The 72,089-nt window shown below is 36.5% G+C and overlaps 3 protein-coding genes, 1 long non-coding RNA gene and 1 pseudogene across 9 annotated transcripts; 3 read left to right on the top strand and 2 right to left on the bottom strand.

Moving 5' to 3' along the window:
• The first annotated feature begins 16,043 nt into the window (after positions 1-16,043).
• LOC116143854 (serine carboxypeptidase-like 18) lies at positions 16,044-21,072 on the top strand. Of its 2 annotated transcripts, none has more exons than XM_031429302.1 (14): positions 16,044-16,339; positions 16,419-16,564; positions 18,693-18,769; positions 18,857-18,979; positions 19,072-19,174; positions 19,257-19,294; positions 19,378-19,479; positions 19,559-19,645; positions 19,745-19,895; positions 19,968-20,059; positions 20,145-20,263; positions 20,362-20,475; positions 20,561-20,624; positions 20,796-21,072. In XM_031429302.1, exons 1-14 carry the CDS (start codon positions 16,218-16,220, stop codon positions 20,877-20,879), a joined length of 1,422 nt encoding a protein of 473 aa, XP_031285162.1. In that variant the 5' UTR covers positions 16,044-16,217; the 3' UTR covers positions 20,880-21,072. The 2 variants fall into 2 exon arrangements, with proteins under 2 accessions (XP_031285162.1, XP_031285163.1); XM_031429303.1 differs by having other exon boundaries at positions 19,745-19,900; positions 19,988-20,059.
• Positions 21,073-27,291: 6,219 nt separating this feature from the next.
• LOC116143856 lies at positions 27,292-31,433 on the bottom strand. 5 transcript variants are annotated; one of them, XR_004130176.1, is made up of 9 exons: positions 31,286-31,433; positions 31,086-31,141; positions 30,445-30,528; positions 29,874-30,049; positions 29,218-29,355; positions 29,013-29,138; positions 28,838-28,897; positions 28,410-28,646; positions 27,292-28,310 (listed from the first exon to the last, which is right to left on the bottom strand). It is a non-coding gene; the product is annotated as an uncharacterized LOC116143856 (long non-coding RNA). The 5 variants fall into 5 exon arrangements; XR_004130175.1 differs by having other exon boundaries at positions 27,294-27,687; positions 27,991-28,310; positions 29,013-29,355; XR_004130177.1 differs by having other exon boundaries at positions 27,295-27,687; positions 28,198-28,310; positions 29,013-29,355; positions 31,286-31,432.
• Positions 31,434-43,746: 12,313 nt separating this feature from the next.
• On the top strand, positions 43,747-48,117 carry LOC116143873 (annotated as a pseudogene).
• A 610-nt stretch (positions 48,118-48,727) lies between these two features.
• LOC116143829 lies at positions 48,728-49,642 on the top strand. Its single transcript, XM_031429279.1, has 3 exons — positions 48,728-49,065; positions 49,172-49,218; positions 49,334-49,642. The coding sequence occupies exons 1-3, from the start codon at positions 48,834-48,836 to the stop codon at positions 49,466-49,468; spliced, it is 414 nt and encodes a 137-aa protein (XP_031285139.1). The 5' UTR covers positions 48,728-48,833; the 3' UTR covers positions 49,469-49,642.
• Positions 49,643-54,001: 4,359 nt separating this feature from the next.
• On the bottom strand, positions 54,002-55,866 carry LOC116143905. Its single transcript, XM_031429354.1, has 4 exons — positions 55,121-55,866; positions 54,932-55,018; positions 54,765-54,838; positions 54,002-54,650 (listed from the first exon to the last, which is right to left on the bottom strand). Exons 1-4 carry the CDS (start codon positions 55,535-55,537, stop codon positions 54,641-54,643), a joined length of 588 nt encoding a protein of 195 aa, XP_031285214.1. The 5' UTR covers positions 55,538-55,866; the 3' UTR covers positions 54,002-54,640.
• Positions 55,867-72,089: the final 16,223 nt, after the last annotated feature.

Below are 72,089 nucleotides of genomic sequence, written 5' to 3'. Positions count from 1 at the left end.
AACCCTTTAGTCCATCCATTTCCACCGCCTCTTCCATTGCCTACTTTCTCTCAATTTCTCCATCCAATCTTCCAAGATTTCTAAGGGGTTTAAGAGAGGTTTTGAGTAATTTTGAGTAGAGATTTCATCTAAAGCATCCTAAGGTAAGGATTCTTGCTTTAGATGTGAGTTTGCTTATAGTTATATTGAAGTCTTATTTGGTTGTTATTGCTCTTGTTGTTGTTTTGAGTTGTAGAGAGAAGACAAGACAACAAAGGAAAGGAAAAGTGCTAAAGAAGTCACTTTTTCACAAGGTAAGTAAATCCAACCAACTTGAGTTTTGAATAAGCTTTTGAGTAGAGATTTAGAGATTGAGTAGAGATGTATGCTTGTATAAGTATGTTATGTTGTTGAGAATTGAGTTGAGATGAATATGTATTATTAGAAGTGTTTTTGATGTGTGATGAGAGATGGAAATTGAGTTGAAGTTGGAGGAGTTTGTATGAATATTTTTGGGAGTGTTTTCCTTGGCAGGAATTATGACTATATGAGGGAGTTTTTCTCCCATTTTGGATGATTAAAGAGAAGAGTAGAGTTATTGATAATTAGAGTTTTTGGTATGCACAAAAGTTGTTTGATGAAATGCCTAAGTGGAATCTGCTCTGTCACAGCCGTGACTTTTTGAATAATTTTTGGGCATGTTACGGATTGAAATGGGTTTAGACCAAAACATCAAAGTTGTAGCCCTGTCTCTAATCTTTAAAACGAGACCAAAATCGTAGCAATCCGAGGTGTATAACGCAAGTTATTCCCTTTTTAGTGTGACCTGTGCAGAATGACTGTTTTGATGCAATCTTGTATTTGGCATTTCATTAGTGCATTAGTGAGCATGAGCTATCCATACACATTTGTTTATACACTTAAGAAGTAGCTTGAGACATAGTAGAGAATTTGAGTATAAGCTACTTTAAGAGCTAAGAGAAAGAGAATAGAGTAGGTTGTGCAATGGGGAACCCGTGAGTAATGGGTATAGTATTCCCTCATGTACGCCGCATTGAGAGAGCGGCATGAGTATGAGATAGAGAAGTGGTGTAGCCCGTGAGAGTGCATGCAGATAAGGGCTATACCCGAGTACCTGAGAGAGAGATTATACACTCACATGGCCAAGGGTTCCGAATCCATGCATAACCGAGTCCGATCGGCTAGAACAAGTAGAGGTCACGTAGAGTGTGAGCGAGTCCCGGCAGTGCCCGTTAAGATGGGGCCGTGACTTACTAAAGAGAGTTAATAGAAAAGCGTTCTAAGAAAGAGAAATAGAGAGAAGTACCAAAGAGAAATTGAATGAGAAGTTGTAAGGAAAGAATTAGAGAGAGAGAGAGTTACGGGGATAGATGAGTAGAGGATTTACTTACTAGGCATTGTTTTAGTGCTCACCCCGTTATTTCCTATGTTTGCAGGATCCAAGTGAGGACACGGTCGGATGGACGTCGACACGCGAGGGGAAGCGGTTACACTGTCCACCATGTTTTTGATATCTTTTGTACATGTTACAAATTTTGTATAAAGAGTGTATATGTTTAATAAAAAGAACAGTTTGGGCCCAAGTCTTTACACTGTTTTATATGTATTTTATTATGTATATTATATGAGTACTTGAATAGAAAGTCGCTGTCACAATAGTTGAGAACTTGATGGGATTTTATGATAGAAGCTTTTTTTTTTTTTTTTTAATATTATTGTTACTTGTTAGCTTAGTTGATACAAGAGTAAGGCAACCTATTTATAGTACGTAAAGTCAGTGGTTTTAACCGGCCTATGTATTCTAGAGTTCTCCCTAGTTTTCTACATTTTTTTTTTTTAATTTCTCATTATTTCATTTACTTTATTATTATTATTTTACAAAATATTTAATGTTTCTAGAAGATCTAGAAGATTGCATCATAATTTATTACTCCTCCTTGATGCTCATTCTTCTGACTCCGATCAAGTCTCGTAATCGTTCGAACTTTCCTCTTGGTGTTGCTTTCATGAAGATGACTACTATCCATTCCTCAATGCTACAATACTCAAGCTCTCGTAATCGTTCGAACTTTCCTCTTGGTATTGCTTTCATGAAGATGACTGATATCTATTCCTTAATGCTACAATACTCAAGCTCTATTTCTCTGTTAGCTCGTGCTTCTCAAAGAAAGTGATACTTGATTGCAATGTGCTTTGTCCGACTATGAAATACTGGATTCTTTTTCATTGTGATCGCTGACCTGTTATCGCAGTAGATCTTTGTAGGCTTAGTTCGTGTTTCTCCCATGTCTTCAAGTATGCGCTTTAGCCATATAGCTTGACTTGTAGTTAATGATGTTGCAATATACTCTACTTCTGCTAATGATTGTGCAACTGTTGCTTGTTTCTTCGATGCCCAAGAAAATATCTCCGAACTAAGTGTGAAGGCATATGCTGATGTACTTTTCATGTCATCCATGGATCTTGTCCAGTTGCTGTCGGTGTAGCCAATTAGTCTTGAGTCAGATGTGAATTCATACGAGATGTCGTAGTTCTTTGTTCCTTGTAAGTATCTAAGTACTCGCTTTGCTGCTCCATAGTGAATTTGAGTTGGACTTTACATGAATCTTGATAGTAGACAAATCTCGTACATGATGTCTGGCCTTGTGGTTGCTAGGTAGAGTAGACTCCTAATAAGGCTTCAAAATTTTGTTTGGTTTGCGCTTGGTGAACCATCTTCCTTTTTCAGAGCTTTGTTGTTGTCGAGTGGGACGGAAACTATCTTGCATCCTTCCATCTTGAACTTATTTAGTAGAGTTTCAATTATTTCTTTTGATAGATAAAGATTCCTTCTTTTCTTTGGCTTATCTCGATTCCAAGAAAGTAGTGCATCAAACCCAAATCTGTCATCTCGAATGTGCTCATCATGTCTTCCTTGAAATCTCGAACCATATTTTCGTAATTGCCTATGTAGATCACATCATTCACATATAGAGAGACAATGAGTGTGTTTTTCGTACCTTCATCAATCTTAATGTATAGTGTTAGCTCACTCTAGCTCCTCCTGAATCCTTGCTTTATGAAGTAATTGTCTATCCTGTTGTACCAGGCTTGCGGAGCTTGCGGAGCTTGCTTTAACCTGCACAAAGCCTTCTTCCAACTTAAGAACTTTGTCTTCTTTTCCTTGAACCATCCCTTGTGGTTGCTTGACATAGATCTCTTCTTGCAAATAGTTGTTGAGGAATGCAGACTTCACATCTAGTTGGTAAATCTCACTTTTTCTGTAAGGCTAGTGCAATCAATGCTCGAATGGTGTCTAGGTGTGCTACTGGTGCAAACGTCTCATCATAGTTGATGCCATATTGTTGTGAGTATCCTTTGGCGACAAGTCTTACTTTGTTCTTCTAGATTGAGCCATTAGAGTTAAGTTTGGTTTTGTAGACCCATTTAACCCCAATGACGTTCTTGTCTTAAGGACATTTTGTGAGCTCCCACATCTTGTTCTTCTCAATCATCTTTATTTCTCTTTCATAGCTTTTCTCCATATTTCTTGTTTTGAAGCTACTTCGTAGCTTTCTGGCTCCACAATAGTCGAGTTACACCTTCATATATGTCTGAAATAGATCTGGTTCTTTTTTGTGATGCTTCAGGAGATGAGTCATGTTGTTGGATTGATTCTTGTATGGGTTCTTGAGTTGGTGACTCTAGCTAAGCAGTTTCTTCTTTTTCTTGGTTATGTGTTGGTGCCAGCAAGTTGATACTTTTCCTTTCGATCTTTTCTGTCTCTCAATTGTATGTCACATCTTCGTCAAACTGGACACCTCTGCTAATAATAAGTTTCTTTGTTCTTAAGCTATAAACTAGGTAACCCTTTGATTGAGTACTATAGCCTAAGAAGATTACTTTTTCGGTCTTCTCATCTAGCTTGCTCTTTTTTTTGCAGAATGTGAGCGTAGCAGATGCAACCAAAGACTCTGAGGTGCTTAGCTTATGGTTTGCGCCCGCTCCAAGCTTCAACTGGTGTCTCGTCTTTTATTACATTGGTTGGACATCTATTTAGTAGGTAGACTGCAGTGTATACAACTTTTGCCCAAAAGGTTTTCGAAAGTCCTTTCTCCATTAGCATAGCCCTTGCTGTCTCCATCACGATTCTATTTTTTCTTTCAAAAACACCATTTTGTTCTAGGGCATATCCAACAGTGAGTTGATGTTGTACGCCTTCTTCTTCGCAAAATTTGTTGAACTCCCTGGAGGTGTATTCTTTTTCTTTCCCTCTATCACTTCTGATTGTTTTTATGTAATGACCACTTTGTTTCTCAACATAGGCTTTAAAATTCTTGAAGATTCCAAAGACTTGTGATCGCTCCTATAGGAAGTCTACCCACGTCATTCTGGTGTAGTCATCAATGAACAAGATAAAGTATCTGTTTTGATCATTTGATGGAGTACGCATTGGACCGCATAGGTCTCTATGGACTAGCTCCAATGGCTTCTTGGCTCTCCAGGCTTTTCCAGACGGGAAGGGTTGTTGGTGTTGTTTACCGAGCATGCATCCTTCGCATGTATCATCCATCTCTTTTATTGTTGGTAGATCTTGCATCATTTTCTTTTGTTGGAGGATCTTCAGCCCGTGGAAGTTGAAGTGCCCGAACCTTCTATGCCATAACCATGATTTGTCCACTTATGCCTTCATAGTTGTGTCAATTGCATATCTCTATTGGATAGGGACACACCTATTCTCTTGCATTTTGACTCTTGCAATTATGAGGGATTTATCCTTTTTGTCATATATAGTGCAGGAACTTCCCTCAAAATGCAAGGAGTAACCTTTCTCGATCATTTGACCAATACTTAATCGATTTTGAGTTATGTTTGGAACCAAAAGTACTTCACTAATGTACCTCTTGCCCTTTTTGGTACCAACAGCAATGGTGCCTTTTCCTATTGCTTCTACATACTCACCATTTTCAATTTCTACTTTCATTTTTGTTTTATCAATGTTACAGAAAATAGTTTCATTTTTGTCATATGATTACGGTAGCCACTATCTAAAAGCCATATATTATTCTCTTCTTTAGTTATAGTTTGGGAGACATGGAAAAGATAATTTTCTTCTTTTTCTTCTGAAAAATTTGCTTGATGATTTCTTTTCAATTGGCACTCTTTTTCAACATGCCCTGATTTTTTACAGTTTCTATATTGTCGTTTTTCTTTAAACCAAAAATCTTTTTCCAAGTGACTTTTTCTATTGCAAATTCCACATGGGGGAAAATTTCTTTTATTTTCAAAATGTTTATCTTGATTTTGATTTTAATTTTTTGAGTTTTCTGTTTTTCTCCCACTTTCTTTTAACTTTTAAGACCACTTATTTGTTTTAGATGGAAACGCATTTTCTATAGTATTTTCATTTCGCCTATTTAATCTTTTTTCATGTGCTTCAAGAGAGCCCACTAGTTCAGTGGGAGTGAATTTTTCTAAATCTCTAGATTCTTCAATAGCAGAAATTATCGAATCATATTTTTCAGTGCAAGTTATTAGTATTTTTTGTACTATTTTCTTCTCAATTATATTTTCTCCATAGGCTCTCATTTGATTTACTAATTCTTTTATTCTTGAATAATAATCTTTAGCAATCTCATTATCTTCTATTTTAAGATTTTCAAAATCTCTTCTAAAAATTAAAGTTTAACAGTACATACCTTTTTAGATCCTTGAAACTCCTCTTGCAATGTATCCCATGCTTCTTTGGCAATTGTAGCTGTTGGAGTCCCACATCGACTAGGCACGCTCAAGCCTATTAGGTTATAAGAGGGGGTAATTCTCCCATTCAACAAGGCCTTATTGGATGAGGAGTCAGGCCCACCTCGAATTCTATCATGGTATCAGAGCCCGGTTTAGTTGAGCTGAGCGTTTGACCAGCGAGTGAGGAGTTAGAGCCAGCAACTACCTCCAATAACAGGCATGACCCAACATATGGGCTTGACCGTGAGGGGGAGTGTTGGAGTCCCACATTGACTAGGCACGCTCAAGCCTATTGGGTTATAAGAGGGGGTAATCCTCCCATTCAATAAGGCCTTTTTGGGTGAGGAGTCAGGCCCACCTCAAATTCTATCAGTAGCACCCATGATTCGCAAAAAAAATTCTTCCGACACTGCTTGCTGAAGAGCAAATAACGCTTGGGAATCTTTTTGTAAACTCTCATCAAGGGTTTTCTTTTCAATAGCTGTGAGAGTGGAAGTGTCTTCAGGGATAGTTAGTCCCTCTTCAACTACTTTCCACAAATTTTGGGAGCGAAAATAACTCCTCATTTTGATGGATCAAAAATCATAGGCTGTGATTGGTTCAATATTTTTACCCATATTCTCAATCCTATTCTCTAAATATTGTTTGGTACATTATTCCAAAAATATTACTATATTTTTTTAATTACTTTTAGACCCCTTAAGTTTATTAATTTTATAAATACCCTTAAAAAGAAAAGTTTAAAATTTAACAAAAATATCCCCATCAACCCATGCTTGCTAGATTTCGACAACCACCATTGATGGTAGCCGAAATCTGTACAACGGCCTACACCACGACCATAACTGGTTGGTAATTCACTAATGACGGCCAAATCTTGGTCATTGTTGATCGAAAATAGCGGTCATATGTTGACGGCCAAAGATAGACTTCTTTGACCTTTTCCGACCTTTGACGGCAATATTTAATCGTAGATCTGGCCTTTTTCGACCTTTGACGGCAACATTTGGCCGTAGATCTGGCCTTTTCTGGCCAGATCCGTAGTAGATCTGACCAGAAAAGGCCATAGTGACGTCGTAACAAAATTTTCCTGTCAAATTTTGGCGGTGGTGGCCAAAATCTGACACTACGGGTGGTGGGGGTATTTTTGTTATTTTACATACTAAGGTATTTAATTAAATTAGCAAACCTAAGGATTTTTTCATAAATTTTTAAATTTTATCTTTTAATACTTTCCTATTCAACTACCCAATATTATTTCTAAAATCTTATCTAAAATAATGAACTAAACACATCTATAGTTTTCTCTGTTAAATAACGGAAATAGAACAGTAGAACGGCTAGTCTCAACCATAATTTGATTACTCCCGATAAAAGACCGAACACAACTCTGATAACACTGATAATTATTTGTACAGAAAATATAAAGGATATGGGGATACAGTTAGTTTTGAGTGTTTGAGAAGGAGTTAAAATAGTAAAGTTTGTTCATTAATGAAGAGAAGAGTGAAGTGACGTGAAGATTTTTGGGGAAGTGGAGAAAGTGGGCTATAGGTTATAGGCTATAGTAGAGAATTTGATGGGATTTTATGATAGAAGGTTTTTTTTTCTTAATATTATTGTTAGCTTAGTTGATACAATAGTAGGAGTCAACCGATTTATAGTGCGTAAAGTGGGTGGTTTCAACCGACTTACGTATTCTAAAGTTTTCCCTAGTTTTCTACTTTTTATTTAATTTCTAATTATTTCATTTACTTTATTATTATTATTTTAATAAATATCTTAATGTTTCTTAGAAGATCAAGAATGTGCATCATAATTTATTACGACCAAAACTAAATAAGCCCATTTAATTGGCAACACAAATAAATCCAAGAGGAATTGATGATCATCCAAAACCAATTCAAAATCTGCACAAACACCTGAACTACGCCATTCCCAATCATAACAATAAAATTAGAGGGGCAGTAATGGGAATGCCCAAGTGAAGAGCAACCCATTCTTTAGTTATGGGTGGATCCTCCATTAACTAGGACCTCCATTGGATGACCCATAAGGTTGCCATGCAGACGAATGGTACTTGGACTCTGTTGACCAAATAACACATGTAGGCTGATGGCAACCAATTCATGTTCATCCGGCGGCATGGGATCAGCCGAATTCCAGGGAGGCCTCGTCCTCCATATCATCATCCACCAGAAGCAAGAAAAATTTGGCCTTACAACGATGGCCTCAATGGAACCTCTCATCATAGTTGATGCAAAGGCCATGGTCTCGGTGCTCCTGCATTTGGGCCGTCGTGAGCTGTTTGACGGGAAGGGATCTTGGCGTCGCTGTAACAGAGGTGGCAGACTGCGGAACAGAAATTGGCATAAGCAAAAGGGGCGGTAGAGTCGAGCTAGACCCTGAACCCGAGCGATTGGCCACCCAAGGATGCGAAACAGGCGAACGAAGGTGTTGTTGCAATTCACGAAATTTGTCTTCCTGTAGTTTTGCAAGGCCAAAGGCTTGTAAGAGTGTCGAAGGTCGAGATGAGCGGACCTCACGCTGTATTTCTAGTTTTAAGACTGAAATAAAACAACTCAAAAGACAGGGATAGAGAGGCCAGAAACCTGATTCAAAAGTTCCTCAAAGGAAGACTGATAATCTGTGACTGAACCACGCCGGGTGAGCTTGAATAACTGGCCAGTAAAATCGACAAACTCAAAAGGGCGAAAGTGAACTTGGAGGGCTTACAAGAACTGACATCAAGAAGTAAACTGACCATTATCATTCATCCAATGATACCACAACAGGGCTGGTCCTTCCGTGTGAAACGAAGAAATCGAGAGCCCTTGATCATCCGAAGTCGAATGATATTTAAAGAAGCACTTCGCTTTGAAGATCCATGCCTTCGAATCAACACTATCAAAACCAGGTACCTCCAAACATAAGGGCTTAAACAAAGTGGTGGAACCAGCGAAATCTTTGGCACCCAGAAAACCCATACCAATGTAATCTCCACCTCCCACTGAGCCATTGCCAGCAGTCGTGGATGTATTTGCATGTGTCCATGGGTTTTGTTGTTGTTGTGCAAACTAAGAAGTGAGAACCGAGTTGTCATGAAGTTTTCAAACAAATCCAACTTGGCTACCAAGGCAGCCTACTGATTCGAAAGTTGGCTAACAGTGTCATCCAAAGAACTAAGTTTGGGATTGTCGGCCATGGAAGGGAATGAAAGCAACAATGATAGAGCGAAGATAGATTCTGTTTATATGAGGAACAGGGCCTCCAAAGAACAAAGGTCGAAGAATTTTGATTATCAATTTTCTTATTTTCAAACGTAAAGTTTTTAGGCTTTATATAAACTTAACTCTTTTCTACTAACAAAAAGACTCTTACGTAATGATAAAACATAATTCTTTATTGACTACAAGTCCTAATAGTATTCTATATTGAATAAAATACTAATAAGCTGAATAAAATATAAAATATTAATAATATTCTAATTACAATCATTTGCCCATGCGGTTGTCTCTTTAAACGTATACACCTAAGCGTTTGGTTCAGAAATACTGAGAATGTTAGATTACTGGAAAGATAGATTACCTTGAAAGATTACTGGGAATCTTTAAGAAAATGTGTTTGGTTAGTTGGTGGGTATGTTATATTAATATGGTTGGTTATGGGGAATAAATTGGTGGGTATGTTATTTAAATTACTAAATTGTCCCCTTTACAAATATTAATATAATATTATTTTTATTATTAATTTTTGAATAATTTCTTTTAACCCCCAATATTTCAGATTTAGTTAAAACACCCCTGCTTATATAAAACTTTAATTTATTACGAAATCACCCCTGGCTCCTGCCGCCGCCCGCCGCCACACGAACCACCGTCGGATGTCCCCGAAAGTCCCTGTGAGTACGACACCGTGACCAAGAGGCTCCGCTATGGCCGTTTTTGGCCATATTGATGGCCGAAAACGGCCATATCGGGCCAGATCTGGCCAGAAATGGCTAGATCTATTATGGCCATTTCCGGCCAGATCCCCGGCCATTATCGGCCAGCTCTGGACCAGATCTGGCCGTTAACGGCCAGATCTATTCCGGCCAAAATAGATCTAGCCGTTAACGGCCAGATCTGGTCCAGACCTGGCCGATAATGGCCGGGGATCTGGCCGGAAATGGCCAAAATAGATCTGGCCATTTCCGGCCAGATCTGGCCTGATATGGCCATTTTCTGCCATCAATATGGCCGGAAATGGTCATATCGAAGCCTCCCGGAGCCTCCCAAAGAATTTCCTTCTTTTTTAGGGACTCCGACGATTTTCCGGCGGTGGTCCGTGGTGGTTGGCCCGCTGTCGGCGGTGGTGGCTGGGTGGCTGTGGTGGTGGCGGCTTGGTGGCAGTGGTGGTCTGTAAATTATTTTAAATATAAGGGCATTATTGTCCAAAATTTTAATTAAATAAGGGTAAAATTGAAATAGGATATTAATGTAAATTTGTTTTAAAGTAAGGGTATTATTGTCCAAAATTTTTATTAATAAGGGATAAAATTGTAACAAAAAAAGATAACCCTGATAATCTTAGAAAACCTAAGAAAATGGAGGTAATCAGATTACCTCTTATATTACCAATAGTAACCACTATTGGTATTTGAAGATTACTGGTATCTTATATTACTTGATAACCAAATATAGTAATCAAGTAATATAAGATGACATTACCCCAGTAATCCCACTTAACCCCGAACCAAACGCCCCCTTAGCACTCCTCTTATTGAAATTTGTAATAAATATGTTAATTTAAAATTTTCATTCCATGTAGCAAATCACTGGTGATGACATTTCGCCCAATTCATCGGGGTTGGGTTCAACCTACCGCCATTAAGGATTTGGGTTAAGTTTGAGTAAGCCCATTGGATTTGTAATAGGTATGAGGTGGGTTTGGGTAACCCACATATAGTGATGGCAATGGGCCGGGCCGGGACCGGGTACCCCTTGGCCCAGGCCCAAGCCCGACCTGATGGCCCAGGCCCAAGCCCGGCCCGAGCCCGCTGCGGGTATGATAAACAAAGCCCAGGCCCGGCCCGACGGGCTTTTTAGGACCGCAGGCCCGGCCCAAGCCCGCATTTTTTTGCCATCATTTTTGCAGTGTAACAAAATTGTAGCTTCATGAATATAGATATAGTACTTGACCAAGTACTCCAATTTATCTGCCTCTGTAAATTGATTTTGAAATTGGAGTAGCCAAGGCTAAGCTTTATTTCTTATTTCCCAAACAAATTATATACTTGTTATGATATATGCAAAATTGGAACATCCCAAAATAACATTCAACAAGTATATAAATAACATAAATAAGTAAATAACATTCGACAAATATATAAATAACATTCGACAAAGTGCATTCATCCATTTTTAGAGTATAACATAACCATAAGAGCAACAAGCAAATTGAGATAGTAAAATCTGAACAAATACAAAACAATAAAATCTATCACAAATTTCTAAGTTGTTGTCTCTTTAAGTTTTGCAAGCTCCAGTCGGGTAAGTCCACCTCTCTGCAATTATAAAATACATAAGAAGCATATAACACATGAAAGACTAAATATTTAACCAATTGCATACCTATTCTTTGTCATTATAATTCATCTTCTTCCTCATCAGTGTCATCAAAAAATGTCGAACATGATTGTTGACCTAATAAGAATGCAAAATATAATGTATTAAAGATATTAAGACAAATACGTTAAAGAAATAAAAAATATATATTAAAGACAATAAGACAAATATGTTAAAAAAATAAAACTTTTATTTAATCACCTTTTATATCCGCCTGTAACCAATTTTGAACACACATCAATGCTTCTAATGTATCTGAATGAAGTTTGTTGCGATGTGGGCTTACTACCTTCCCACCCGTGCTAAATATAGATTCAGAAGCCACTGTGGAGACAGGAATAGCAAGGATGTCTCGAGCAATAGAAGAGAGGATTGGATATTTAGGCCCAGTTGTCTTCCACCAAACCAATATGTCAAAGTTAGGAGTCCCAGGCAAAAGTTTCTCCTCTAAATAAAAATCTAGTTCTGACTTTCCTTCAACAACATTTGATTCTTGTGCAATATACATCTCAAAGTCACTAACGGACCCATCGTCCTCACTACAAGGAATATTAGTCTGCAAAGAAGGTGCTGCATTGGGAGGAGGTTGACTACTTCCTTGCTTCGATTGGTACTGATTAAATAAATCTGATAATAATCCTTGAATTCTCAAAATATGATATTTACCATCAACTCCATAGATCCGGGGAAAAAAATAATCTAACGATTTCATTTTGTATCTAGGATCTAAAAGACTCGCTACCCCCAAGACACCGTTAATCACATCCCAATACTTGTTAAATTTTTCAAGCATTTTTGCTGCCATATTCCAATGGAGAGAGAGATATGTAGGAAGGGCAGCAGGTGGGGCGTGGGGAGAGTTTAGCTAATGGGATGAGAAAGAGGTTAGGGTTTGGGAAAATTAGATATATATACTTAGGATAATACTGTAATTAAACATATAGTATAAAGGTAAATTAGTAAAATAGATAGTACAATTTGCGGGCCGGGCCGGGCCGGGCCTGAAGATATACCCATACCCGGCCCGTACCCGTGGTCGGGCCTTGAAATCAAGCCCAGGCCCAAGACCAAGCCTGTCATTTACGGGTAAAGCCCAGCCTTTTCGAGCCGGGCCGAGTCGGGTACCCAAAAATCTCGGGTCCATTGCCATCTCTACCCACATACCTACTAACTTATTTTTTTAATCAATTAATATAATTATTTTTATTAAAATTTACAAAAACATTCCTTAGCTTCTTGTATATGAAACCACGTGCCGATCTTAGCCCAAAAGTACGATTTTTAACTGCAAAAGGCTGTTAAAGTCTTCCTACAACAAATACAGATGTCATTTGTCGATGATAGTTTTATGGTTAGATAAAGAATAATGTTTCGATCGTTTTAATGAGTGGTGTTGCCAAACTCGCTACGACGACGATGACTAGCGACATTCAACCAAATTTTATACAACATCCTGCGGCTAAAATATACATCTTTTTTCTGGTTAAGTGTTTGATGGTTGAGTAGATTCACATATAATTTCCATACAAATGGTGTCGGAGATGGAGGTCGACAGGGCAACAACTGTTGTGGACTTTTTTATTATTTTATTAAATCATTAATTTAAATATTAAATACATTTATAAAATAATTTATAGATAAATTGTAAGTACTATGTACACTATATGCAGAGACGGATTCAGGATTTTTGTCTTGGGGGGGCCTTCGCGATTCCATTATTGTTTGTCAAACAACTAGTGAAAACTTATAAAAAAATATCAAACCTTAAGCAAATGAAATAATACAATATCAATAATATGAAAGAAAATAATGCAATAACACAATACTTTACTACTTGAAGAAATCTATGAGAAACAAAACCTTGAGCAAATTATGTTGAAAATAACATTCAATTCACGAGGAAACACAAGAAAATTTTTAAGTGGAAAAACCTCTAAATTAAAGAGAGCAAAAAACCACGAGAATCTAACGATGCACTTAAATCTAATATAATTAGAAGAGTTTACAAAAATCACAATCCACCAAAAATGTTCCACACAATTTTTTTTTCTTTTTTTTTTTTTTTTTTTTTTTTTTTTTTTTTTTTTTTTTTTTTTGAGTATAATATAAATTTTCATGACTTTGATTAGGCTTAGTCTAAGCTAAAGCAATCAAAACTTAAATTAAGTCAACATTGCTTTGACTTAAACACAGATAATAACTCAAACTTCTTTAATAATTCTGCGCAGCCAAACAATGACATTTGAAATGTAGAAAAGTGATGGGTGAAGAATAACATTCAATAAAATATAGTTAAGGTTTAATTTGGGAAAACATGAACATTCTTAAACACAAAACACAAAACAAACTTATAAGATCCATGTCTTTTTTCTATAAAATTAGAATAAAAAAACCTTCAAAAAATAAGCATGATTCAACTCTAAAATAAACTAAAATGATATTAGCAATACACATACCTAAAACTAATAAAATAGAAAACGAAATTAATTGTGGCACCTTGATTAATGAAAGCTTCAATAATTTCAGTCTTCAAAAGTTTTAAGAACGAATAACGTAGAAAAGTGAAAGAGAGAACGAGAGAGTAAAGAATTTTAGGGATAAAATCATAAAAAACAGGTAGACATAGAAAAGAGTAGAGAGAGTTTTAAACTTTTAATATGATGTAGGCTTGGAATATATATATTAATAGCAAGTTTTTTATGAGTTTGGATATATATATATATATATTTTTTAATCTGAAAGTAGGTCTTGATATATATATTAATAAAAAAAATTTATGGGTCTATATAAATAATTTTTTTTTTTTTTTTTAAATGTGAGGGTAGGTCTGGGCCTATCCTCCAAGGGGCTAGGTCCGCCCCTGACTATATGTTAAAAATATTTATATTACAAAAAATAAGAATGGGTAACCCATTGCCCCACAAACTTATTTCAATTTAATCCATTTTCGAACTTTAGATAATGGAATTCTACCACGTGAGTGATTTGTCTGTAACAGATTTGTTCAAACTAAAAGATACATATTGTTGTATGTGATTTTTCCATTAAGCTTAGAAAAGTCAGACTTCCGTAGGTTATAGTTCGATTCAACACTTGTCCGACCCAACATAAACTCATCTAAATATGGCTCCACTCAGCATAAGCTAGTCACGCCAATTCTAACAGTTGTTCAAGCAGATCACAAATAAGCTCAAATCTCAGATATTTTGGAAGAGATCAGACAACAGTAATAATGACACAATCTTAGCGCTCAATTGTGATAATATCACAGTGGCATTTCAATTTAATTGTAATTCTTTTAATTTTGCTTTTTCCTTTATAAAAAAACTTGTATATAATCCCCCTCCAACGATGGAGAGGGGGTTAACAAATTATTCTAGACACTATATTATTTTCTTATAAGCTGTTTAAGCAAATAAGAGAAACAGTAGACGTAGACTCAACATTAAAACTTGTCTAATCACTTTAAAAACCTTTTGTGTTCTTTACGATACTGCTTTTATATTCATTACATTGATGATTATTTTTAATCACGCACACATTCGTTCTGGTTCCACCAAAGTCAATTGAATCACTCAAGTTGGTGTAATTCTTACATCAACACATACTGACCCTGTAATTATTCGAAGAAGATTTATTATCATTACAAAGGGCGGATGGGTTCTACCGTTGTGTCCGTATGATGCTTAAGCTTATAGTTTTGAAATTAGTAGGTGTTCAATGGAATATCACAAAACATATGGGGTTAAATACTCCTTTAATAACGCATGATTTCTATATGATATATTGGTATGATATGATACTTCTTAAATTTAACGAATAAATTATTCAATTTTTTACTTTGACTTTGAATGTCCAACTAACAACATTAGATATGTAACTGAATTTTTTTTGAAAAATGATAAAGTTACCAAAAATTACACACCGAATCTATGCATCAAATGACGTAGCAAAATCTTGACCGTTGATTAATATTAACTTATAATAAATTAACGGTCAAGATTATGTCATGTCATTCGGTATACGAATTCAGTGTACATCCTTCGATAACTGTAGCATTACTCATTTTTTTTTTTTTTACTTTGAATTTTCTGGTCTACGTAACTAACATTGTCTCCAAACGTGGTTTAGATTATTTGTTATGCAGCCATGGCAACATTTTATTTTTTTTTAATCGACAACTTTCTCACCTGAAAAAACTCTCTTAATCATGTAATAAAAAATCCAAACTCAATCTATGTTGTATCACCTGGATATTACAAAACTAAATCTATGTGAACCGAATAGAAAGATCTGTGTAATTATTTTCTTAATTAATTAATGTAGCGTTCAGTTTTATTAAGTAAATTTTAAAGTTGGAAAATAAGTTGAAGGCCTTTCCATAAACAAAATCTTCATACATACTTATCAAATATATATCGGGTAATGTTCCCCTGCACTAAAAAAAAAAAAATAGTTCTAATAATGTAGAGACAGAATATTTTATGAACTCTCGGGAAATGATAGACTATCTATACAGAGTAATGGGAAAGTTAGATGCAATATTTTTACAAGTAGAAACTAGGTTTCAAGTGCCTAAATCACTCCAATTTGAATGTAAGCCACTAAGCATTATTGGTGTACCAAAATGTCAAGTTTCAACTTTGAACGGCAGTTGAACAAACAAATATTTAACAAATGTCGTCTTCGGGTTACAGGCAATCGAGAAAAAGGGACATAAATCAAAATCAAAATCTCCAAAATACAAACAGTTAGTCATAAAATGAATGTATCCTATATTTGAAGAAAGCTGACGCATGGTTTTTGCATCGAGGAAACGTTTCTTCTTCATTTAAACACATTAGTATTTTGGGGCTCCTTAATTTGCTCTGGCAACTCGCCGGGTAAGACATGAAAAACTCTTTCTGGGTATGCTTTGTTCTACTGATTTTCTCTTCCGGATGTGTAGCTCAATCGATTGTAGAGTCACTACCTGGCTATCCCGGAAAGCTTCCATTCAAACTAGAAACAGGGTGAGTTGTGTATTTATTTATTTATTTCTTCTTCTAGTTAATTTAGAAAATTAACGAGTGAGAAATGGGTTGTGTTCAGATATGTGAGTGTGGGAGAATTGGATGAAGTGCAGTTGTTTTATTACTTTATCGAGTCGGAAAGAAACCCAGTGAAGGATCCTTTGTTACTATGGCTTACTGGGGGCCCTGGTTGTTCTGGTTTCTCCGGTCTTGCATTTGAAGTGGGTACGTTCTTCATCCAATTCTTTTTAGTTTTATCATGAAACAACATATTATAAATCATGAGTTCGAATTACATAAATTTCAAAGAATAATATCAACTATATAATGTACATTTTAATTCTTTATATCAAAGGTTTAAGTGAATTGTTGGTTTTGGTAATGTTGAAACGTTGATAGAGGACAGGAGTTGAAGATCTAATTTGGTAGTTTAAGGAGTTCTAGTTAGAGAGTGGGTGGTTTGAATATAAATCAGGTGGGCCGTGGGAGAGTACATCAAAGATTTCTCGTACGACATGATTGGGAGTCTCCATTTCATTTACCACCCTTTTTGGGCCCTGTAGGGGCCGCAGTTGCTACCACAAACATTACTTCACCTATAATTCTTTCAAAAACTTAATTAAAAATCAAAAGATTACAAAAGATTCAAAAAAAAAATCAATTAAAAATATCTGTTTATTTATGTATAAGACTAAAAGGGTCATTTGAAAGGTTTGGAGGATTTAACAGATATTTTAATATTTTAAAAGTATTTATAATTCTAAAAGTAAATTTACATAAAAATACTAATGAAAATATTAAAAGTGAAAAAAAAAAAAAAACCCAGAAACCCCCGGTTTGTTTAATTTTTCAAACTCTATACTATTCTACTATTCTATCATAAACAATGAAAAACGTGTTTACTTTAAATTGACTATTCAATTCAGAATTCAATCATATTCTATTCAACTCAAAACATTTAACAATTACCTTTCACAATAAAAGTTTATAAAGTAACAAAAACACTCCCACCCACCCAAAACATCATCACCAACCAGTAGTTATTGCCAACCGTCACCAGAACGATGCACGATCGGTCAGATTTAGCATATCATGCATCAATCTGGCCATTCCAACCAGATCCATCTTCGATCTGGCCGTTGACAATGGGCATATTTTGGTTATCGTTGATGGGTAGATCTTGGCTGTTAACGACATCTAGAAATCTAGTCGTCAACGACAACTAGATTTTGGCTGTGGATCTGGCCAAAAAATGTAAGATCAGCGGACAATCAACCAGATCCAGTCGGTTGTACATCATTCTAGGGGTGGTGGTTGACAGTCGATTGGGTGGGTGGGGGTGTTTTTATTAATTTATAAACTTTTATTGTGAGAGTATTTAGTTAAATTAACAAACATACGGAGTTAAAAAAATTTAAATGTTTTCAGAAAATGTTTTCAATAATGTATCAAACACACTCTCAGAATCATATCTTATCTAGAATAGGATATCATAAATCATTTTCAAAAAAGTATACCAAACAGGGAATTATCAACCTCAACATATCGCCAACAATACATAAATAAATTTAGAAGACAATTTATTCATCGGCATTAGCACTAGTGAAAATGTCGATAATTGTAAAGGTTCACTTCAACATCTTTCTTCCCCTCCTTGCAAATAAATTGTTTCCCATGCTAGAGGGATTTTTTTTTTTTTTTAAAGAAAAAAACACTTAGAAAAGATTTATATTATGTATTTATAACTCTAAAAATAGGTAATTAATTTTTTTTTTTTTTTTTGTATTTTATGAATAATTAAAAAAATCAGTAGAAACTCTATATTTGCATCTTGATTGAGATAAAAATTCAATTGTGTTTGTTTCTTGACAATGCTGAATGCTCAATATAAATCTACATTTTGATGGAGTCTATACATCAATATTTTAATGCAAGTGAGATATTTTAATTGAATTTGGTTTAGTGCTGAACTCAAATAGTATTAGTGTAGATTAAATTTCAGTCTTATAATGTTGTTGTTCGTCTGAGAGTAACCGATTATATGATATCAGGCTTGAGGGTCCCAATTTCGTATCATGATGTGCCTGACATGGCCCAAAATATGTCGTGCTTGAAAAAGAAAATTAAATATTTCTTGACTGTAATTTAATATATATATATATATTTTTTTTTTTTTTTGCATGATATTGTCTCACCATTAACATAGTATATGTCTGTTTGCTGCCATGCCTATGATGTAATAAAGATAGCTTGGAGAATGCAATCTTCCATTAATAGTAAAATTCTAAGCTATTAATTGGGTAATTAAGCAAGTTATAATTTTTTTTTTTTTTTTTTTTATGAATATATATAGGTCCACTACTTTATGATTATAAGGCTTTCAATGGGAGCTTGCCATCATTTGTAGATAATCAATACTCATGGACTCAGGTAATTCTCATTAAATTATTCTCTCTTTATATGGAAATTGTGAAACTTAGTTTCTTTGGCTAAGGCAAAGTGGTGGTAATTTTGCAGATTGCAAACATGATATTTTTGGATGCACCGGTGGGCACCGGCTTCTCCTACTCCACAACCCAGAAAGGATGGCATTCCTCTGACACACTTTCAACCAAAGCAATCTACGAATTTCTAAGGAAGGTGAGGAAACACAACCCTAAAACAATGTAAATGCCTTAAATATTTCCTACTTAGATAATTTTTACAAAAGAATATTTTCTATGTTGATGCAGTGGATCCTGGAACATCCCAGATTTAGCAATAATCCTCTTTACATAACCGGTGATTCCTATTCCGGCATGATCGTTCCCATGGTCACTTATGAAATAGCAAAGGGTATGCGTTATCTTTGAAAAGTAATGCTTAAAGTGAAATTTTTGTCAAGTAATACTTAAATTTTAAGGGTTATTTTGTATAGGTAATAGGGCTAGAAAACATCCAATGTTGAATCTACAGGTACGAGTTTAATTAATTATTCACATCTTTTGGACACTGTTATCAGCTTTAATTTGGATACTTGTTGGTTATATTTGAAATAGGGTTACACGCTTGGCAACCCAGTAACAGATTTACACAATGATGAGAATTCAAGAGTTCAATATTTTTACCGCGTTGGACTAATATCAACTGAACTTTATGAGGTTAAGAAAATTACCCACTATTTTTCACCCTTTAGCAATTGTATTTCATTTAATCCCATTTATTATTTGTTCACTTCAGTCAGTCAAACGGAGTTGTCAGGGGGAATATATTTCACCAAATATTCAAGACCCCCAATGCTTTAACGATATTGCACAAATAGCAATGGTAAGAGAAAGAAGAGCAAATATTTCTATTCAGAAAACCGATTATATCTTTTGACTATAAAGTGTACTCATGTTTATATTTGTAATTAACTAATTGCAGTGCACTATAAAAGTAAACGACGCACAGATTTTGGAACCTAAGTGTAGTTTTGCATCTCCAAAGCCTCAGGGTCTTCATTGGGGACGCAAATTTTTCGACGATCTTCCCATTGATATAGCCTTTGCTTCAAGTAAACGTGAAGAAAATTGGTGTAGGGTAAACAATTTATTAATCCCTCGATCTTGTTCTCACTTTTTAAACCTTAACCTGAATGGATGAATAGTTGACTATTATTTCTTACAGAATTCCAACTATGTGCTCTCATATATCTGGGCGAACGATCAATCTGTGCAACTAGCTCTTCACGTCAGAAACGTATGTAATTCAAATATCTAAATTCAAAGCGTGGAAAGGTAGGCTGAATTTTTTTAATATTGTTTCTCTTTTATGCTGCAATCAGGGAACTATAATTGATTGGAAGAGATGCAACAAAACGTTGGATTATGATAGTGATATCTTGAGCACGGTGTATTATCACAGAATACTAATGGCAATGGGCTATCGAGCTTTGATATACAGGTGTTTGACAGTATTTTCAGTTTACTTTCTCCGTCATTTCTTCTCAAAGATTTAATCTTGTTATTATTTGTGGCTGAATTTCAAACTTTCTACTGCAGTGGTGATCATGACATGATGATTCCATACACGGGTACACTTTCTTGGATCAAAACTCTCAATTTGAGTACCATTGATGGTTGGAGACCATGGTTCGTTGAGGGTCAAATTGCTGGGTTTGTCTCTAAATTTTCCTTTCTTTTTTATTTTTTATTTTATTTCAATTGACTCTCTCAGTTTCCCTTTTGTTTTACTTCATAGATTCACCATGAAGCTTTCCGAAGCTGCTACTATTGGAGACGGTTTGGTTTTTGCAACTGTCAAGGTAACGTTGAGTCTCATTTTGTTTGGAATAATATTTACATAAACAAACTAATAATAAATGAAAGTTAAATAAGAGTTAATAAATTTAAATGACGGGAGAAAATTATAAAATAGAGCTCAATTTTTATATGATTGGATTGAGATTGATATTTAATTTGTTTAATTTAAACAGGGAGGAGGTCACACAGCTCCAGAGTATAAGCCTAAGGAATGTTTTCAAATGGTTGATAGGTGGTTATCTTATTACTTTCTGTAGCAATACGTCCATCAATTTTCAAAGATTGCAGTAATGGAGGTTGTTTTAGAGAGAATCTAATTATATTTTGTGAGGCATTTCTCACAAAATTATTCATATGCCTTCGTAACTATGTATTGTAAACATTACAATAATTTTATAATTATTGTAACTCTTGTGGAAGTACTAGATTACAGAGTAAATGGTGAGTAAATTTTAGCAATATTTTTTTCTATGAAAAATAAACTAAGGCAATTAAGCTTTTACTTAAGACATGGGCCCGTGCGTTGCATCGAGTATGTTTATTCAATGTTTTTGAAATAGATAGTAAACAAATTTATTCTAACAAAATAAACTAATTAGATTAAAATATAATAATCGTTAAATTATACAAATTTTAAAATAGATATTAATTATATATATATGCAAAATTGTATTAAGATAAAATTAATAATTGTACATGTATAATTATTAATATCAATTATACGTAGATGTCATTAAATCATTCATCCAATTTGATAAGATTACTTGAATATTGTATGGTCTAATTATATTTTCATCATCACCTTGTACAATTGATATTATTTTGGCAGACATGTCTTTGATATTCGATGTAAGTATTTTGTAGTGAATCGTGTATGATATTTAATATCACCTGAATATTATCAAGATCAACTATTTAAACTTAAAATTTATACTGACATTCCACAATTTCTGTAACTTATATTCATTTTCAAGTTGCATTGCGCTGGTATGTTTATTATATTTTTTTACATTATTATTGGTTCTTTTGTGTTTTAAATATATATTTTTTATATTGAAGTTCATTTTATATTGAATTGATAATTAAAAAATCAATAAATAAAATATCCACAAATTGAACTCAAAATCTATATCATCATGATTTTTCGCAAATATGTCACCATTTGACATCTGCAACAAAAGTGTAAAACTTTGTCCAGAAAAGCAAAAAAATTATAGGATAACCCATTGGGTATTATTGATAAGTCTATAAATCAATCAAAAAAAGAGAAACCTTGTTGAAAAATGTAAACTTTTAAGCAAGAGAGTTGCAGAGCCAAAGGAAAAAATTGATTTTAGTCGTTGAGAAGAGAAAAAGAATTATTTTTATTTTTATTATTTTAGAAATAAAAAAAAAATTAAGAATGTTGAGAAGAGAACTCACAAAGAAGGCAACAACAACTCCAACAATATAATATGAAGGCAACTTAATTGAAGTATTGAAAAAGTCATGAAGATAAAGGTCATGTGACACAAATCCATTTGCTGCAATTAAAATTAACCACCACCTGTAGCGAAAAAAGTGTGACACAAATCCATTTGCTGCAATTAGAATTAACCACCACCTGTAACAAAAAAAGTATTTGATGATAGCATCCTAAAGAAAGACGATAATTGTAAAACCCACAAATCAATCAAAAAATCAACAAAAAGAGATAGAACAAATACAATTAAAACTACATATCAATATTTGTTTTCCTTTGTCATCACTAAAATTGAATTTATTTTATGTATGTGATGATAAAATGAATGATTCGGTAGTAGGTCTATAGTTATCCAAATTCATCATATAATATATCAAATTAAAGCCCTATCTTTCTAATTTCCAAATATTCAAATCGCTCATCAATGAGATTTTTATTGAGAAAGTTATGACTAATTTACTACTGACTGTTTAGTGAAAATCAAGAAACACGGAAAACCGAAATGTGTGTGATGATAAAATGAATGGTTCAACAGTGGGGCTATAGTTATCCAAATTAAGCGTATAACATATCAAATTAAAACGCTGTTTGTCTAGTTTCTAAAGATTCAAACCTCTCATCAATTGAATTTTTATTAAACAAGTTATGGTCAATTTACTACTGACTATTCAGTAGAAACCGAAATATGTGTAATGATAAAAAAAAAAAAAATGGTTTGGAAGTGGAGCTACAATTATCTACATTAAGTGTATAATATATCAAATTAAATTCTTATCTGTATAGTTTGTAAATATTCAAACCTCTCATCAATTGGATTTTTATTGAGAAAGTTATGGTTAATTTACTACTAATTGTTTAGTGGAAAACGAAATGTGTGTGATGATAAAAGAAATTATTCGACAGTGGGGCTACAGTTATCCAAATTAAGTGTATAATATATCAAATTAAAGCCCTGTCTATCTAGTTTCTAAAGATTCAAACCTCTCATCATTTGGAGTTTTATTCGGCAATTTATGGTCAATTTACTACTGATTATTCAATAGAAACTTAAATATATGTGATGATAAAATGAATAGTTTATTAAAGTTATATGGTTCAACATCAAACATCAGTTGATATTTGTTAAATAAATTAATTAATTATATTTAGCAACAACCTCTTTTCATGATATATGTATGTAGCATAAAAAGATATCAACAAAAAAAGATAGAACAATTACAATTAAAACTACATATTAATATTTGTTTTCTTTTAAGGATAATAATCATAGTTTGGCATATTACAAATGGTTTACTAAAGCTACATGGTTTGGTAACAAACATCAGATAATATTTGTGATACAAATAAAATTGGTTATATTCAACAACAACCTATTTTCAATATATATATGTAACATAAAAAAATATATATATATATCAACAAAAAGAGATAGAAAAAATACAATTAAAACTATATATCAATATTTGTTTTCCTTTGTCATCACTAAAATTGAATTGGTTCTATGTGTGTGATGATAAAATTAATAGTTCAGCTGTAGGTCTATAGTTATCCAAATTCATTGTATAATATATCAAAGTAAAGCTCCATCTTTCTAGTTTTTAAATATTCAAACTACTCATCAATTAGATTTTTATTGAGTAAATTATGACCAATTCACTACTAATTGTTTAGTGGAAATTGAGAAATAGGGAAAACCGAAATGTGTGCGAGACAAAAAGAGTGGTTCAGAAGTAGGGCTACATTTATCCAAATTAAGTATATAATATATCAAATTAAAGCTCTATCGGTCTAGTTTCTAAAGATTTAAACCTCTCATCAATTGAAGTATTAAGAAAGTTATAGTCAATTTACTACTAACTATTCAGTGAAAACCGAAAAATGTGATGATAAAAGAAATGGTTCGGAAGTGGGGCTATAGTTATCCAAATTAAGCGTATAATATACCAAATTAAATACTATATGCTTAGTTTCTAAATATTCAAACTTCTCATCAATTGGAGTTTTATTAAGTAAGTTATGATCAATTTACTACTAACTGTTCAATGGAAGTCGAAATGTGTATGATGATAAAAGATAAAAGAATGGTTTGGCAATGGGGTTACGGTTATCTAAAATAAGTGTACAATATATCAAATTAAATCTCTATCTTTCTAGTTTCCAAAGATTCAAACCGCTCATTAATTAAATTTTTATTGAGCAAGTTATAGCTAATTTACTACTGACTGTTTAGTGGAAAATTGAGAAACTGGGGAAACCAAATATGTGTGATAATAAAAGGAATGATTCGGCATTGGGGCTACAATTATCCAAATTAAGCGTATAATATATCGAATAATTAGTGTAATAAATAGCAACTAATAAACGTTAAACCAATCAGTAGTAAATTGAACATAACTTGCTCAATATTATTAACCAACTCAAGTTTTAAATGAATTAAAATTTAAATTGGTTTAATAGCCACATAATCTGATAGCATATCTGATTAATAATGTGTTGAATATGTCTTCTAAAGATTCAAACCTCTCATCAATTGGAGTTTTATTAAGCAAGTTATAACCAATTTACTATTGATTGTTCAATAAAAACTTAAATATGTGTGATGATAAAATGAATGGTTTACTAAAGCTACTTGGTTCGACATCAAACATCAGTTTATATTTGTTAAATAAATAAAATTAGTTATATTCAGCAACAACCTCTTTTCATGATATATATATGTAATATAAAAAGATATCAACAAAAAAGGATTGAACAATTACAATTAAAAAGTACATATCAATACTTGTTTTCCTTTAAGGATAATAATAATAGTTCGGCATATTACAAATGATTTACTAAAGCTACATGGTTCGGCAACAAACATCAAATGATATTTGTGATATAAATAAAATTGGTTATCTTCAGCAGCAACTTATTTTTGGTATATGTATGTAACATAAAAAAATATCAACAAAAAGAGATAGAACATATACAATTAAAACTACATATCAATATTTGTTTTCTTTTGTCATCACTAAAATTGAATTGGTTTTATGTATGTGATGATAAAATTAATGGTTCGATAATAGATCTATAGCTATCCAAATTCGTTGTATAATATATCAAATTAAAGCTCTACCTTTCTAGTTTCCAAAGATTTAAACCGCTCATCAATTAGATTTTAATTGAGTAAGTTATGACCAATTTATTACTAACTATTCAGTGGAAATCGAAAAATAGGGGAAATCAAAATGTGTGTGATGATAAAAAAAAATGGTTCGAAAGTAGGGCTAAATTTATCCAAATTAATCATATAATATATCAAATTAAAGCTCTATCTGTCTAGCTTCTAAAGATTCAAACCTCTCATTAATTGGATTTTTATTGAGCAAGTTATGGTCAATTTACTACTGACTGTTCGGTGAAAACTGAAATATATGATGATAAAAGGAATAGTTTAGCTGTGAAGTTATGGTTATCTAAATTAAGCGTATAATATATAAAATTAAATTCTTGTCTGTCTAGTTTCTAAATATTTAAATCTCTCATAAATTGGGTTTTTATTGAGCAAGTTACGGTCAATTTACTACTAACTATTCAGTGGAAACTGAAATGTGTATGATGATAAAAGGAATGGTTCAGCAGTGGGGCTACAATTATCAAAATTAAGTGTATAATATATCAAATTAAAGCCCCTTTTTTTTTCTAGTATTCAAAGATTCAAACCGCTCTTCAATTAGATTTTTATTGAGAAAGTTATAGCTAATTTATTACTGACTGTTCAATGAAAATCGAGAAAGAGGGTAAACCGAAATATGGGTAATGATAAAAGAAATGGTTCGGTTGTGGCACTACGGTTATCTAAATTAAGCGTATAATATATTAATTTGAAGCTCTGTCTGTCTAGTTTCTAAATATTCAAACTTCTCATCAATTGGATGTTTATTAAGCAAGTTATATTCAATTTACTACTAACTATTCAGTAAAAGCCGAAATGTATGTGATAATAAAAGGAATGATTTGGCAGTGGGGCTACAGTTATCCAAATTAAGCGTATAATATATCAAATTAAAACTCTGTCTATCTAGTTTTCAAAGATTCAAACTACTCATCAATCAGTAATATTAATTTACTACTGGCTGTCAATTAATGTTTTATGGTATTAATTGACTGTTAGTACATTCTTTGAGCAATTCACTGAAAAAATTGTTGGTGAATGATCAATTATTAGCAAGTTCGAACTTAACTTACAGTAATAGTCATTAATATTATGTGACAATTCTTTTTGTTGTTGGGAACAATGTTTTAAAACCCAACCCGAGGTGAAACCCGGCAAAGTTGCCAGGTCCCAGGTGGACTGGCGATCAAACCGGTTGACAAAAACTTTTAAAATTCAGCAAATACACCCCTAAAAATTACATGTAAGTCCCTATAGGTTTGAACTTTATCAAACACACCACAAATGCAAATCAACTGGCGATTGATTGGCAGTGGCAACACCCCAGATGCAACCCCAATCGTCCATTAAGCTTATTTCCATTAAAATCTACTCAAGATCTGGCCAGATCTCATCGACGCCGACGTCGAAAACCCTCTCCATCGCCCAGGAATCACTCCCCTCTTCCTCCTGACCAAAACCCACCTCACCCCACCCCCGTTAGCCTCGCCAATCGCCGGCAAAATCTCATTGTTGCCGTTGCCAGATTTGTTCGATTTTCGGTCGATTTACTCACAGGAAATCAACGTCGTCGCCACCATTCCATTCACCAGAACTTACTCTTCAAAAGCCACAACCTTTCAACCGTCAATTGTTCACTGATCATCCTCCCAAATCTTAGGGTTTTGGGGTGAATCGGAAAAGTTAAACCCGGCCCGTTGAAGCTTTCGGGTCCCAATTCAACCGGCCGGACCAGGTCGGGTTTTAAAACACTGGTTGGGAATACTTCTACACTACTTTAGCGGTTGTATTATCAAGAATTATCAGCATGTAAAATTGCTCTCTTATTTATTAAATTAAGATGTACGTGACTTTAAGTAGACTAATGGTTAGCAAATAATTAATTTCTAAAACTATTCTTCATTTATTTATATAATACAACACTCCTTAATTAAAAATATAATTACATTATACATGAGAGTAGAATATGTCTCTAATGCAAGGTATAAATCACATTTAAATATAGAGTTTACATTCTATTATAATGATTAATTTGATGGTCCCATAAAATTGTTATCCTTACATAAAAGCAAAATCAAATCCTTCCATCCATACAGTAGGAATAATAGAATTTCATTTTAGTGGATTTGAGTCAGAAACAACAGCTCCAGCTTCCATTCTAGCGCAATATCATTGATCAGAGAAAACAAATTACATATAAACCAATGGGTTACAAAATTTATTACGACAGACTTGAATAAATGTTGTTGTTACTGTATATTTAACAAACTAAGTGAGCATCAACAAGAGATCAGAATTTCAATAACTTGTATAAATCTAACCTACCGACTACCCATCAAGAAATTATATATATATAAGTGAAAGAAGGAAGCATAGACTCCATCAGCTCAATTCATTTATAGCCAACTCTCAGGCTGCCACAACTGTTTGTTCTCAGATGCTTACCCTGAAACCAAAGACAACGTTCAGCTTGCATTCATCATACTTCAACGATTAAAACAAAAAGTAATCATTAAATGATCACATTGTCATTTCAAAATTGACTGGCATCATCTTTAACTACCATCCACATAAAATCTATCAATTTCACACAGTAAACAGATTAAAAAGTCTAAATCTGCTGACTGTGATGGTGTTTGACCTGTTCCCAGATAATTAAGGAAGAAAGATCATCAATTTTGATACACATGTAATTCCCTATAAAGATGCAGGTCATATACAAATAAATGGAACACATATCAAGACTCACTCCATTTGCTAATCGCTTTCCAGCTCCATCAACCCCAGAGAAGGTTTTGGTGTAAGTGTTACATAAACTTGCTGCAGATGCATGTTATAAAACTTCACAGTAACCAGCAACATAATAAGAAGCCAAAACCACCATAGCAAAAATTGCTACTATAATCATTTCTAGCACCTTGGTCTAACTATTTTGTGTCATCAAGACATTTCTAACCTTTTCATGGTTCAGAACAAACCACATCTTTCTGCCAAAATATCAGATATTGGTCATTCAGAATGAGACCATTCTTACTTGTGGGATATCAAGCAACTCATGGAAGTCAATAACTGCATTGTTAACAAAACCAAGTTCATTAGATTGACTTTGTCTCACAATGTATGATCAGTTTGAATTGTTTTATTTTCTCATCTAGTTCAGATTCTTACCAGCTTTATGAGATGTTGTGCAGGATCTCCTTTGGGAAATGCAGCAATGAATAACACAACTTCGGATACAGCTTCTTCGTAGGTGAAGTATTGATAGAGTCCATCTAAAGACAATATCAAGAACTTGTCCATTGGGCTGACTTGATGATGATAGAGCGAAGGCAAACAGGTGATGTATGGAGAAGTACCGATGTAATTGATTCTAAACATCTCAAGAAGTGCATCATTCCACTTTGGCTGCCATGAAAAACCAAAGAATTAGACTTCTACAATCTCAATTGGTCATTAATATCATATCAGTATTTGAACAATTAGGCCTTGTATGAAGTTCAAACAATAAAGATTGGTGCCTAGTTGTGGAAGCAATTGGAATCAAAAAGGCAATGAACAGCGATTTTTCAATAAATTATAAAATTTGAAGGGTGAACCTCCAATTTGAAGATTCTTGATCTCTCAGTTACCAGTTGACCTTGGACAGATTGGAGTTCCTGCAAGCAAACAGCGGAGTGGATGATGAATATTTCAGATGATAAACACTCAAACTTTACTAAGAATATTCATCTACTTAGTAAACAAAAAGTAATTGTGTCATCAAGAGCAGACCTTGGACAATTCACCATGAGTACTGTTAACTTCATCGACCTTTTCTCTGAGCCTAGAAATTTTCTCTGGCTTCTGCTAGAGACAATTCCGAAACTCTTTTCTCTTCTTTGATTGTCTCAATATCAACTGTAACATCTTGTTCAGAAAGATAGTTCCCATTTCATTAGAGTTCAAGATTCAGATTTGGCCAAGGCATAAAACTTACTGGTTTGCATCCCAGAACTTAACCATTGACCCATCAGCAGTTGTGATATAACGACCATCTTGACTCACTTCAGCACTGGTCACAGATGACTTGGGCTCGAGTGTTTGGACTATCTTACCACTTCCAACATCCCATAACCTGTAAAACCACTAATAATTTTAGTAATGATTAGAAAAAATAGAAAATCCCATCCAGCCCAATAACTATTTTCAACTTCAACTTTGGGAGAAAACATGTATAAAATATTATAATCTAATATAATTGAATAGCTAGCCCAACAATTTTCCTATCAAGTAACAGCAATTAATCAAACATCAGGAGAATATAAGAAGCAATTAACATTTTTTTTTAAATCTCTCTTTCCTTGAGCCAAAAGAATACTAAAATCCCTACGACCTCAAATTTTAACCTCATTTTCTAAGATTTGATCCCCAAACCTCTGAAAATGCAATGCAGCTCGGTAATTGGACCCATGTCTTTAGCTTATTCTATCTACAGCTTGCATTAGTTTATAAGAGCACCCAGAAATTTCATGATAAAGTATCACATTACGGTTATTGAAAGGAATAAAAAAAAAAAAAAAAAAAAACCAAGATATCAAACAAATTTACTTTCCATGTAACAACATACATATGATGCAGGAGAAACAGCCATACCTGACACCGCCCATGCCAGAGCAAGAGCTTAACATTATTCGATCACTATGGAGCCATGCAATAGTTCTGACTGAACCAGGAGATCTATCCACTTCTCTTGGGGGTGCATCTGGATGATTTAAATCAAGAATACGAAAAATTTTCTCCAGTCCCCCAGTCAGTAGAAGATGAGTATCCTGTGTACAGATTGAAAAAAAATCAAATGTGATGCATCATGAGCCTAATTATGTGTTCATAAATACTAATCCACCAAAATCCCCAAAATGATTAAGATACATAGAACTACCATAACAAACAGTGAAGATACTACATTCACAGACCAACTGAAATTATTAGATTAACACTAATCATAAAGGGAAAAAAAATAACCATAACACAACAATTCAGCACATACATCTTCATGAACTTGAGCTTAGCTTTAAGCTAGAAACATATGGTACAACTTGACAACAAATAGAAACGACTAAAGGCTTTCAGAATAATCTTATGTCATATAAAAGAAAAAGAAAATAGGAAAAAAGTATCACCTCTGAAAAAGCACAGATACAAATAGTTATATAATACAGCATACCTCATTATTATATTTCCCGTTGTAGCCACCAAATGCAATCAGATGCTTCACTCCATCAAATACTGCTGTGCTTACACTGAGCCCCTGCTTATAATTTTATGTTTAGAAATCATGCGGCATGGAAGTGGAGTTAAAAATTCCAACAAAAAATTTACAGTATATGTTATACTGAATATAATTCAAGGAATCTCAGAATATATATTCAGGCCCAGAGATCAGTAACCGCCGCACGCTTTAATCACAAACAAGTATGTAAAATTATCAGCTCTAAACCCTTGAATTTCCATTCTACGATAAAACTCCATAGCTTTTTCAAACAATCCATTATTTGTAAACCCTCTTATCAATCCTATCATTCATTACTGCAAAATCATCATCTAGATGTTCTTTCTTAATTCTAGACACTTACTGCAATATCAAAATGCCATTTTAGGTCATTTGAAACTAAATAAACATCTCAGTTACCTTCAAAGTAATTAAATTCAGACATTAAGCATAAAATAATAAATAAAAAAAACTAATGTTTCAAATACCTAGAACCCAAAAAAAAAAAAAAAAAAAAAAAAAAAAATTCAAAAATCTAACAGCAACCCATCAAAGAAAGAAACTAATACTAAAAATCACAAAAATTTAAAAATTACCTCATCGTTTCCGTGTGTCTACTTCTGAAAACAATTAATATTCAATACCTACAAGGCTACAATCACAAAAACCACAAACCCAGAAACAAAAATAGTCAAAATCATAAAAACACAACTGGGTTCTCTTAATTCTAACACGAATCAGAGATGGATCTAAAAAAAATGCAACAATTCGGATAAAAGACACTCGTAAAATTGACCTGGATTTCAGCAGTCAGAGAAGGACTGTTAAGGTTGTCAGAAAGAGAAGCGATGGCGCACATTAAGGCGACAATGGTGACGGCGAAAGTTAACACAGCGTTGGCTCTGTACCCAAATGAATGCATTTTTTTTGTATTTAGTTTTTGCTGCAGCTCCTTTGGATGAATATGTATGGCTTCGATTGGTTGCCAAAAAAAAGTTAAACGGTAAAATACCTTAAAACTCATAATATTATTCAACTTTTTTAAATCCCTAAATTTGTTAATCTAATTAAATACCTTTAAATATTTTTAAAAAAATTATAAAAACACCCCAATAATCCACATTTTCCAGATTCCGGCCTCCACTGTCAGAAAATGATCGGAATCTGATAGGATAGCGCACTACCGGTTGAATATGACTGGTAGTGTGCCGATCTAGCCTTTTTCAGCCAGATCTACAGTAGATCTAACCGAAAAAGACTAGATCTTTGGTCGTAACCAGTCAATAACGACGGCCAACAAACGGTTGTCGTTGACCATCAACGACGACCATTTGTTAGTCGTCGTTGACCAGCAAATACGGCCAGATCTGACCGTCAATGGCTAGATCTAGCCGTAGATCTAACCTTTGTCGGTCAAATCCAACGTGGATTTGACTAGAAAAGGTCATATCGACGCAAGACCGGCAAGATCCAACCAGTCATGCGCCGATACGGTGACTCCAACCACCCTCCGGCGATGGTGGTCGGCTGTCCGTATTTGAGGGTGGGTTGCGGGTGTTTCGTTAACTTTTAATGTTTTATTATAGGGGTGTTTTTGTAAATAAACAAACATGGGGGGTATTTTATTATTTGTAAATCCTACACCGTAATACCCGCCAAATTCAACTTTTTTCAAAAAACCTTTTCCAAAAACCCAAAATTTTGAACCAAGCGAAGCATGTTTTGATTAGACCTTTCGATAACCAATGCAGCAATTAATAACTTTTGGATGAATGAATATGAATGTTTTGATTAGACCTTCCGATATCATACTATACATACATTATTTTCATATAATATTTTTCATATAACATTATGTGGCAAGATATGATTAGCTAATTTAAAGTTAAAATTAAACTTTCACCCAATCATATCTTGCCATGTAATGTTGTATGAGAAATATTGTATGAGAATGATGTATGTGCAATATTATTCTAAATCAAAAGTCTCACTTACAGACTTTTTCTCACGAGTTCCCAATTAGTCAACTCATAATTAATTAATAAGATCCATACAATACTCATGTGAAATCTATTATGAACTTTGTTATGTTATAGTTGTGAGAGAAAATTTATAAGAAATGGTTGTTTATATAATATTATTCAGTGAAGCAATTAATAACTTTTGGATGAATCTTTATATCTGACATTTGGAATAACAACCCAGCAATTAATATCTCACAAATTTATGTTTGTGTTTAGGGATTAGAATGTAAATCCAATGCTTATAATTATTATGAGTAGTGCTATTTGGATCAATTGATCGGGATCAAAAACTTTTTTGGGAAGATAAATTTACAAATTTATCCTTTAGTGAAATAAAATTATTTTAAATTTACAAATTTATCCTTTAGTGAAATAAAATTATTTTTTACTCCTAAACCTTGCTTTTTGGAGGGAAAACAATTTAAGGATGAGAAAGAAATAATTATCTGTATGTTTGGTTTAATATTTTTATCCCTATTCTGGATCCTATTCTCCAAATAATGTTTGGTACAATATTCTAGAAATATTACCCTATTTTTTTAATTACATTTTAACCCCATAAGGTTATTAATTTCACTAAATACCCCCTGAAAAAAGTTTAAAAATTAACAAAAACACCCCCATCAACCCAACTTGTCAGATTCCGGCAACGGTGATAGCCGAAATCTGTACAACGGCCTAACTTCCGACCAAAAATGGCCGGAAGTTCACCGCTGTGGCCTTTTCCGGCCAGATCCACCACGGATTTGGCCGAAAAAGGCCAGATCTGACGGCCAAATCTTGGCCGTCGTTGACCGAAAACGACGGCCACATCTTTGGCCATCACTGACGGCCAAAGATGGCCCTCGTTTGGCCTTTTTCGGCCGTCGACGGCCATAACAGACCGTAGATCTGGCCTTTTCCAGCCAGATCCACCATGGATCTGGCCGGAAAAGGCCATAACGACGTGTTACGGCACAGATCCGACAAGTCTGTGCCGTAACAAAATTTTCCGGCCAGATTCCGGCGGTGGTGGCCGGAATCTGACACTGCAGGTGGTGGGGGTGTTTTTGTTATTTTATATGTTAGGGTCTTTAGTTAAATTAGTAAACCTAAGGGCTTTTTTACAAATTTTTAAAATTTACCTCGTAATACTCCCATATCCAATAACCCAATACTATCCCTAAAATCCTATCCAAAATACTAAACCAAACGCACCTTATTATTTTGATATTTCCAAGAATAAAGGTTGGAAAGTATAAATTAATTTATAGTAATAATTAAGGGTCTGTTTGGTTTATTATTTTGGATATGATTTTTGATATTTTTAGAGTTAGTGTGAATAACGAGGTAGGATTTGAAAATTAACAAAACACTCTCTAAGTTTGTTAAATAACTAAACATCCTTGTAATAAAAACATTAAAATTACAAAAACACCCCCACTCACCCATAAAATTTTGGCAATTGGCCATCACCGCCGAAGGGTGGCCGAAGGCGCCGTATCGACGCACAATCGACTAAATCTGGTCGATCGTGCACCGAGATAGCATTTTTTTAGCCAAATCCACCGTGAATCTAGCCAGAAAAGGCTAGATCTGGCCATGTTTAGTCGTAAACGACGACCAAAGATATGGTCGTCGTTGATGGTCAACGACGATAGTTACAACTAAAGATCTAGCCGTCAACGGCTAAATCTTTGGCAGTGGATCTAGCCTTTTCCGGTCAGATCCACGGTTGATCTGGCCGGAAAATGATAGATCGGCGCACTACCGGCAAGATCCAATCGGTTGTGCGCCATTATACCAGATTCTAGTCACCTTCCAGCGGTGGCCATCGGAATCTGGTAAATGTGGGTGGGTGTGAGTGTTTTGGGGGGTGTTTAATTAAATTAATAAACTTAAAGGATCTAAAATAATTTAATAAAATATAATAATATTTCCTAAATAACAAAACAAACTGTTATTTTAAGAATAGGATTGGAAATATGGTAGAAAATAATTAACCAAACGGACCATAATTTATTAGAAAGTTGAAAGCATGAATTAATTTATTGTAATAATTAAATTTCTTTAAAAAAACAAAACAAAACATGTAAAGGTAACTATTTGCAAGTACAAGCTTTTTTCTTGTGTGATACCTTTATCACCCAAAGTTGAAGTGTAATCCTTACTGCAAGTGTAAGAACCGTTTGCAACGAATTTTCATATAAAATGTACACCATTTTCATACAAAGGTACAAAGTGTGTTGAGTTAGCGTCGACGTTTAGCCAGTTTAGTTATTGACTAAATGTTTATTTGAGAAGCACTGTTTTTTCAATTATAATTAAATTTATAATTGTTGGCATGAGTCAAATTTAACATTAATTTTTGTTTTATCTATATCACCCTTTTAAGTTCGGAGTCAAGACACTAAAAGACTTCATTTTAAATTCTAAGTGCTGGCAACTGAAATGACGGTTAGATTAAAGTAAAAAATTTGATTTTATAAACATTAACTTTTGAATTTACTGTATAGACTTGACCGCATTAACTTTAAGTTGTACAATGAAATCATATAATATATTGTTTTAAATTTCAAGTCCGGGCAATTAACTTTAGGTACACACTCAAATTTTATAATATATTATTTTAAATTTTATGTCTTGCAATTGATTTGAAATGACAATTAGATTCAAGCACAAAGTTTAATTATTTAAAAAAAGAATATTATTAGAAACCATGGCTGATCACCACGAACTATACATCTCAGAGCAACTGCTTTTTCGGTAATGAAAAATAGACTTTATTTGAAATTGAATTTTTATCACCAATATCTTCATTATAATTGTTGGTATAAGTCAACTTTATAATAACATATAATTAAATTAAAATATTGGTAACAAACCCAATGTATTGAAAATATGTCATTGGAATTTGATTTTCACTTAATGATGAGAGAGAAAATTAAATGAAATTTGAAATTCAAATTTTAATTCTGCAAGGATAAATAGGTCTTTTTATATATGAATCGTCTTATAAAAAATCAAATATATCCCTATTTTATCCAGATCAATTGATCCAACAAACATTTTTGAATTATTATTAATACACATTCAATATATTAAATGGTTATTAATAACAATTCTAGATAGATATCATTAAATCACAATTAGTAATAGCAATCCAATATACCTATGTTGTGCGATCAATTCGAATAAGATAATTCTCTATTAGATATTTAGATTGGCTCAATTTGGAAGAAAGATATTCATATTAACTTATATTCCAACTAAGGTAGCCGAAGATCATGCAACTTCATAATCCTACGTATTTGAATCTTATCTTAATTCTATCATGTAAATAGATGTTATATAAATCCATCATAACTTGTTTTCGGGGGGCTGGCCAATTGTTCTAAGTAAATTTTCCTAGGAATTACTGTTCTTTGTAAGCTCTCAAAAACAATAAGATAACAGTGGACGTATGCTCAAGTTCTAACTTGCTGAACCACTTTAAAAGTTCTCTCTGCCATTTACTTTATTGCAATTATTATTCATCCACTACTGGTTATCCGAAATCACACGCACATCAGTTTCGATCCCGACAAGGTCGATCGGATCTCGCTAATTAGTGCAGATTTCTGTATCAACATTTTGGCGTGAGAGGAAGGGCCTGATTCACACCAGCTCTCCATTCGACAAATCCCATCTTCTTTTTCTAGAATCATGTTATCAAACGTGAAAATCTGAGTAAGATAAAGTCTGAATCTGGCTAAGCGACAAGAATTGTAGCCCTTCGAGTTAGATTTCCGACGGTCCAAGAGTCATCCAAATCCAAGGTCTACAACTAAAGTTATCATCAAAATATTGAAGCCTGTTCCAAACCAGAGCTCTCAAATTGCATGGCCAGATCACTTAGATTACGCGCTTAGATCACTTTGATCTTCAGCTTCACATCGCATGGCCAGATAGCTCAGATCGCATGCTCAGATCTCTCAGATTAGAAAGAGCTCGCTAGCTCTCTAGCTATCAAGCCTTCAAGCTCCAAAGCTATCAAGCTCTTAAGCTCTTAAGCTAGTTTTCTAACTCCCAAGCTATCAAGCCAACTCTCTAGCTCCCAAGCTATCGAGCTCTCAAGCTCCCAAGCTCTCACGCTCTCAGAACGCTCAGATCACGTGTTCAAGATCGTTGAGATCATGCGCTCAGATCATTCAGATCGCGCTCAAGCTTATAGATCATGCTTCCGAGCGCTCAGATTGCTAACCTTGTGTTCTCAGATCAAGCTTCGCGCTTTCTAATCGAACTTCTTGTGTTCTCAGATCAAGCTTCGCACTTTCTGATCAAACTCCTCGTGTTCTCAGATCAAGCTTTGCGCTTTCTGATCGAGCTATGCTCTCATATCAAGCTCTCCAAGCTTTCTGATGGAGCAATGCTCCCATATCAAGCTCTCCATACTTTGTGATCGAGCTATACTCTCAGATCAAGCTCTCCATGCTTTCTGATCGAGCTATGCTCTCAGATGAAGCTCTTCATGCTTTCTGATCGAGTTATGCTCTCATATCAAGCTCTCTAAGGTTTTTGATCAAGCAACGCTCCCAGATCAAGCTCTCCATGCTTTTTGATCGAGCTATGCTCTCAGATCAAACTCTCTAAGCTTTCTAATCAAGCAATGCTCTTAGATCAAGCTCTCCATGCTTTCTGTTCAAGCTACGCTCTCAGATCAAGCTCTCCTGCTTTCTGATCGAGCTACGCTCTTAGATCAAGCTCTCCATGCTTTCTGATCGAGCTATGCTCTCAAATCAAGCTCCTCATGCTTTCTGATCGGGCTATGCTCTCAGATCAAGCTCTTTATGCTTTCTAATCGAGATATGCTCTCAAATCAAGCTCTCCATGCTTTCTGATCGAGCTATGCTTTTATATCAAGCTCTCCTTACTTTGTGATCGAGCTATGCTCTCAAATCAAGCTCTTTGCGCTTTCTAATCAAACTCCTTGTACTCTTAGATCAAACTCCTTATGCTCTCTGATCGAGCTCTTTATACTTTCAGTTCAAGCTCTTTATGCTCTCTGATTAATCTCATAAGCTCACTCATTCGCTTGAGATCACGTGTTCAAGATCTCTCATATCTCTTAGATCGCGGCAAGCATGATTCAAGTTCTTCAGTTCGAGACTACAGCCTATAGTGCGACAACCATCCATATCAAAGACATGAGTTTTTTAAGCGCGATTATGCATTCCAAAAACGGGGGAGCTGTTGTTGTGCGGTCAATCCGGAGAGGATAATTCCCTATTAGGAGAGAAGATATTTAGATTGACTCAATTTGGAAGGAATATATTCATATTGACTTAGATTCCAACTAAGGTAGCCGAAGATCATGCAACTTCCTAATCTTACGTATTTGAATCTTATCTCAACTTTATCATGTAAATGGGTGCTATATAAACCCATCATAACTTGTTTTTGGAGGGCTGGACAATTGTTCTAAGCAAATTTTCCTAGGAATTATACTGTTCTTTGTAAGCTCTCAAAAACAATAAGATAACAGTGGACGTAGGCTCAAGTTCTAACTTGTCGAACCACTTTAAAAGTTCTCTATGCTATTTACTTTATTGCAATTATTATTCATCCACTGTTGGTTATCCGTAATCACACGCACATCCATTCCAGTTCCAACAGGGTCAATCGGAATTCTCTGGTTGCTGTAGATTTATGTATCAACAACCTGTATGCTTGTTATCAATGCACATCTTTAAAATGTCAGTGCAATGCATCTGTATTATTATTATTATTATTATTATTACATGTCCTATTTTTTAATTAATTAATATTATAGATGAAACAATAAATACCAATTCAAATGTCAAGATAAAGCAATTTGATTGGCTTGTCAATCCAGTGTATCAAAATGAAGCAATTCTAGAGTATATATATATATATATATATATATATGGTGGTTTGAAAACCACATTTTAATTGAAATGATCTGATTTTAGCTTTCATAAAAATAATGAATTGTAGAAAACTAGCTAAGAATTCTGAAAACTAACCGTTGTAATTTTTGATGAATATCTTTTCCCCTAATTTCCTCACCTTTTTCTGTTTCTTTCTTCTGCTATAGCACTCTGCTTCTCAAGCTTTTTGGTTTCCTTTCCCTTGTTCACAAATAGCTAGTCACTTATTTATTAGCTCAATTAGTGGGAGTAGTTGGTCAACCGGTCATATTCTGCTACCTCAACTACCTAAAAAAAAAATCTTCACTCTACTCGAAATACGTAATAGTTTGGCCGGGTCTTAATGATACAGCATGAGCTTTTATGCATATTCATGAGGGTTATTACATATACTATTTAATAAATCAAATAGATTGACATACGGTACTATAACTCTATAAGTCATATAATAAAGATTGGTTCATAATTTAATTTTACAAACTTTCTTTTACAACTTTGATATAACAGTTCTTAATTGGTCAACTTATAATGGGTAGACATGACCCATTTACAAGTTGACAAATTACAAACTAACACATCGGAATTGTGAGAAAAAATTTGTGAGTGTAATATTGTCCTAAGCCATATGCTGTCATCTCACATAAAAAAAAAATGCCAAGTTTGCTTGCCCATATAGAATATTGTTACATTTATAATGTCTAGAAAAACTGCAAATAATTAAATTATTTATTTCACAAATTCATGGTACTGATTGCACATGAAAGGGATGAACTAACTTTCACATAACCATATTCCTAAGCATTCTTGTAAAGGTAAAATGAAAACTTCATTACAGTAGAAATCTTTTACCTACTATGAAACAAGTGATAAATCATGACAATATCAGCGTGGAATGACAACTACACAATAACATTTGAACAATCACGTATAGGCTATGATAATGACACGTGTATGTTTCTACATATATTTTTAATTAATTTATATATCACCTACACATGGTTCTATCATTCAACAAACTTGAAAGTTTGGTACCAAATGAGTAATACTGTACTACTTAATTTCATTCAACCACCTCGGAAGTTTCGGGACCAAGTGAACAAGACTGGGACCAAGTGAACAAGACTATATATATTATTTCAACAACATTAATTTCACCATAATATTATATTATGTCTAGTGGGCTAAACAAGCAGGTAAAAGAAGGTAATTTTACGTCCTTTCCTGTGGTTTCTTAAAGTTTCGAAGACTCCACACGTGTTAGAAAAACCCACAAGGACCTCCCCTTAGTGTTNTCTTTTTCTCTTCCTCGTGCTATTTGATCTTAAAACTTTTGAAGATTGATATTGTTGAAGCTTTCACTACTCAAGGTATCACAATTAGCTTTATTTGTATGTATATTGCTTATTTCAATTTAGTTTATTTTAGGGTTGAATCATTTTTTTTTTTTTTTTTTGTGGAGGTTTTTTATTCTAATTTGAGGGGAAAAGATATGGATCTTGTGAGTTTATTTTGTGTTTTGTGTCTAAGAATGAACTTATTTTCCCAAATTAAAACGTTAACTATATTTCAAAGGACGTTATTTTTCACCCTTCACTCACCACTTTTCTACAATTCAAACGTCACCGTTCTGCTATTCAAAATAGTTAAAAAAATTTGAGTTACTATCTATATTTATATCAAGAAAATTCCCTTTTTTTTTTTTATTAATTCATATTAAAAGTCAACGCAACGCTGACCTGATTTAAGTTTTGGTTGACTTTAGCTTAAGTTAGGTCTAGTCAAAGTCATTAAATTAATATTATAATCTTTGGAAGCCAAAATTAAAATTAAAAGAAAGTTTTGCTCAAGGTTTACTTAACATATTTACTCAAAATTTTGCTTCTCATAGAATTATTCAAGTAGGAAAATATTGCGTTATTGCATTCTTTTCTCTCAAGTTTTTGATATTGTATTACTTTCTTTGCTTAAGGTTTGATGATTTTTTAAAGTTTTTACTAGTTGTTTAGTAAACAATGATGGACCCCCCCGCCCCCCCCCCCCCTCCCAAATAATAATCCTGGATCTGTCGCTGCTTGAAATCAAAACTCCAAGAAACCCTAGCCACTGCAATTGCAATCCATCCCAATCTTTTTCCGATTGTTTCTAAAACCCACCTGCTTTTTCCAACCCTTTAGACACCGCCTAAGCACTTTCTCTACTCCATTTTCACCTATTTCCCAAAAAAACATCATTCTATTTATTCAATTTCTACAACTTCTCCTTAACATTTGAAACAAAAGATTTATTATTCACCTGAAAACTGAAAAGAAAAGCTCCCCTAAAGAACAAGACAACTTGAGCAATAAGTATGTCGATTGAATTGGGATTTTATTTGAAGAATTAGAAGCAGAAAATGGAATTGGGATTTTAAAGATTTTGTTTAAAGTGAATCGATTTATCCATTGATCCAATTGGACCGGCGGTCTGTCACTATTTCGCTAGTCCAAAGCACTTCATTGCGTAAAACTGGGTTTATGTTGCTTTTGGAAAGTTGGGCCCGAAACCCGGTTGAACCAATTGAACCAACCGGTCCAATCCGGGTTTCAAAACACTGGGTGAAACTTTACTTTGGCCAATCCTGAAGTGAAATTTTTTAAGCCTACCTTAACTAGAAAAGTTGTAAGAACGAGAAAATTAGTGCTTGTTTTGTGCAAATGGTTATTCATCAAATATTATAAGATGTTGGATATTATAATATTATTATTATTATTATTATTATTATTATTATTATTATTATTATATTTGTTTACTTTTATTGAGGAAATGAACTTCTTGTTTATTAACTTGGACTCCATCAAAATAGGACATAGTTATGTCATGATAAAAAAAGTTAAGGTATAAAGTATCATTGGTTAGCATCTATGGGTGAAACCAATGTTCTAAAACCCAAACGGCCCCTTGACCCAATTCTTGGGTTGGTTGGTCCAACTAGTTGGACCGATCGGTCTAACCGGTGAGTCAGCATATCCAGCAAGTTTAAAACTTAACAGACATATCCCTAAGAAATTGCACATCAGTCCCAACATGTTTGAAATTTATCAAACACGCCCCTGCAATCAAAACTCCAGGAAACCCTAGCCGCTGCAATTACAATCCACCCTAGTCTTTTTCCGATTGTTTCTGGAACCCACCTAATTTTCTAAACCCTCTAGACACCACCTAAGCACTTTCTCTACTCCATTTTCGCCTATTTCCAAAAAAAAAAAAAAAAAAAAAAAAAATTCATTCTATTTATTCAATTTCTACAACTTCTCGTTAACATTTGAAACAAAAGATTTATTATTCACTTGAAAACTGAAAAGAAGAGCAACCCTAAAGAACAAGACGACTTGAGCAATGAGTATGTCGATCAAATTGGTATTTCATTTGAAGAATTAAAGCAGAAAATGGAATTGGGATTTTAGGGATTTTGTTTAAAGTGAACCGATTTATCCACTGATTTGGTTGGACCAATGGTTTATCACTATTTCGCTGGTCCAAAGTGGTTCAGTGCATAAAACCGGGTTTATGTTGCTTTTGGAAACTTGGGCCCAAAACCAAACCAGTTGGATCAATCAGTCCAATCCGGATTTCAGAACCCTGAGTGAAACTTTACTTTGGCCAAACTCCAAGTGAAAATTTTTAAGCCTACCTTAACTAGAAAGATTGTAAGAAAGAAAATTAGTGCTTGTTTTGTGGAAATGGTTGTTGATCAAATATGATAAGATGTTGGATACGTATTTGACAAATTCTAGAAAATGGTTTTGAGGAATGTCAAAATCCACCTGTATTTAATCAAAAACTTAAGCCAACCAGCCCGAAAACAACCAAATTAACATGTTTTTATCTCAAAAGCAAAAAACATTTACTTTATTTTCTAATTTATTTTATCAAAATGTTTAACTACTGCACTCCAACATAATCTACTTTATTAATTTATATCTTAATAAATAATATTAACTTTTAGCTCATAGATAGACATACTAAATTAGACAAAATAAAAAAGAAATTGTAAATATCTAATTATAAAATTTCAGACAGCTCAAAAAACATGGTGGTGCACTTAGGGATGAGCCGCGAGCCGAGTAGCTCGCGAGCTACTCGAGCTCAGCTAGTCCCAAGCTTGAGCTCGACTCGAAATCAGTCGAGTCGAGCTTGAGCTCGAGCAGCTCGTGAATAGTGATGAGCCGAGTTCGATTCGGGCCGAACTCGGCTCTTCAGACTCGCGAGCTTAAACGAACTTAGGGGGCAATTTGTAAGATTTTAAAACTTTTTTTATGTTAAGGTTGTTAAAATTGCAAATAGCACCCATATAGACAAAAATGCAGGAGTGCAGAACCCATTTCAATTTTTCAATCAAAGCTGAAACAAAAACCGAAAAAGTAAAACCCATTTGCGATTTTTCATTAACCCTAAGTCCTAAATCTTCGCTGCCATTCGCCGTAAATCAACCAAACATTCAAGAATTTTTAGGGGTATGTTAAAAAAGCTTCCATTTGTACAAATTTTATCATCAATTTCAATTTTTTTTTTTGGCATCAGATTTGTGTGGCCATTTGGGGTTTAGTTACAGATCTTGGAAATGGTTTCTAGGTGTTTTGGTTTATAAATTGTTTATTAGTTGTTACGGTTTTGTTTGGATTTGAGGGGGTTTTTTTTTTTTTTTTTTGTGGGCAGGGTGGATCTCTTTATCTGGGGTTGTGAAGCAGATCTTGTCTCCTCAATTCTTCTTATCTGTTGCTTGGCTGTCATGTGAAGGCCTTGCGGCAACCAGATCTAGTTGCCTCAAGGTCCCCACATGGCGACTAACTGTGGTCAACAAAGTTTTGAGAATGAAAAATAAGAGAAGTGAGGAGAAGAGAGAGAAGTGGAGAAAACAAAGAGAAATAAGAGAAGAAAGAGAGTTTTGAAAAGAACGAGAATGAAAGAAAAGAGAAAGGAGAGAAAAAACTTAATAAAATATACATTTATATAATGAAAAAGAGAAGAGAGAAGAGAGAAAAATTAAATAAAACGTTGATTTATATTAAATATTTTTATTTTGTGAAAAGTACTATAATTTTAAATTTTGAGATTACACTTACAGTCTGTCTCGAGCTCGAGCTCATTTGTGCTCGGTTAATCAAGCTCGAGTACCCCTTCACACTCTCGAGCTTGGTACTGTTCATCACAAACCGAGTTTGAGTATCGAAATACTCGGCTCGGCTCGTATACATCCTTAGGTGCACTAATCATACTCGTCTTAGTATACAATAATATTATATCCATAATTTTTTTTCATAAATACGATATATTAATTCATAATTGATCAATTTATTTGTCTATCCAAAAATAGGTCCTATTACCTAAACGCGAGTTCACCAACTGTAAGCTAACATTTCAAGTTTGTAAAAGACGCTTGTGAAAATGATTTGTAAGTTATCTTTGTTCCTTAATAAATGGTTGAGAGATCAGCCAACCGACTAACGCAACGCGATTCCGTACGATGAGAAACCACCATCCTCCACACTCAAAACCGGGTCCTACCCAACCCGATGATGACCCGGAATCAGCCCGGCCACCAACCGTCTCCGCCAACATGGCTTCTATCCACCGCCGCTGGTCTCCGTAAGAAGGCAGCGGGAGTCCGTCCCTGGCTACTTCTGATTCGAGTGGGCAGGCCCAGTAGTGGAAGCCGGAAAGCACGCCATCATGCGGCGCACGGGGCTGCCGGCACGAGACCTTCGGATCCTGGATCCGCAACTGTCTACCCTTCAACTGTGTTGGGCCGTGACGGGCTATTGTTATTAATTTGGAGCACATCAAGGCTATTATTACTGCCCAGGAAGTTCTGTTGCTCAATTCAAGAGACCCTTTTGTTGTTCCCTTTGTTGAGAGTTAAGAGGAGGATTTTGTCACTATCAGCCACTAAAGCTCAGGTTTTTATTTTTGTTTTTGATTTTTTTTTTCCTTTTACATTATAATTGTTTCACTTTTTTGTGAAGTTAAAACAGCATATTTAGGTACTTTGGACGGAGTATGTGTTCATTTTATCAGAACTCTCTTGAAATATGAAAATTGTTATAAATCTATTCTTGAAAGTTGAAAGGGAGGTCAGTAAAATTCCTGATAATGAATTGTGATTTTTTTTTTACTGGCATAAAGTGCATTTGTCATTTGTTTGAGTCAAATGCGAATGCTCATTATTACATGGGCTGCAAGGCCTTCACCTTCAATTTTACATTTATGTTGATTTATATTAATTTGTTGTTTGGTGAAGTTTTTTGATTGTTATTTATACACTTTGTGTGTTGTTATTATGGTCTTTTGTATAGGAGGGCACTGGAGATGATTCAAAATGATAAATTTGTATGATTGGAAGAACCACAATCAAGAGATTCCAGTCCTCCAAATTTGCTGGAGGTTTTCCACAGTATGAGGATCAACACGAGGAAGTTAAGGCAGTGGGAAACAAGGTCTTGAGAACCGGATGGATCAAAGGTTCTTCCATTGAGTTGTTTGCCCTAGAAGCCTGCCTTGAGGCTGCTTGCAGTTGCTTAAAAATGAAGTAATTAACCTTATTTCCTACTTTCTTAGATTTTTCTTGACTGTCTAGCGTCTTCCATTTATTTTCTTTGTTCTTGTAATTTTACTTGTTCTTGTTTCTAAATAAGGCAAAACATTGGAACTAGAAGCTCACCCCGGCTTTAGATAAGCTGACTTCAAAGATCAGTACTCTCAATTTGGAACGTGTCCGTCAATTAAGAGCCGCTTGGTTGCAATAACTGGACGTGTTCAGAAGGTTGAGTGATTTCAATATTAGGATTGTAAATGGTTTTCTGTTACTCTGTGTTGCTAGGCTGGTACACTTAGTAACCTTGTGGATACATTTTAAGAGCGCATGTTCATCACCTAATCAAACCATGCACTCAAGTTATTGATAGTTTTTCTTTCTATTATTTTTTTGACTATGATGACATGTGTTCATCTCCAGGTGAGGGATGAATTGAACACTTGCTAGATGATGATGAAGACATGGCTGAGATGTATCTGACCGAGAAGTTGGTTCAACAACTTGAAAACTCCTCCACTTCTTCTATGATGAGAGAGATACGTGGATGATGAAGTTCTTCAATCAAATATGGATGACAGGTACCAATTTCTATCACTTTGTTATCTGCCTTCCTATTTGTTATTTTTATTTTTGCTTTTCTCCTACTGTTCCAGGACTCCGGCTGAATTATCAGTGAATGCTGCTGGGGGATCCACTAGTTATGAAGTTGATCTTAACGCAGAGAACACCCATGAGTTGTTTACTGCACATAACGTACTTGGCAGGGAAAGCCACGGGACTCGTACTAGTACCACTCACAGTGCTATAAGCAAGCAACTTGATGTTGAGGAGCTTGAAATGCTCCTGGAGGCATACTTTGTGCAGATTGATGGTACACTAAACAAGCTGTCTACGGTATGAAACTCAATTTCACTGCTTGATCCTATTTCATGAAACACAACTCCAAAATAACAAATAAAAGACTCAAATACTAAAATAGATGTGATAAACTCTTGATATCTTGTTTGGAAATATATAGGCAACCACAACACCAAAAGTAAACACATTAAAGCCTTGTGCTGTTAAAAAATATAAAACTTTTTTCCTCGAAAAGTCAGTTCAGCAGTTCTCCTTAATTTGCCTCCCCTAAACAGTCATTTGCGTCACAAATAAAGAAGTGGTGAACGATAATAAATCAGGATTAGCCAATCACATATTAATGTCAGTATGAACTGTTGAACATTTATGTAAACGGGTATTAAAGTGTTACAAGGCATGTCTTTTTCCTTTAAACATTTATGTGGATGTGGTTTATAAACTGTCTCGACAAGGATTACTCCTCATGCATCAATCTTCAGAGGTCTGATGTTGATATTGATTAAGGCAACTCATTCCAACTGTATAATACATGAACCCTATGAGGAGTTAATTAGTCTTCTCTTCATGGGAATTTTAATGTGTAAGTGCAAGGGGTGCCCACCTTGCTCCTTGCTCTGGTACTGCTATTCTATGAGTAGGAGGCTCACAATCGGCAGCCGCATGGCCTAAACTTATTTATCAGAGTTTAAAATCTCTAGCATTTAAGTATCTTTGCATTATGAGTATATATTACAAGAATAGGATGGTATAACGGAGTGGTGATCATTGTTGAAGTCTTAATTGCATTTATTAGTTCAGATTTTATCCGTAGATTGAGATTAGAAATCTGACATTTTTGCTACTCTTACCATAAATCCTTCTAGACATAGCCAAGCGTTTTTACCAGTGAGGCAGTGAATATGGCTTTGGACATTTATTTTTGAGGCTTACTATTAGTTATTACCTAATTCTTGTTGTGGTTGCTGAGACACATCGACGAAACTCTTTTGTTTAGAATATAAACTTTGGGGTGGTTGAGTGAAGATTACGCTCATATTGTGTTGAGGGATTCCACTAGATGGAACAGCTCAGGGTCAGGCATGCAGTGGGGAGTGTTTTGAGTAAGAGAGCAGTCACTTTGGTTGTGGAACAAAACTTATAAGTAGGTTTATCAGGATAGCCAGATGTGTCACAGATTAACATTGTTCCAAAGTGCAGTGGCAAGATTATGAAACTCTTTTTAGGGCAAGCATGTTGATGATGCTTATTATTTGAAAAAGGGCTGACAAGTACTCCTTTGGACATGACATGTTCCACTTTGTATGGTGTAGCTGGTTTTAAATGATAGCAATCCGGTGATTTCTTAGAAACATTGAGATTATTCTTATTTATATGATTGTTGGCCAAGATTAGGGCTGGTGCTTTATGCAATGTAGACTTTAAAAATTAATTTTTACAGACAATATAGTTTTTCCGTCATGCTTAGAGAAACTTTCCCATTTTGTTTTAAACACAGTATAGTAGTTTGCTCATTGTGGTGGTAGAAACTTTCCACTAGCTCTACAAGGGTTTTCCGCTTTTCCATTTTAAGAAGGGGGGTGATGATTTTTGAGTTTGAATTTTGATATGATGGTTATGGAAAGGTTCATACTCATTGGGAGATGCATGGAAAAAAAATAAAGATTTAAAGTTGTTTTTCTTTGCTTATATATACAAACTCACTGTCAATTTGGAAATCAACCCATTCGCTAGTTTTCCCCAGATGCTTTTCACATATTTTCTTATCATTGTGTTTTTGTTTCTTGGAAGCTGAGGGAGTACGTAGATGACACAGAAGACTACATTAACATAATGCTGGATGACAAACAGAATCATCTTTTGCAAATGGGGGTCATGCTAACAACTGCAACCCTTGTGGTGAGTGCGTTTGTTGTTGTGGCTGGTATATTTGGAATGAATATCACCATCGAGCTGTTTGACGAAAACAAATCAGGCATGCAAGAGTTTCTGTGGACTGTTGGTGGCGGCGCAACTGGGAGTATATTCCTATATGTAGTTGCTATTGCCTGGTGCAAGCACAAGCGTCTGCTGGAGTGAAAGAAGGGTGATTCTGTATTGTTAAAGAAGCCAATGGTTGGAATTGTTTACATGAATGCAACTTTCCAAAACTTGAAGCTTCATGCTGTGTTTGTGAATATTGTAAATCTATATTATATGCTCTGAATGCAGGAACATTTGATGTCTGCTTTTCCAGATTTTAATAGTGCATACATTTTGTAAAATTAAACATATATGCTCAAAGATCATGGAAAGTTTCCAATCTGAAATTTCCTATAAGAGCATCTAATCTTTATTATTATAGGAAAACTGAAATTCCAATGAATCATATTTATCTATATCCATATAGGGAAAATGGAATAAAATACCGAAAACAAAATTTATTATTTCTTATGAAAGAATCCGAAGAAACTTGGGGGTTTATCATATTTCCATTACATTTATCAGGTTGAAAATAACTCAAGAAAGAATTAAAATACATTGTACTTGATTTAGTAATGCAAAAAATTGGGACAAATAATTTAGTCTATCTACTTAGAATAACACTGACAATTTGTAGAATTATTAACTGCTTTTCAGAATGCGGTGTTACATTGTTCTCTAGTTCGTTCACATGTTACACACAAACAAATGCATTAAATTTGGATTTTCAACCTCTCTCTTATCATTTTCAGATTTCAAGTTTATTTTATAAATTAAAATGATTTAAGTAATTTATAAACTAAATTTTATAAATACTGAAAGTAGGAAGGGCTGTTAAGTAATTTACGACGACTGACTTACCATGCAGAGGATAAAGCGAGAGAAAAAGAAAATAAATCTAAAAAAAATATCATATATCATCATCTACAGGTCTAAAAACTGGTGGCTCTGGCCATTCCAATTCCACAACCATAACCAACCCAACTTCAACTCCAGAGAGAGCTTGAAGTGTAATGATTACTGATGAGTTCAATAGGCCAAAGTATTTTGATGGCTTTAACTGTGACTGTCAACAAATATGCTTCGTTAAATGTCCAAGCAGTTCCCAGTAGAAGAGAATCAAAACCTTCAAGAACAAAACCAAAGGCAAAAGCCGCCGCAGTCACCGATATTGATATAGGAAGAAGAGGGCTACTTCTATCCACTGTAGCTGCCGCTCCTCAAGTTAACGACTCCACCACTGAGCTTCTTAAAAGTACTTTTTTGTTTTCTTTTCTTGTTCAATCTCTTTGTTGTCCATGTTAATTTCTTTTTTAAGAGTTTATATGCATGTGTGTCTGAAAATTTGTTAATCTTATCAGAATATTTAAAGAAATCAGAGGAAAACAAGGCAAAGAATGACAAGGAGGTAAAACCTTTAGCTTGCTTGAAGTCAATTGAAGCTCTATATATATATATATAAACTTATAGACCGATAAAGCATTTTATTATTTATTCTGATATCAAATTATGTCTATTGGCAGAGACTGGAAAGCTATTACAAGCGGAATTACAAAGATTACTTTGAATTTATAGAAGGATCTCTGAAAGCCAAGGAGAACCAGCAACTCTCTGAATCAGAGAAGGGTATTCTTGATTGGCTTCAGACTAACAAATAAGATTGTCTTCCAATCTTTTCTTTAACTAGTTGTTATTGCAAAATTATTATAATTGTATGCAATTATTAAGTTCAAATGTATGAATTGCTAGAGTAAATTAAGCTCATTTCTAAGTTTCTTTTATCCAAATATGTAGTGTGGAATTGTCAGTGATATAATTACTTATTTAACCTCTTTATACAGTCAAAATTAAAATTAACTAAATTTTTTTTTATTTTTTTATGATCGAGCTGTTCGGATAAGTTTGTGCGCAACTCAATTAGTTTTCGAACTTTATTAAACACCCTACAAATCCAATGAGTCAAATAAATCACAAATATGGTAAGTGATCACTTACTTTGTGAAACTTGAACACAAGACGTTTGAATAAAAATTACATAAATTATTCTTTCTTTAAGTGAGGTAATGAGTTTTTCTTAACCATACTAATCGAAGTTAGGGTTTATTTGCGTGGGCGACAAATTATACATACAAGAAAATAGAGGACTGTGCTCTAAAAAGAAAAAAGAAGCTTACTCTTTGGGTGCAAAAATTTCCCAGAAATGATGTTAAAATTTTCAAACCAATTAACTTTATCTTATTTTTGTCAAAGCCAGAAGTTTTAGTAATGGTGATAAAAAATTTGTAAGGTTGTTAAAGTCGGTTTTTGGTTTGGGCCTTCATCAACATCAATTGAGCTCGCACTTGCAAATCCAAAGAAAAAGGATTTGGGCTTGCAACGGAAGAACTTCAGCTGAAAGCCCAATTGCAAAGAATGGCCTGAAAAAAGTTACGGAACTGCGAAGAGGCAGCAAAGGTGGTGCTAGCGTGCCTTCTCCGACGCTCCAAGTCAGTCCATAGTATAACCAAGGAGGATTAAACAAGCACTTAATCTCAAGAGTAAGAGGAATATTTTCAGTGCGAAGTCCTAGGTTGTGAGTGTTTGTGTCTTGCTTGGAACTACAACTTTCTCCATTTATAACTGTATAACTCTTTGGAGATTTGACACGTGTAAGAGATTAGGGCATTTGTGATTTCTTACGTTCCTTAGATTTGTCATACCAACTCTTGTCCTTGATTGATCGATAACCTTACTTCATTGTCTATGCTAATATGCTAGCTTCAATTATCATTTGACATGACCTATTTTTTTCAACGTGGATGTCCTAAAAGGTCGTTACGTGTCATGAAACTCTTTTAGTAAATTATCCCTGAAATAAAGGTTGTTTGAGAAGTAGGGTTCTTGGTTTCCCTTATCTATTACCTTTTATATTAACAAATTTTTTTCCCAACATTTAATTTAAAAAAAAAAAAAAAAAAATAGTATTCCTAAAACAAAAGAAGAAATTTGAAGGATGAAATGTGCAACCTAAAATGTTAATTGGTAAGAACTTGGCAATTGGGTAGACAATAAACGATGAAGGCTTATGCCAACCAAAATGGGCTCACATTGGCTCCACAAAAGCACAAACATATTTGTGGCAGTAATTGATATGGGCCCAATGTGCTCATATTTTTAGTGATGCTGAATGGGGCTAGATGGGCTATGCAACCAAAATGGGCTTACATTGGCTCCACAAAAGCACAAACACATTTGTGGCAGTAATTGATATGGGCCTAATGTGCTCATATTTTAGGCGGGAATGGGCCTAGATGGGCTCGCACTGGCTCCTCAAACTTATACTGGCACGATTGTCGTAATGGCTCGGCCTAAATGGGCTCAGATAGGCTCCTCATACATATAGTAGCATGTTTGTTTTTGATGACACATGTGAGCCATCTCACATTGGTTTCGAGCTATTTATTTATTTCTCCTCCTTCTGTCTTCGTATACGTGTCAAGATGAATGAAAATGTGTGTATATCAATATGAAAAAGAAAAAGATGAAAGAGAGAGGATTTACAGGATTCCTAAAAATATATATATATGATATCAAATCGAATTTAATTTAATTTAAGCAATTTAAAATCTAGAAACAACAATTTAAGTAGATTGAATTTAAATTAATGAACAAAAATCATGTCCTCCCGAACATCATATATGTTTATTCTGAACCTCTCTATTGCATTTTATTTGACTCATTCTTATAAGAGACACGTTGCCATTTTCACAGGTGAAGTCCAACAAATTTGTACACAAATGAGGAAGCAGAATTAGGTGACTGCGGGTGGGAAATTAATGCTTCTTGTCAGTACTACTTTCTTTGAAGTTTGATATTATATATCTAACTGCATTTTAATTTAAAGAGATTAATGCATGACTTGATAAAGACAAGTTAATACAGGAGGGAGTTGATTAATTGAGGAAATCTCACTGCAATCTTTTTTACAGAATGATGCCTACTTAAAATAAGGTTTAATTCTCTTACTTCTATATACAAAAGAGTTAATGACTTTTTCAATGGTTTAATGACACACAAATTTTTAAAATACTATTTTACTATCTAAATTTAATAATTCATACTCCAACGACAAAGAGAGTAAACTCAGTCCAAGCTATTGGGGCTTTTGAAGAGAGAAGACTAATAAGTCTTTTAGTGGTGGAATATTGTATTTTGATGGTTGAGATTAATCAGAATTTGACTTGGAGAAGACGACTATGTAAACCCTAATCGCTTGATTGCCAATAATTGGTGGGGTTGACAAGAGTAGGGTTTGAGGGTAAGTGATGATCGGGGAAGAGAATGATGGTGGTATAAGGTCACAACAATGTTGGAATCGAAAACGGAATATAAATTTGGATAGTAAAGTGATATTTTAAAAGTCTGTAGGTGTGAAACTGTCATTAAATCATTATTTAGGTGAGAAAAAGTCATTTACTCTATACAAAACATATTTAATATATTAGTTAAATTCGTGTATGTACATATATATAATGGCTGTATATTATATAAGGGATTACTTTTCCATTGCTTGAGCAAGAATTTGAAAACCCTTTGAAGGTGTCATGTGGCAATTATGTTATAAGTTGCAACAATAAAAAAGAAGCCTTGAAAATTATCATGTTGATTTTGCAGATGACTTTTGAGGCTACAACTCCTGTTATGGTGGGATACGCATGTCGATCTTTTAAATAATAAATTTTATTTTTATTCTATTTCAGATAACTTCCTGGTCGGTATTCAATTTAAAAGTACAATCTTCATGCAGTAATTATATGTTTAACTGAGTCTATAAATTTGAGTAGTTGGGAATTATACTTTGAGCTGATGAACTCACTAAAAATAAAAATATCAATTCTTTTGATCACGAGGAAAATTGGTGCAGAATCCAATAACGTAGCTAGCTTTAAGCTATATTTTTTTGTCTTAGTTTCTTTGAGTTATCCATGTATAAATTAAGAAACGATATTTTAGTAAAACGATAAGATCAATTCCTCTTGGATTCTTTGAAAAAATTGACCAGTTTAAAACAATTCATTCAGTCATCTTTTATATATGCTGTACTAAATTAGGACTTGAAATATTTCATGTTGTGTACCGGACTCAAGCAAATTAAAAAAATATAAAAGTAGATGAATTCATGTAAGTTTCACAGCGGCAAATACTTAAAATGAAGAACAATCCGGAAAGAAACTCAGTGCTAGAGGAAAGAGGTAATGAATGTGAAGATGATTAAAAGGACAAGGTGAATAGTGAGTGGTGTCATGGAAAATGGAAACAAAGGAAGCTAAAAGGAAATGGAGACAGGAATAGAAATGAGTAAATATAAGAAACAAGAAAGCAATTCCGTTTCCCTCTGTAGTTACAGGAGAGAAAGAAGGTTCTTGTTTGGTGGTGGTGGAAAAACATAGATGTTTATCCTCATTACTTGAATTAGATCCTTTCAATTGATTGGAGTGCAGTGAGGAAATTTAAGCACCAATTTTTTTATATTGTTTAGTTGTCTTTTTCTTTTCATTCCTTGTAATTTTTGACTACATGAGAATATATAAAAAATGAAAAAACGAACAGGGTATAGATCAGACTTGAAATCCTAAATTCCCAACTTGGATCTTTCCAACTTTTTCCCCTAATATAATGTTATTGAGAAGAGACTAGGAAACAGTTACTTCAATAAAGAAATGAAGGAAGCCATATAAATTGGCATGACATCAAGTCAATGACAGCTACAAGCAGGACAGGGTTGGAGGGAGCACAATTGAAAAACAAATGGTTTAATTATTAAGATCCTTACAAATGAGATAAAGAGTACACATTAAATTAAATGGAGCATGTTCCATTGGGTCAGGAAAATCACGGCAGGATCTTCAGGCTTCCAAAACGGGTCATGAAGAATATGAAATCTTTCCAGCATGAGTTTGTCATTTCCTTCACTCTGATCTCCCATCATCTACCTTGTCTCATTTTTCTTTTCATTTTGTGATTTATTATGAGAAAATACGAAGTATCAATGTGGATGGATCTTTGTCTGATGGACACATAACTTCTACTCATCAAACTTTTCACTTTCATAATAGATTTCCGCAAATCCCACCTAATAAATTATCAGATCTGCATTAGGATCTTACTCATATTCTACTGAGAATCCAGCAAACAATTGTTTGCATGTGTCCCTTCTTTTGTATATAAAATAATTAGATTTATGAGTTAAAGAATTGTATGCATTTGTTAATGTGCATTACTGAATGATTACATTAATTGTATTATGCATCAGTTGCTTATTATTTGTTTGCTCCTTGGCTTTAAGAGGCAAATGGCTTTCATATGCTTGATTTTATAATGAGGCTGCTGTACTGGTTATTTATGATAAGAGTAGGAGAGAAAGCTAGTGGTGGTGAAATAAAGAGGGCATGGGGCTCCATTAAAAAAGGAGGACTGTGCATAATTGCACAAGAGGCGGCCTAAAGGACAAAATTCAGCTCATTTGCACCCACTATTCATTGACAAGATAATTTAATTTTGAAAACAAGAAATTTATCTCTAACTTTTGCTCTCATCATCGTTGGTTGTTTCCCACTGCATTGACAGGTAAAATTAGGAAAACTTGAAAAAGAAAAAGAGGAAGCAACAAGATCCTCTTAATTTGATGACATCCATTTGCTTTTGAGTTTTTAATTTGACAACTAACTCTCTAAACCATCTCTTTTAGTGCAACTTCAACACCAACATTTCTGCAATAGCATGCAGCAGGAAGAGCAGCAACTGATGGAAATCATCCTTATCTCATCTCCATCATTCCTCTTAATTACCCTTTATAACCACCTGTAAACTCAAATATTGAAACTCTCAATGAGATGATCATCATTTAATATAGTACCTTAAATATTCAAACTTTGAATTTGATGCATTGTCAGACTATTAAAAGATTTACTCAACTGGTTATTTTGAACATGGTTTCCAGAGTGAGGAGATTGCAAGAAAGCAAAAGGGTCTTGAAATGCAGATCTCCCCTGCAAGAAATTAACTCAAAGGTTATTGACATGCACACTTTGCAAACAAACAACCAAATATTAGAACAAATTAAACTAGCTGTAAAAGTATACCTGAAAGTCAGTTGCAGAGTACCCTTGAGAATAATCTAAGACACTCTCCATTGATGCCTGATTGTTGTTTACAGCACCAAAATTATTCTGCAATAAATGATTAAGAACTCGTGAACAACACAAGTAAAAAGCAAAACTTTAGGGTCTCACATTTTCTAAAACAGGCTATAAATTAATGTGAAGTATTACCTTGGAGGAGAAGTTGATGACTGGAGAACTAGCAGTGTCGTCAAGAAAAGAAGGCAGAAGTTCTTGTTTTTCGCGGCTTCTTTTTTCTTTCTTTTTCAGCCTTATTTTCCCACTACCATTGGCCACTCGTGGAGTTGTAGCCTTGGAAGAAGGAGGGTGTTGCTGGTGGTATCTATCAACATCATTGAAACACACATCATCTTCATGGAAAGTTGGAGGTCCAGAAGACGCATCAGAAACCATAGATAAACTTTCCTCTTCATCATCATCACAACGTTGAAAATCTTGTTCAGAAAAACCAGCCTTACCATCAACAAACTTATTAGTATTCCTATGTGAAGCAAAATTAGATTGCTCTAAGTAGAGAGTCCACCCAGACTCACAGCCACTGGTGCATTCTGAAGCCAAAACGTTCATTTTGGTAATATTTTTTGTAATGAGAAAGAGTAAATAAAACTTTGTGGTGAGTGAAAGGAGGAAGAGAGGAAATTAAGAATGGAGAAAAATTGCCAGTTGGGGTTTGGGGATTATAGTTGGTGCATGTAAGAGAGAGAAGAGAAAGCCACAACTTCTTCACATGCGAGACAGCGAGGCACAGTGTACCCTCTTAACAAAACCGGGTACACGACCATTTTTCCCTTCCTCAGTATATGGACACATACCTCTTTCCTGCAGTAATTCTATCTCTCTCTCCCCTGCTTCTTCTTTATTGGATGACATTTTATTGCTTTCTTTTGATTGTTTTTAGTTGGGGTGTGGTCCTCTCTATTTATCAGCTAAAAAGGCCAAGATGTTATGCAGTAGACAAATCTAGTACTGGTTTATTTATGTACTGTATCTTTTCCCTTTCTCTGTATCTTCTTCTTTTATTTAGCATGTGGGATGTTTACACAATATTAGCTATTAAGATTAAAGCACTGACACGGTGAGACCGTCTCATAACATAATTAGTTTTTATAGGGATCCACTATAGTGATAGTTTTTAGACAACTATCTTTAGATGGTTGAGTAGTTTGATAAGGGCTCTTGGATGTATTATTCAAAAAGTTTTGAGTTCAAGTCTTTACTCCGTTGCTAATATATAGGATAGTCACTAAAGTTTTTACTTGGTCAGTTATTTTAGGGTTTGGAGAGATTAGTTAAGATGTGTATAAACTGTTGTCTGAACACCCTCGATCATCAAAATAAGGATAGTCATTAGAGTTCTTACTTGATCGATAATTTTAAGATCCCAAAAAATTAATTAAGGTATGTGTAAACTGTTAATCTGGACATCTTTGTTACTTGATCGATAATTTTAAGATCCCAAAAAATTAATTAAGGTATGTGTAAACTGTTAATCTGGACATCTTTGGTCATTAACAAAAAAAAAAAAAAAAAAAAAGTTATTAATAAGTGATATAAAATTAACCTATATGTCACTATGTATCATATTTTTTATTGTATGGTCTTATCACCACACAATTGAGTGTCGTGATTAAATTCTCTTATAAGTAAATATATATTTTTTTTTTTTTAATTTGGCGGATTAGAGATCCGATAAGTGTGAAATGTTAAGAGAGTAATTAAAGAGGAAGGTGAGATGAGTAGAGAGTGTTGAAATTTCTTGGGGGAAGGGGAGGAATGGTAACAGAAGTTGACAAGGTTTTTATGAATCCACATGCCATCACATTTTACTGCTGTCCTTTTCAAGAAAATCACGTACACATGTGGGCACGTGCGGCTCCTTCCACATATATTCACAGTCACACACATGTTTGCACGTGCATGCACACGCACTTCAACCTAAATTCTCATTTAAATTTTCAATTTTTATAATGAATTCTCTTCACTTGTGATCTTTGGTACTATTTCCAACGTTCAATTTCTTTTTCTTTTTACTTTAGGGTTTTCAAATTTCAATCACACCATAATTCACATTAATGTACCCCTTTTTGGGCAGGCAACTAGGGTTTGTACCTACCACATGATCCCATTAAATTGGAAGTCTTTTTTATTTTCTTCTTTAATAAATGTAAAATGTACCTAGCTAGCTACATCTGCTTAGTAGAATGATAAATCATGCGTTCTTCATATCCAACTTTCTTTAATTCTTGAGTGTCTGTCAAATCTTTATGCGAAAAATTAACTTAGATAAAAATAAAAATATTACGCATACAAACATATTATAAGAATTGATGTGACATTACTACATAAAGATAGTTTATAATTGTTGATGCGTGATTTTGACATCAACTAATCGACACGTGCATAACGTTGGTTGGCCAAGAGACACACATGAGTATGGATAAAGTATGTAGTAAATGTAGTAGTAATAGCTTTTTAAAGTGGTTCGGATGCTCAGGTAGCAAGTCCTACGTCCACTGATAGTTGTATTAATATTGTAGGTCAGGTCGCAACAGCGGACTGACTTACAAATGACTAGTAAAAAGTAAATGCAAACATACAAGAGAGAGAGGGATAGCTAATTCAGAGTGTAAAATGGCCGAATCCCCTCAATGAAGGGGTCTTCTCCTTTTTATAGTGAGATGAGTGTAAGTAATCATCATTAAATCCGTGGGTTGGTGTGAATATCAGGACAAAATCCGGCTTTACGTCACATTGCCCACCTTCCAAACTGATTTCACGCGATTTGGAGCAAGGAATGGACACGTGGGATCTCCACAGCGTCTGCCAGGTCTGGCGTGCGCTTACCATTTTGACAGGAGCAAGTCACACTCTATCACGTGATTTCCCACGTCAGCCCTTGATTTCCCAGGCAAAACAGAAGTCCCCTAGTTTTTAAGGTTTGAGGATCGAACCTTGGAAACAAAGCCATGTCGCGATTAGAGGTTTTCTGGAAGTTCTGACAATTCCGACCTGAATGAAAGAAGCTCGGGATAGGGCCTTTTGCCAACACGACCTCGCACGAACCTCGTCAAAACGACCTAACAGCCATCGCTCAAGCGACCTAACGGCCCTCGCCCAAGCGACCTGACAGCCATCTCTCAAGCCACCTGACGACCCTCGCCTAAGGGACCTGACAGCCATCGCCCAAGCGACCTGACAGCCATCGCTCAAGCGACCTGACGACCCTCGCCTAAGGGACCTGACAGCCATCGCCCAAGCAACCTGACTTCATCAGGTGTTCCTTACCATACCTTAGGGATGGAGATTTAATGAAGCATTTTCTGCGTTGTCAGGCGCTCTGCGCGTGTTAAGCGTCTGCCAGGCGCATTAAATGCATTGTGTGCTGACGCGTTATTGCTTTGACAGAGCATTAATTGCTTGACACGCTCAAAACGACAACTCTTATCACAGCATTAAATGCGGCGTGGGGCGCAATTAATGCAGAGAGAGAGAAAGGCGTCGTTCGAGTTTCTCAACGGAAGGGTCGTGGGTTTGACCGTCCTTAGTTGTAACTCTCTCCCCCCCATTGATCAGCGACACGTGTCCGCGATCAACGGTGAGAAATAGTTGCCGCCCAAGCGTCGTTTTGATTCCGAGGGGTGGTAAACACCGGTTCATAGTCCATATAAAAGCCCAAATTTTTTAGATGATGCCACCAGAATCTCTTTTGCCTCGAGCGAAAAATCTTTGCCAACCGAAAGCTTTTCTTTTCCGATTGGCATCTCTCCGATACCCGAAGCAAGAACCGTCCACAGTCACATGCCACAAAAGGTAAGGGCTTTTTTTTTTTTTTTTTTTTTTTTTTTAGCTTTCATGGCGGTGCAATGGCGTTGGGTCTTCTGATGTTTCATCAGAGACGTGACGCTGGAGTCGGGTTCGAGCCGTGAATGGCGGCTTAAGTCACTGTTAGGGTTTAGGGAATTTGTTCCATGCCGCCGTACGGGGTAACGTACGATGGCTAAAATGACCTTCTGTCTGTCGCTGTTGCAAACTGCGGAATGGAACCCTCAGCGTCTAGATCCGAGGAAGGAGCCGACTCGTCTTTGCGGGATGTTCCCGCGAACGCAACCCTTGAGGTCTTCTCGGTTCTCACTCGAGAGGAGTTCGAGAGGGTAAAGAAACAGTTCAACGTTCGCGCGGAGTTGTTCCTTGACACCACCCGGTCGTCGCGGCATCCTTCTGATGGCTTAGCTGCGATCTCCGAAGAGATCTTCAAGGGTGGGGGGATGATTCCTTTTCACCCTTTTATTAGGTCGGTCCTGGATCACTTCGGGATCGCACCAATGCAGTTACTGCCAAACGCGTATGTCATCACCGTTGCGATGTACATCACGTGCTGCGAGAGAGCCTTGGGCGAGCTAACAGCAGTGGAACTCGGCTACACTCATATTACTTGTCCCGGCGACCTACCATTGTCGGAGGGATACATAGCTATCCCAGCAACGCGGGGGCCTACGAGACGACGTTTTTCTTCTTCTGTTACGACGGCTACTGCCACTTTCAGGATCCAAGTAGGTTCCTCTTCGCTAGATTCATTTACTGTGCGTTTCTTTTTCTAACGACCTGCATTCTTTTGCAGTTAACAAGTCGACCAGCCTAAACCTGCTCACCGACCTGGACAGGATCATGTATTTTGGGGTTCTCCCCGAAGAAAGTCGGGACGCGAAGAAGCTCGTGACGACCGTGAACTTGCGAAAGTACGGTTTTTTCAGCAATAACGCGTCTTTAGAGTCCCCAGAGTGTAAGTTGGGCCGACTGATTCCTTTATGGTCGTAGAATAATTTTTGTTTAGTTACTAACATACTTGCATGCAGCGACCATGCCTCAGAAAGAGTCCGAGCAGCCCTGGCGAGCGCCATTTAACTTCCCTCGATTGAGGAGGGCTAGGGCAGCCAAAGCTGCTCACCCCGTAGCGGCACAACTGGTGTGAACTGCCGCGCCTTCCTAGCCTTGTCTTGAGGAAGAAACGACCAGGACAGAACAGGTCGCTCGACCATCGCTTGCTTGCCCGAGGCGGAAGATAATGGCTCAGCGGTCGAAGAAGAGGAAGCATATTCAGGTCGATGAGTCAGAGACCGAATCTGAGGGTGATCAACCCCTGAGGTCGCTGCGGGACGTCGGAAGGGGGTTGGGCAAGGAACCCGCGGATGAGACGGTTGCTGCCGACAAGGCGAAGGACACACCAGTGCTGGACGCGCTGGGGAACTTGCCCATATACCTGCAGCCGGTAGTCTACTCTCTACTTGAGTGTGGATTATCCGATTCATACGATGAGTTCGTCGATACGGGCGATGTTGACCTGATGACCCGTCGGTTCAGCATCTAAGCAAAGTGAACTAACTGTTCTTGAAGAGTTTGTCCGCCATTTTCATTCTAACTCATTTCTTGTTTGTAGGCTCTGCTCGCCATGAGAATGTCCTTGGAGAAGGCTCGGCAGGGAGCCGCAAAGGGGGAAAATGATCTGAAAGAGGAGATCGCAAAGATCAAACAGAGCCTAGAGGACGTCGAAGCAGAAAGAGCGCTGTCCGCTGAGGCAGCGAACAGATACTTGAACCAAAAGACGGTCGCTATGCGTACAGTGGACTTCCAAAAGACGGAGCTTGAGAGACGTGCGGAGGAAGTAAAAGAGCTTCAGAGGACAACCGCTAGGCTCTCCAAGGAGGTCGGAGAGAAGGACCAGGAGCTCTAGACGACCTTAATGCGGGCTTAACGAGCAGAACAAGAAATGGAGGCCTCCGAAAAGAGAAGGCTAGCTCTTGAGGCCGAGCTCTAGAAAAGCCAGGGAAAGGTTGCTTCCTTGACAGAAGAAATGCAGAGCCAGTTGGAGGAGGTCGAGGAAAAGGCTGTCGACTGGGCGATCGGGTCCATCTACACCCTGCGACCAAAGAACCCAAATCTGGATATGTCCGACCTCCTGGGGGAGTGGCAGGAAGCCTTGCAGACCTTGGCGATGGAAGATGATAAAGCAGCGGCCGCCTAAGGATCTGACCAGGCAGAGGGTTCGGGTTCTGCTTCGAAGAAACCCCCCACCAACCAGGCCTAGTGCAATGAGGCCAACCCAATAGGAGTCAATAGGGTCAACAGTTTTTGTTGTACATGAATGAAATACATTTTGTTTTCAATTGTTGTTCGCTTAATCATACATGAGTGCAGTTTACAATTCAGTTTATTTACATATGCAATATTACATGCGAACTGTTACAAGCGAACAGAATAATATTTTACAAGGAAAAAGGAAACTTTAACAAAATCAAAAGCTAATTTACAATGAGAGCTGAGTTCGGGATTACTGATAGTATGGCCGGAGGTGCTCGGCATTCCAAGCTCGGGGTACTTTGGAACCGTTTAGCCTTTTGAGATGGTAAGTCCCCGATCTGATCACCTTGTCGACCCGGTACGGACCTTCCTAGTTCGGTCCTAGTACCCCTACACTTGGCTCCCTGGTTCCGAGGAGAACTTCTTTTAACACAAGGTCACCGACCTGGAAGTCTCTTCGCTTGACCTTTGAATCGAAGAACCTCTTCGCATGTTGCTGGTAGGCTGCTATCCTTAGCGAAGCCTTGCTGCGGTAATCTTCAACAAGATTCAGACTCGCTCTCATAAGTGCTTCATTTTCAACCTTATCGTACAAGTCCCTCCGAAGAGAACCAGTTCCTACCTCTACATGAATCATTGCTTCGCAGCCATAGGCTAGCAAAAAGGGCGTTTCTGAGGTGGAAGTTCTCGGAGTTGTCCTGTATGCCCATAAGACTTCGGGGAGATCGTCGGCCCAATTTCCCTTGGCTGCCCCAAGTTTGGCCTTTAGAGTGCACTTGATGGTCATGTTGACAGCTTCAACTTGGCCATTTGCTCGCGGTCTTGCGACTGAGGCAAATTTTTTATGGATGCCCAGCTCATCGCAGAACTGCTTGAACTCCTCGTTGTCGAATTGCTTTCCATTATCCGAGATGAGGGTGTGAGGAATTCCGTAGTGGCACACTATATTCTTGAAAACGAAATCTTCCAACTTTCTGGTTATGATCGCGGCCAACGGTTCAGCTTCCACCCATTTTGTGAAATAGTCTACCGCGACCACGGCATACTTGACTCCCCATTTTTCGATTGGCATGGGACCGATAAGGTTGATCCCCCACATGGAAAATAGCTAGGGGCTAGTCATCGTTATCAGCTCGTGAGAGGGGGCTCGCGGAATGTTCGCGAACCGTTGACACTTGTCACACCTCTTGACAAAATTGCAGGTATCTTCTTGGATCTGGGGCCAATAATACCCTTGATGAACAACCTTGTTCGCGAGAGATCGTGCGGCAGTGTGATTACCGTAGATCCCTTCATGAATTTCCCTCATGATATAATCTGCCTCTTCACTAGTCACACATCGGAGGAGAGGGACACTAAATCCTTGCCTGTACAGCTGGTCTCTGACGAGAAAGTAACGAGCAAATCTTGTTCGCAGGACCCGTGCTTCGACCTTGTCATTGGGCAAGATCCCATCCTTGAGATACCAGTAAATGGGCGTCATCCAGGAATCTGATTGTGTTATATTCACGGCCTGTTCGGTCGGGCTGATGCTCGAGGCCTCGATGAACTGAACAGGAATGCTATCAGGTGCCTCCGAGTCCAACGATGAGGTTATCTTTGCCAAGGCATCCGCCACAGAGTTGCTATCTTTGGGGATCTAGGTGATCGCGAAGTGCTTGAACAGCTCGAGCGTGGCCTTAGCTTCTTTCAGATAACGGATCATGTTTTCTTCCTTGGCTTGGTATTCTCCTAGGATTTGGTTGACGACCAGCATAGAGTCGCTGTGGATGTTGATCGCGGTTGCGCCCATTTCTCTGGCCAACCGTAATCTAACGAGCAGAGCTTCATACTCAGCTTTGTTGTTGGTTGCCTTTAATCCGAACCACAGGATACCGTGAATGCAAGCCCCTTCGGGACTCAAGAGGAGGAGACCTGCACTTGCCCTTTTCCTGGTCGATGACCCGTCGACATAGAGGCTCCAGGTCGATAGGTTCTGAATGGTCTCTTGGATGGCTTCGCTGGGCTGTTGCTCTGACTCATTCGAGAGATAAGAGAATTTTGAAATGAAGTCAACAACAGCTTGCCCTTTGATGGTCGACCTGGGCTTGTACTTCAGGTCAAACTGGCTTAATTCCATGGCTTATTTGAGCAGTTTACCCAAGGCTTCTGGCTTCTGGAGGACCTGCCTGAGGGGGTAATTAGTCATTACGTGGATTGTATGGGCGTGGAAGTAAGGTCGCAGCTTTCTGGAAGCGATCACCAGGGCATAGGCTAATCGCTCCATTTCCGGATACCGCATCTCAGCATCCGACAGGTGCTTGCCCGCGTAGTAAACAGGCTATTGAATTTTTTCCTCTTCTCGAACTAGGGTTGCACTGACTGCGAACTGAGAGACGGATAGGTACAGGGGCAAGATCTCTTGCGGAAGAGGCTTGGAGAGGAGAGGTGGCTTCCCAAGGTGTTCTTTTATACTTTGGAACGCTTGTTCGCATTCGGGAGTCCATTCGAATTTCGTATTGGCCTTCAGAACATTGAAAAACGGCAAACAACGATCTGTTAACCTCAATATGAAACGACTAAGTGCCGATATTCGCCCGTTAAGACTCAACCTGTTTTTTGCTGGTCGGGCTTTCCATATCGAGGAGAGCTTGAATTTTTTCGGGGTTGATTTCTATTCCCCGCTGGTTAACCATGTACCCTAGGAACTTACCCGAGGATACCCCGAACAAACACTTGAGCGGGTTCAGTTTCATTCTGTACAGCCAGAGGATATCAAAGATCTCTACGAGATGCGCTACGTGATCTGAAGCGACATGGGATTTGATCAGCATGTCATCTATGTAGACCTCCATTGACTTGCCGATCTTGTCGAAGAACATCCAGTTAACTAGCCGCTGGTAGGTCGTGCCAGCGTTCTTGAGGCTGAAGGGCATGACCTTATAGCAATACAGTCCCCGATCTGTAATGAAAGATGTGTGCTCTTCGTTAGACGCATACATCATAATCTGATTATACCCCGAGTATGCGTTCATGAAACTTAGCAGCTCGTGCCCTGAGGTGGCATCCACGAGCTGGTTAATTCTTGGCAAGGGAAAGCTGTCTTTAGGGCAAGCTTTGTTGAGGTCGCTGAAGTTGACGGGGGTTTGCCACTTGCCATTGGGCTTCTTTACCAGAACTGGGTTGGCAACCCAGGTCAGGTATAGTGCCTCCCGGATGGATCTGTTATTGAGGAGGTTGTCCACCTCTAGCTTTAGGGTGGAGTACCGCTCTGGATCCATCGCTTTTCGTTTCTGGCGAACTGGCTTGGCTTCACTATCGATATTTAATGCATGGCAAATGACATCTGGGCTGATCCCGACCATATCTGCGTGCGACCATGCGAACACATCGATGTTTTCCCTGAGGAAGCCTGTCAGTTCAGTAGTGAGCTGGGGATTGAGATTTTTACCGACTCTTAACACCCTGCTCGGCTCTTTCTGGTCGACTAGTACTTCAGTCAGGTCCTCAACTGGCCCATTGGAATGGCAGTCTTGAATACGAGGGTCTAGGTTATCCTCAGCCGGACCAGGTCATGGATCGAACCTGCTGATTGCCATGGCCTGCCTCTGATTGCCGCGCGAGGTGCCCTTTCCTTTGTACGCCATCTGGATCGTTTTTACATAGCAGTCGCGCGATGCGCACTAGGACGCCTGACTTCCCTGATCCCCGTCGGGGTGGAGAACTTCATCTTCAGATGGTAAATTGAAGTGACCGCTTTGAACTGTCTTAACAGAGGTCGCCCAAGGATCCCATTGAAGGCTGATGGGCAGTCTACCACTAAGAACTCAATTACCTTGGTCACTTCGTCAAAATCGCCCAGCGTGACTGGGAGTGAGATTGTTCCCTTGGGGAGTAGATGGTCTCCCGTGAATCTGTACAGTGGGAACGAGGCAGGCTTCAGGTTAGTCAGCCTCATCCAGATTCATCCTTTCAAAAGTGGATGTGAACAGGATGTTCACAGCACTTCCGTTATCCACTAACATTCTCTGGGTGTTATAGCGCCCTATCAGGGGAGTGACTACAAGGGCGTCGTCGTATGGATGATGCAACCTGACCGCATCCTGTTCGGAGAAGGAGATTTCCACCTCCCTGCGAACCTTTCGTGGTCATTGTTCCGCACTCATCACTCTAATGGGGTCGTGATGTGCTTCGCGAGCATACCTTTCTAGGGCACCTCGCGAATTTCCAGCGAAGTGTGGTCCCCCGAAAATCAAATTGAGACTGAATACCCCTTTCTGATCGCGACGCTTCTTACTCGGCTCCCCCCGGTCTTTTTCTTTCGAGGGAGCAGAGTCATCGATGTATTCCTTGAAATGCCCCTTCTTGATAAGCTCTTCAATTGCTTGTTTCAGAGATCAACACTCATCAGTATGGTGCCCATTGTCTCGATGATAGTGACAGTACTTTTTATTATTTCTGAATGTCGTGGGGGTTTTCATGGGCTCGGGCTCTCCGAGCAGATTGGCTTCTTCAGATTTATCAAGAATGGTAGATACAAAGGCGTTCAGTGGAGTATATTGGTGCCTGTCGCGATCGCGACGAGGAACGGGTGCATAGGACTTTCTGGGCTCGTAACGAGGTTTCTTCCCTTTTCGCTGATCGTCGACGGCCCCTCCGCGATCAGCCCTTCGGCTTTCCCCCCTACCAGACATACTGCCAGAAGCGCCGGAGTCGCGACGTTAGAGTGTCGCCAGTGAATTTTCTATCCGGAGGTATTTTTCCGTAAGGTTATAGAATCTGGTGAGGGAAACATCGTCCTCAACCTATAATTCTTTCCACAGGTTAGTTTGCGGGCGAACTCCAACTATTATGAGTGTTCGGATGGACTCTTTAGGAGCATGAGCCACCTTGTTGAGTTCCCTGTGGAAACGGTCAATGTAGGATTGTAGGGATTCATCCCTTTCTTGCCTTATGTTGCTGAGATAGCTCAAAGGCATCGAAAACTTTCGATTTGCTTAGAAATGCCGTAGGAACGTCGTGTTCATCTGAGGCCACGAACTAGAGCTGGGCATTTGGGACCGGGCCCAAAAGCCCAACTCTAAAACCCGATCCTAGGAGGCCTGGTCCCAAAATGGGACCAGGCCTAAGGAGGAGGGCCCGGGGCCTCTCCAAGGCCAGGCCCAAATTTTTTTTGCCTTTTATCATTTTAGTCCTTTGTAAAATTACATTAAACCCCTAAAATAGTATAAATTATGAGGAATAAATAAAATTTTACAAAATTTATTTAAAAAAAAAATAACCGTTGGCAGCCAACGGTCAACTCACACCAACGGTTATAAACTTATAATTATAAGTTTTTTTTTTTTTCATTTTCCCTCCACAACTACACTATAATAACCCTAAAATCTTTAATTTTTTTCACATCAATCAATCCTCATTCTTTCATTCTTCAATCTCTCTACTCCAAATCTCCAATCAATTTCTCATTCAATTTATATTTTAATTTATTTATATTATTAAAATTTTTTCTATTTTTCAGTATCATATAATTTCATATTATATTTAATTTCTTTCATTTTAATTATTTATATTTTATCATAAATTTATAATGTCTTCCCCAAATGGTTTCAAGTTCCATCCACCGAAGAAATTGAAGCCTTCAATCCATTTTCACCATTTCCTCCAGAGGATGTAGTTGTAATTCCACAACCACATTCGGTCGGGACGAGGTGTAGCCAAACACATGTGAGCTGCGAGTCAACGGCACGGACATAGCCCAACCCCCTGACCGTCAATGAGGGTCGTGTCCGATGTCTAGTGATACTTCACCAAATTAAAACGGCCAAAGACAAATAGGGGGGGGAAGAATCGTGTGGGATATGTATTTATGTGGAACCATTATTGGGGCTGAGAAGGGGACTTCGACGATGCGACGACACTTAGAGAAGAGCATCCCAAATAAATACATCTTCAAGGGATCAGGTAGATAAATTCAAAATCAATTAATTTTAATCCACAATCCTCAACTCTCTCAACATGGCATTACAATACACATGTTGCACGAGAGGAAATAGCAAGATATATAGTTGCTAAGGACTCTCCCATTTGTTTATCTGAAAATCCTTTTTTTTGTAATATGGTTAAAACTGCATTTTGTCCAGCAATACCCTGTTAGTAGAAGTACAAGTAGAAGAGATATACTAAAGCTTTAAACAAAATAAATAATAAACTTAAAACGAATTTCAAAATTTTAGGAATATATCTATTGCCTTATATCAGACATATGGGCTTGTAGATCAAAAACCGATTTTTAACTGTCACACTACATTTCTTAGATCATAATTGGGGTTTACAACAAAAATTGATAGGTTTTAAACTATTATATGAAAAACATAGTGCTGAACTATTTATTTTACAATTCTTAAAGTTTTGCAAGAATATTTATTAACTGATAGAGTTGTAGCGCTAACGTTGATAATGCAGCTGCTAACACCGCAGCAATCTCTTTATTTGAAAAGAAATTGGATCCGCTGATGAAGGCAAATTTTATCACCAGAGATGTGCTTGTCACATCATCAATTTGATAGTAAAGCAGGTTTAGATGCTATACATTCAAAGATGGAGAGGGTGCGTAGAGCTATCAGATTTATCGTCGGCGGTAGCAATAAAAGATGGCAGGAGTACGTCAAATATTGTAAGCAAGAGGAACCACCGGTTCGACCTGAAGTTATTTACAGACATGCCTATCCGTTGGAAACTCCTACTTGATGTTGGAAAAAGCTTGCCAACCGCGAAACAAATACAGATTTCGTCAACCGGAAGAACTATCCAGAGGAAGTTGTCAACTATGATGATTGGGCGGTTTGTGAACTTTTTTATTCATTCTTAAAATTTTTTATGATGCTACTAATACATTAAATGGTATTTATTATCCATACTAATTTAGTGTTAGATATTTTAGTTCAAATTGCTAAAACTTTTGATCAATATAGATATGATAACATTTTAAGTGAACTTGTTTAAGTATGGAAGAAAATATAAGAGATATTGGTTAGATATTCCTCTTATATGGATTAGGCCTTTTTCTAGATCCTAGGTTTAAATTATCCGTAGTAACGGTGTAATTACTGAGTTAGGCCATTATTAGGACATGATTATAGTCTTATTAGACTGACTTTAAACACAAATTGGATAGGCTTTTTCTTTATATGAGAAACGATACAATGGAAGTAGAAGTGGAAGTGGAAGTGGAACGTCTAGGAGAGGCGATCAGGACCTTGATGTAGCCCCCCCTCAATGGTCGAGCAGTGGGCGTATGGGGGAGTGGCGGAAGCTCCAGCTCCAGCTCCAGCTCGTACATACATAGACCAAATGAGATGACTTGCTACCTACAGGTAGACCTGGCAAAACGGTGGGTGGGCCGGGTACGGGCCGGGTAAAACCGGTACGGGTAAAAAGGGTGGTCTTATACGGGTAGATATATACGGGTCAATATTTTGGACCCGTGCCCTACCCTATAGGGTACGGGTGGACCGCGGGTGGACCGTTTTTTCTCTCTCCAGCTTTCGGTTCTGACAGTTTAACCCCTAACAGTTTCAATATGATAATTACACCCCCAAAATTCTGCAGTTTTAATTTTTACATTTACACCCCCTAAATCAACTACTCAATTCAATTCAATTAAGAATATAACAAATATGAGAAAAAAAAAACAAATAACACATAAACAAACAATAACATATAATACAAAACTACAAATACCAACCAAAACAAACAAATACAAATCACTAATACACAATTAACATAAACAAACCAAATAAGTCAAAAACTATAAATACCAATTAAAATAAACAAATACATAACCAATATCAACAAAAAAATTCTAGACAGCAAATGTTCATTCCACAGTGGGGTGATAGAGTCTCTTGATTCCACGGCTCGAGATCAGTCAATGGCACATCAAGATCATCATCCGATCATCTTTCACCTCATTATTACAAAACAATGATCAACTACAATATTAATAAATGTAAATAAAAAATATACGAAATATTATGTTAACATGTTACCTTCAAACTCATATCATATACGCAAGTTCGAGTGCATATCAAAGATTCTGCATTTTTGGTCGAAGTGAGCTTCGATATTGTTGAGCACTTTACTACCAATACTAAAAGCGGAATCTGAGGCAACGGATGTTATTGGTATTGCCATGATATCACGAGTCATCATGACCCTGGGTTAGGGACATTATGGAATTACACACTCTAAACCCTAAAAGTTCATAATACTGTTACTTTAAGGGTTTTAGAATAAATGAACCTGTGGTACTCACCTTGGATTTTGTCAAACCTTGGGTGGGATATGTCGTTTACTCTATAGAAAATCATATAAAAGTATGTTTAAATGCTGTTAAATTTATTTATTAGACTGAAATAATATTTTATATATAAGAATCCAATCGTGAATAATCATAACCTGATATAATTATATCATGTGTACTCACTAAACATTTAATTCTTCGACATCAACCTCGTGATAAAAACTCCCCTCCAAACACCACCATAACCAAATCCCACAACCACCACTACAATGCAATTGTCTTTGACACAGCGAATAGGGTGTATCTGTAATATTTTCAAAACTGTAAAAGTAGGAGTTTATATTATATAGCAAATATCAGTGATTCATCAGATATTTATCCCAAAAAAAATCCTACGACCAACGGAGTGTCGTACATGATAATTCAAAAACAACGCTTCTGTTTGTATCACCTATTCGAACGGCATCTCGTACGTCATGCCCGAAACCAAAATCGTCATTGCTCATAGCCGATGTCCATGGTCAAACTCAGCCATCCACCATTACCAGACCTTAAAAATCAGAAACTTTCTACCAAGCACACAGTATTCTTGAGTTTCAATCAGAAAAACAAAAACAAAAACAGAATTGAAATGAAAACCAAGAAAACAAAAACAAAACAGCATAACATGCGAAAACTTACCTTCATTCTCTCTTCATTCGTTGACACTTTCGTTGATTTCACTGTAACCGACGGCCTATTTCTCCCCAACACACTTCCTCAAAATGCCCCTGAAACGCCACCACCAATGGCCTCCCACTACCGTCTCGGATCGTCTGATTGCCATCGGTGATCCCACAGAGACTGGAAAAATCAAGGCAAGCTTTCAGATTGGCTGGTTTGGATTCGTGATGATGTGACTCCGTGAGGGGAGGCGTCACCGCGTCAGGCGTGAGAGGGAGGCGTGAGAGGCAGGCGTGAGAGGGAGGCGTGAGATACTGAGATGGATCGAATAAAGGACTTTTAGTTTTAGCTTTTAGGGATTCATAGTTCAAAAGAATCAAAACAGAATAAGGGTATACGGGTGCCCACGGGTTCACCTGTATGACCCGTAATTTATTGGACGGGTACGGGTACGGGTCAAATAAAAATGGGTTTAGTTTATGAACCCATACCCTATATTTTTTACGGGTACGGACCGACCCCCGAGTCCATACCCGTTTTGCCAGGTCTACCTAAGGTGAACTTGACCTTTATGCGATGAAGGAGCAACTTGACATGGATATTCTTCAATGGTGGAACCAACAAGAAAGTCAATTCCCCATTATATCCCAAATGGCACATGACATTTTATCTGTGCCGGTTTCTACAATTGCATCCGAGTCAACATTTTCAATGAGTGGTCGGATTGTTGAAGACAGAAGATGTTCTTTAACCGATGAGTGATTGAAGTGATAACGTGTTTACGAGATTGTACTCATGCAGAAAGAAGACTACAACGTACCCTGAGTCACGAAATACTAGAACTCTTTAGGAATACAAATTTGAATAATGTAACTAGTGTTGACGATGAAATTGAAGATGAATAATTTAATAAAAAAATTATTTAATTGTTTATTTGTAAAGTGTGAATGTGTGAAATGTGAATATTACATTTATGTTAAAAATTAAAATTAACTATTAATTTATTATTTTTTAAAATTAATTAAATTTTTAGAAACTTACTAATCAACCCCTAAAAAATACTAAAAACCCCCTATAAAATTTTGTTTTGCCCCCAAAATATAAAAAAAAAATTGATGGGGGCAAATAAAATTATCCAAACCCCATGGGACCGGTCCTGGGCCCATGGGACCGGTCTCGACCAGGCCTAAGGCCTGGTCCGGGTCCTGGTTTTTCTCATGGGCCTGGGACCAATCACTCATGTCCCAGGCCCATGAGTGATTGGTCCCATTTGGGACCAGTCGCAAACGGGCCCAGGTCTGGGCCCGCAAGGGACCGATCCCTTGCCCAGCTCTACCACGAACTGATCGATCCCGCTGGGAGTGACCTTAACTACCGTTTGACATGAGAAGTTAAAGTCACGGCCAAACAACGGCATTTTGCAAGATTCGAAACCTGGTGAAGCTCCATCAGGTCGTTGAACTCATACAAATGATCCTGCGGGTCATGGTTCCCATCAAATAGCTGCATGTCAGGCATCCTGAACCCCGGTGGGAGTGGAATAGCTAACACTTCGGGAGAGAAGGGGAATGCAGATGTGACCTGGGCCTGCTCGTTTTGCTGCTCTCTTAGTCTGTCCAGAGCTCGCTGCAACTCCTCAATTTGTGGTAACGGAGCCAGTTGGGGATTGCTTTCACCCATGCGAGTTCGGCCCTCACAATTGCGGTCAGGAAAGTCCGGAGGTCGGACTCCTCTTCACCTCGGTCGACACTTCCGGCCGCTCTCGACACACGTTGGCTAGAGGCGTGTGAAGGCGATGGATGGTGCGGGGTATTTTTATGACCCTTGTGGTGGTACGAACCGCCTCGCGAGGTGTGAGAACCACCCGTATGATAGCGATCAGGATCGTTTTACTGGCAATGATAAGAATCGCCCCGCCCAGCACTTTTGCTTGGGTTCATCTGCGACGTGGCATGGGACAGCTTGGGATTTACTTTTTCGCCGAGTCTCAGCTTTGTTGGTACCCTGCTTAGGGCACAGTTTGTGTTCGCTGGCCCTTTGGAGCCCGTAGGCTTGCTTTTTGCCACTTGCTTACCCTTACGTCTACGCACTGCAGTG

Source organism: Pistacia vera, unplaced genomic scaffold, assembly GCF_008641045.1.
Source record: "Pistacia vera cultivar Batoury unplaced genomic scaffold, PisVer_v2 Contig433, whole genome shotgun sequence".
Lineage (NCBI taxonomy): Eukaryota > Viridiplantae > Streptophyta > Magnoliopsida > Sapindales > Anacardiaceae > Pistacia > Pistacia vera.
This window is presented reverse-complemented; position numbering and strand designations above follow the sequence as displayed.

What these genes read in the sequence shown, in the direction of transcription:
- LOC116143854 (XM_031429302.1), top strand. Translation starts at nt 16,218, where the DNA reads ATGAAAAACTCTTTCTGGGTATGCTTTGTTCTACTGATTTTCTCTTCC. An exon ending in GTTGAGGGTCAAATTGCTGG is followed by an intron (nt 20,476 to 20,560) that starts GTTTGTCTCTAA and finishes TTTACTTCATAG; the next exon opens with ATTCACCATGAAGCTTTCCG. An exon ending in TGGTTTTTGCAACTGTCAAG is followed by an intron (nt 20,625 to 20,795) that starts GTAACGTTGAGT and finishes TAATTTAAACAG; the next exon opens with GGAGGAGGTCACACAGCTCC.
- LOC116143829 (XM_031429279.1), top strand. Translation starts at nt 48,834, where the DNA reads ATGAGTTCAATAGGCCAAAGTATTTTGATGGCTTTAACTGTGACTGTC. An exon ending in CACCACTGAGCTTCTTAAAA is followed by an intron (nt 49,066 to 49,171) that starts GTACTTTTTTGT and finishes TAATCTTATCAG; the next exon opens with AATATTTAAAGAAATCAGAG. An exon ending in AGGCAAAGAATGACAAGGAG is followed by an intron (nt 49,219 to 49,333) that starts GTAAAACCTTTA and finishes GTCTATTGGCAG; the next exon opens with AGACTGGAAAGCTATTACAA.
- LOC116143905 (XM_031429354.1), bottom strand. Translation starts at nt 55,537, where the DNA reads ATGAACGTTTTGGCTTCAGAATGCACCAGTGGCTGTGAGTCTGGGTGG. An exon ending in TCATCAACTTCTCCTCCAAG is followed by an intron (nt 55,019 to 55,120) that starts GTAATACTTCAC and finishes CATTTATTGCAG; the next exon opens with AATAATTTTGGTGCTGTAAA. An exon ending in ACTCTGCAACTGACTTTCAG is followed by an intron (nt 54,839 to 54,931) that starts GTATACTTTTAC and finishes AATTTCTTGCAG; the next exon opens with GGGAGATCTGCATTTCAAGA.